General features: G+C 46.8%; 1 protein-coding gene across 1 annotated transcript; it reads left to right on the top strand.

Moving 5' to 3' along the window:
* Positions 1-7671: 7671 nt before the first annotated feature.
* Positions 7672-12942, top strand: LOC146434215 (serine/threonine-protein kinase pim-1-like). Its single transcript, XM_085067294.1, has 8 exons — positions 7672-9700; positions 9805-9855; positions 10098-10464; positions 10721-10897; positions 11156-11305; positions 11536-11636; positions 12308-12445; positions 12738-12942. Exons 1-5 carry the CDS (start codon positions 9110-9112, stop codon positions 11260-11262), a joined length of 1293 nt encoding a protein of 430 aa, XP_084923420.1. The 5' UTR covers positions 7672-9109; the 3' UTR covers positions 11263-11305; positions 11536-11636; positions 12308-12445; positions 12738-12942.
* Positions 12943-68338: the final 55396 nt, after the last annotated feature.

The raw sequence follows: 68338 nt of genomic DNA, 5'->3' as shown, positions 1-68338 counted from the left end.
GCTGTGGCACATGCACTGATTGCTTTTGCAGTCCCTGATTTGTCGCTGCGAGAGGCTGTGTGACAGCTCTGTCACCGCCCTCTTTGCACACTGCTGTCCCAGCCGGTGCCAGCCGCTTTGCAGCTGGTTCGGAGCCCCCCTAGCCCGCCGCTGTCCTGGGACTGCCGGGGAGTGGCCCGTGGGGACAGCAGCGCGTTGCAGGCTCCTTTGTGACGTGTGGCTGCGTGTGCCCAGAGCCCATTGTGACACCTGGGGACGCGGCCTGAGCGGGAGGCTATAAAAGGGCACCGAATGGCTGGGGGTGCTCACTGCCAGGGGAGCAGCTCCGTCTCGAGACAGCATCTCCCCGGGCTAGGGTAGCATCGGAGCGGCTCCAAGATGTCCACGGACAAGGAGATGAGCGCCGACGTGCAGCCCGAGAAGAAGTGGCTGATGTTTGGCAGGAGGCAGAAGGTGAGGGATGGGCTAGCAGGCGGCTGCCTCGGGGCTCGGGGCGGGCTTGCGGGCACGGAGGGAGCTGCTGTGCCAGGGGGGCCGTTTGCAGCGCAGAGGGCCAGCTGGTCCTCATCCTTCTCGTGCTCCGCGCAGCTGTCCGACTGCGAGTCACGGGCAGCCCCGCAGGAAGCCGAGGAGCACCGTGACTGCCGTGCTGCGTCTGTGGCGCGGGCGGCAGCAGCAGGGAGCCGGGCAGCCCCGCACAGCCCCAGGGGCCGCGGCCAGGCTCTGCTGCGCTCGCTGCGGCGCGGCTGCCGTGCCATCGTGAGCGGGATGGCGGCTGTGACCCGGCGACGCGGCCAGCAGCCGGGGACACGGCGGCCCCTGCGTCGGGGCACGGGGACAGGGAGGGCAGCAGCAGCAGCCCCCGCCCTGGGGCCGGAGAGCCGGGCAGCTGCCCCGCACAGCCCCTGCTGGCCCCCCAGCCCGGAGCCCGGCCAGCTGGAAGCTCTGGGTGGGCAGGGGGCAGGGGCAGCAGCGGGGGCTGCCCTGAGACAACCTGAGGTGGAGGAGCAAGCCTTCTCCATGGCAGACTGGGAAGTGGACAGCCCCGAAGAGCTGTCCCAAGAGGAAGACGGAACAGGACCGAGCCAGTCAGGTGAAGAAGAGCCTGAAGAGAGAGGCCTGGGCAGAGCACGGGGAGCTTCAGCCGTGCACAGGCACAGGCCAAGCCCCAGCTCTGCCCAGCAGAGCCCCTCACAGGAGGGAAGAGGCCTCCAACGCAGAGCCAGTTAAGGACCAGTGCCCCCCCAGCCCCTCTCTCAGCCAGCTGGGAGATATCCCTTGGCAGGGGACAGGGGCAGAAGCAGAGCCATGCCCGTCAGAGGCACCAGCAGAGGAGGGGTCCAGCTCCGACGAGCTCCGGTCTGTGTGCAGTTTGCCAGGGCTGGGCACAGCGTGGGCAGAAATCTCCCATCTGAGCTGGAGCATTGAGGAGGAGAGTAGCTCAGGGTCCTTCCCAGGCGAGGCACGGCGTGAAGATGAAGAGAGACGAGTCCATAGGCAGCAAAGATGGAGCACTGAGGAAGAGAGGCCCCCCAGGCCCCCCAGGCCCCCGACAGCCCAGGCATGGGAAGAGTTCATGAAGCTCGAGGCGTGCACAGAGCAGGGCCCAGCTGAACCCTGCAGAAGGCGTCAGAAGAAAACAAAGACCGCAGGCCCAAAGCCCTCAGAGTGCTGCCGCATTGCCAGACCCTCGCCCTGCCAGCTGGAAGAGCTTGGGCAGTGGGCAGGACCAGAAGCGATGGGGCTCCTGGAAGAGCTACGGAGCGAGGAGCGGCACTGGTCCCTGGACGGCCAAGCTAACGGGGAAGAGAGTCACTCAGAGTCCAGTTCCTATGACTCAAATGAACTGGAGTCTCCCAGCGGCCCAGGACAACTCCTCAAGCTGTTTCTCCAAGACACAGATCAATCAGTGTCCAGTGGGGAAGACAGCGAGGAGCAAGAGCCGTGGCAGAGCAAGAGGGACGACATCGTCATCAACACCATCTGGGTCAACCCCCTGTGCCCAGCGCTCATGGTGGAGCCCTGCTCACTGCTGGCAGCAGAGGCAGACACTGCCGAGGCAGCAGAGGTAGCAAAGACAGCAGCGTCTGCTGCCCCTGGTGCACAGGCTGCAGCAGCAGAGAGCTGGGCAGTGGCCCCGCACAGCCCCTGCTGCCCCCGCAGCCCCTCGCCCGGCCAGCCGGCAGATCTCGGGCAGTGGGCAGGGTCAGCAGGGCAGCGTCACTCAGGGTCACTCCTGGCAGTGCTGCAGGGTGAGGAGGGGTGCAGCTCCAACAAGCTCAGGTCTGTGAGCAGTTTGCCAGGGCTGGGCACAGCGTGGGCAGAAACCTCCCACCTGAGCTGGAGCATTGAGGAGAGTAGCTCAGGGTCCCTCCTAGGTGGGTCATGGGCCAAGGACACAAAGGTGAGCAGCAGGACTGGAGAAGAGAGTGGCTCAGGGTCTCTCCCATTCGAGGCCTGGGCCGAAGACACCGACCTGAGTGAGAGCATTGATGAGGGCAGTGGCTCTGTGTCCCTGCCAAGTGACTTGTGGTCACAAAGCAGTGACCCAGCCTGGAGACCTGAGGATGAGAGTTCCTCAGGGTCCCTCCCGTGGGACTCTCCAGATGGCACCTGGGGACAGCAATTCCTGGAGTGGGACAGGCAGTCATTCGAGCGCTTGAAACGCCTGTGCCCACCCGTGGCCGTGGCCGTGGCTGTCCCCGAGCGGCGGCCGTCCCACTTCGGGAGGGCGCTCAGGGCTCTGCGCAGGGCGTTGGGGAGCCTCAGACATTTCAGTGCAGTGCTCCAGCCATAGGAGCCATCCCACCACGGCTCTGTGCTGGCACTGCTGTGACATCCTCTGAGATAAAGCAAGAACCAAAGCAAGTCAGGGTTCTGGTCTGAGTAACCAAACCCTGACTTTGGCTATGACGTTTCAATAATCCGGACGAGACGACTGAAGGCACCCTCAGTCATTCTGCAGATGCCACCAAGTTGGGTGGCAACGTCCATCTGCTGCAGGGCCAGGAGGTTCACGACTGAGGTGCCATTGGAGATGATACCTCAAAACAAAACTAGGAGAATTTAACGGAGTCAAATCCTGGAGGTTAAAGTAAGAGTAGATGTTGGTAGAGCTTTCTTGAAGAATTTAGGATAATGGGATAAAGGCTATCTTATGCCTTCTATTCCTGTTCAATTAATAAATTAAGGTATTTAAAAATAACTAACTAAATTAATGAATTAAAATTAAACCTTAATAACTAAATTAACTAAATTATTAAATTAATTAAACAAGGTAAAGAGTTCTGAAGGTTTAAACTAGACATTACTTGGTAAAGTTCTAGGGAGCTCTTTTTATTTCTGGTAGATAATATTATTTAGCATTTGGCCTGGAATATGTTCCTCTGGAATGTGCTCCTCAGGCACTTGAGCTGTAGCTCTTGCTTGGTTAGAACAGGTTCCACAAGTTGCTTTTATTGAAATAAAATGATGGAATTGACAAATCAGAAGCGCTTGTTGTTTTCATTGCGCCGTAGTCCCCCACTGATTTGGGGAAAACTGCTGAAGCCTTTTGGTCTCTGGGGCGTTGCAGGGTGTGCTGTGTGGGGCAGAGGAGAAAGGCGCTGCCTGGGGCGGGAGGGATGCAGGGACACCAAGTGCTTGTGACTTGTGCCACAAGGCCTTGGTCTGATGCAAGAGCTCCTTTTCTTGCCTCCACTTCTCCTCCTAGAGAGCTGCCCTGGTGCAGAGATCATTCTGTAGGATCTGTGCAGGGAGGAGAGCTCTCAGCCACGCCAAGGAGATTTTCCAGAACTCTCTGTTCTGCGGGCCAGCAGCTGCCAGGCTGTTTTGTGGAACTCGTTGTGAGGCACACGGGGATTTTCCTGCCAGGACGTTGGATCCCACTGGCTGTGTCAGGTGCCTGCAGAGGAGCTGCAGCACTCAAACGCATTTGCAAACGCAGCTCTTGCAGCCTGGCTGAAAATCTCCCGAGGCAAGGAGCCTGAGAGGACACGTGCTTGGCCACACGCGTTGAAAGCAGCTGAAAGCTCCAGGACGCCACAACGTGCCACGCTGGACGCTGCCTGGCATTGGGGTTGATAAAGCAGATGCTTGCTTTGTCTTTGCAGCCTCCGGCTGCTGCTCCCTGCCAGGCGAGCAATTGCCAGGAGATAGATGTGTGCAGAGCTGCCTGCGCTCCCTGAGCAGGCCTGGCAGGAGCTGCAGCACACGGGGTGGCAAGCCAGCCTGGCGAGGCTGCGAATCTCTTGGTGCTCCCCCAGAGGGGACTGCTGTGGGCTGAAAGGCTCCGTGTTTGCCGGGGGGTTCCACAGGAGAAGGGAAGATCCTGCCGAGCTCAGGCCAAGGGCAGCTGCAGCCCACTGAGGTGGGTGCTGAGCACCTCACAGCTGCAATCCTTCATTCCCGTGCATTTCCCAGCCTGGTCCATGTGCCCAATTTCCTGTGGCCAACAGGAGCTCCTGTACTTATAATCTGAATGTCCTCCACGTCACCAGAGGTTTTGCAGATGAAGCAGAGCATCCGGTTCAGTCTCACCTCTGCTCCTCCTTTTCAACTCCCTGCCTTGCCTGGAGCTCTGGGCTGAGGCATCCTTCCGATCAGCTGTGACAAACTGGAGTGAAGCCAAGCACCAGCCAGGCTGCCTTTATTGCTCTCGCCTTCAATTCCTCTGCTGATTTGGTGTCGTGGCAGCGTCCTGACTCTGCTGGGCCCTGGTTGGCAGCAGCCTCTGTGCTCGCTTTCTCTGGAGCACTTGGTGTGGAAGGCGTAAGTCGTGTAAGGCAGATGGCCAGTACACATTCCTGAACACAGGGATGGAACAGAGAAGCAGATGAAGTGCCACACAAGTGGCTCAAGCAGTTTAGATTGATGTAAATTATTACTTTTTACATCATGTCATGTTTGTACAAGGACAAACACAAAACCAGGGATGAAATATCGAGAGTGAATTTATTTTCATCATTTCACCAAGCAGGGGATCCCTGAAGCAGCACCCAGGCAGAGGCACATGGGGGAGGACATGTGTGGTGGTTTTGATTGGCCCAAAACATCAGTAAAGTATTTTTAACATCTAGGAGAAATTTGGACCCCTCAGAAGCTGTTGTAGTAGGCCTGGGGAGGTGTCTGAGGGGTGGGGTGTGGCACAAAGATGGCTCCTGTGTGTCCTGAGTGAAAGTTCTGGAAGTTTTTACATCAGGTCCAGCAGAGCCAATCTCTGATGGCTCTGAAGGTGATGGACATGCTACCGGCCAAGTTTGGGCCAATTGGAGGTGCTAGTTACGCCTCTGTGAAAACATATTTAAGGAGAAATCAAAACTAAGTAGGTACGCACTTCTTTCACTTCTTTGTAGTTGGAGGAGGAGGAGGTGGAGGTGAAAATATGTGAGGGAGAACAGCATGGAGATTGCCAAGGTCACTGAAGAAGGGGGGCGAAGGGGTGCTCCAGTGCTCCCGGCACCGGAGCTAAATAACTTTCTGCTAGCCATGGTGAAAACTATGGGGGGAGCAAGAAGTTTCTCCTGCAACCCATGGAGTCCATAAGGAAGTTTGTTGAGTCTTTGAAATAAAGTTTAATGATTTTGCGTGAAGAAACAGTCCCTGAAAAAAAGCAGGATATCTGTTAAATACTTTTTTTTTTTTTGTGGTCGCCCAGTGCGTGCAAGGGAACTCCACAAAACCAGGCCAGTGGCACCATACACACCTTTAGTTCAATAGACGTTTCAGCTGGAGCACTGAAATGAGCTCTGGAATGCCCCCTCCTTCCTCATCTGACTTGATGAGGAAAGAATTCCCTCAGGAAGCAGACACGAGCTGCCCCAGTGCTGTGGATGCTGTCAGCCCCAGCTGAGGGGCTGAGGGAAGGTGGGTGATGCTTTTGCAATGCATCTCCTCTCTGGCAGGAATTTTAATTTTTCCCAATCACACACCTTTATGAGGTTTCTCACCAGGTCTATATATTTGGCAGATCACCATGCTCCCAAAGAGCAGATAGTGGGTGTGTTTGGGAGGGAGCTGGGGGCTACCCGGGGGATCCAGTGTTGCCATGGGGATCCAGGCACAGCCCAGACAATCCAGGGGCTTCCCAGCAAATCCCGGCCCTGCCCGGACGGTGCAGAGCTGCCCAGACCATCCAGGCCCTGCCCAGACCATCCAGGCCCTGCCCAGACCATCCAGCCCTGCCCAGACCATCCAGCCCTGCCCAGACCATCCAGGCCCTGCCCAGACCATCCAGGCCCTGCCCAGACCATCCAGCCCTGCCCAGACCATCCAGGCCCTGCCCAGACCATCCAGCCCTGCCCAGACCATCCAGGCCCTGCCCAGACCATCCCGGCGCTGCCCTCACGACTCCATCCCGCCCCCGCAGGCCTCAGGGCAGGAGGATGAACGGAGGAGCCTGAGGGGAGGGCGGATGGCATGGCGGGAGGCCTTGCTTTCATTTGTCTTTGTTTCCTAACGTCCCCAGCTGTTTGAAGTGGGAAGAAAGGACTTTTCCTCGGTGCACTCTCTCTGCCGGGATGTGCGGCAGCGATGGGGCTGGGCTGGCAGCAGGTGGGCACAGCCCGAGCTCCTGGCATTTCGGGTTCCCTGTGGCAGCAAGACGCTGCACTAGAACTTATAAATCCATTGAATGAACACCTCAGTGACTAGGCACCACCGCTTTGGGGTGAAGACAAGGCAGGGAATTGATGCCAGTGTGGCTGTGACCCTCCCCAGTTTGCATTCTGATGCAAGCCCAGAGAGCCCGGCCTGCGCAAAGCACTTTGGAACAGAAACAAGCACGTTCTGCCAGAGTCCTGCAGGAAGGCAGCAATGGCAACAGGAATCTGCCTGAAGCTAAAACTCCCTGAAATGCATGTATGTGGACTTAGAGTCCCCATGGGCAGCTGGTGATTTCCACCTAGGCTAACTCAGGCACAGGCAGAGAGGCGAAGGCACTGGAACTGGAGAGCTGTCCTTTCTCAACACAATGCCTTCCTTTTGCAGGCCTTGCGTTGGGAAGCCTGTGCTCAGGGGTGCCTTGGAACAGGACTTTTCCTCTTTGCAACCCCTGGAAATCACCAGCAACGCCATGGGCCGCATGGCCCATAAAGAGGAGAAGGATCTCTCCTCAAGCGTGCCCTAAAAGTGTCTGCAGGAGATTTCTTAGGGAAAGTTGCTGAGTACTCCTGGAGCTTTCTAAATATTTCCAAATCAAACTCACCCTGCAGTCAATGATAGCAGAGATGTGCCCTGTGAGTGTTAAACCCGGAAGGAAAAAGAAGTGTTACTCTGTAACCTGTTTAATGTTCAGAGAAGCAAATCCTGTTGTTCTCTCCTAACTGCGTTTCCTTCTAAAATACAAACTTGCTATGCTCATTTTGCTTTCAAGTACTGATGTTACTACGTCTATTAAGATAAAGTAGGTGCACTAAGAATAAAATATCAGAATACTTTATTTTCTTTTTTTCTCTCCTAGCAAATGCTGTGTTTCCTTGCTTTAGCTACATATTAGAGGCCTGAAAATTGCCTGGAAAGAACCTACTTATGGCACCAAAGTGATTTTAGTGATCTTTTCTGTGCAGCTTAAATTCTGCCATGTATAACAGTCCTCAGTTGTTCTAAACTTAAACCTTTTACCTCTCACAGGCTTATTTTTCTTTTTTTTTTTTCTTTCTTTTTCCCTTTTTTATTTTCTTTTTCTTTTTATTTTTCTTTCCCCCCCCCCCCCAACACTGTAAGAGTAGAACCAGCTCTCTTTTTCATTTGTTTAAATGATTTGGGCTGAATTGAAGGTACTTCTGAGTTGTATGGGGAGACGGGTGATTGGCATGGTGCTTTCACAGGGTGTGGATATTGGGCCAGGGACAGGCAGTGTGGAGAAAACAAAAAACAGAAGGGAACCAGAAAGTTTCAGAAGTTTGAAGACATTCTCCGGGCCCACACTCCTGCCAGGCTTCCGATTGTCAGTGTAAACACGTAGGTGTTTTGAGTCTTCCAAATAACCGGAAAGAACACAGAGAGCTGGAAAAGCCTGGGCTCTGCAGTCCCTCTGCACCACGAGGCTGGGCAGAAGGACTCGTTTATCCCAGAGGTGCTCCCAGTCTCAGCTCACTGCCAGCCCAGGCAGCTGAGTGCTCTGCAGGGACACGGTGAGAAGAGATTTCCCTCGAACCCACACCTCCCTGTGCTGGCTTTGGCTGGGGCAGAGTGCATTTTCCTCCCCAAGGCTGCTGTGGGGCTGTGTCGGGATCTGTGCTGGAAACAGTGTTGGCAACACAGGGATCTGGGGAGGCAGCGTTAGAAACACAGGGATGTGCTCACACAGAGCCAAGGCCTTTCCTGCTGCTCAGTAGCGAAGGGGACACCAGGAACTGGCAGGGAACACGGGCAGGACAGGTGAGCCAAGGCAAATTCCAGACACTATTGTATCATGCTCAGCAGGAGAAGGAAAGCAGCCAGCAGCTCCTTTGCAGTGAGGGCCTTCGCTCCAGGGTGAAAGTGCAGCATTGGCAGGAAGGAGGCAGAGAGCTGAGCTGCTCTATTGGAGTGGCAGCCAACCTGCGGCAGGAGTAGTGCAGGTGGAATTCTTTTCATCCTATGGGCAGTCTCCGATTTTCACCTGGAGCCGGAGAAGGAAACAGCAAGAGCCCTGGCGACGAGGGCACGGCGCCGGGCTCGGCCCCGCCGCCCCCGCTGCCCACCCCGCATACAGTGAAGAAGAAGAAGAAGAGGCAGCTAAAAGCGGCCGTGGCTTTGGCGTGGCTGCGGGAGCAAGAGATGCTCCGGGACTCCGCTCACGCCCCGGAGCTCACGCAGCGGCCGGTGCTGGCCCGGGGCGCGCGGGGGCCAGCGGGGAACGGACAAAGCGGGAACGGACGAACGGACACGCGGACAAACGGTCCCTCCCCGCCTTTCAGTTGCAGCAGCGGCGGCGACAGCGGCGGCGACAGCGGCGGCGACAGCGGCAGCAGAAGCAGCAAGTTCCTAGCGATCCCCGCTCTCTTTCCTGCTCTCCCTGTCCCGGCGTCGCGCACCCTGTCCCGGCGTCGCGCACCCTCCCCGCTTTCCCGGGCTTGCTCTTCCCCCTCCCTTTCGCGGGCTCCCTCTCCCCCTGCCGGGCGGGGCCATGCGCCCGGCCCGCCCCCGGCCCCGGCCGGGGCTGCCCCCTTCCCGCCCCCGGGCGGCGCGCCGCGCTCTCGGCTCCGCCCGGCTGTCGCCGGCATGGCTGTGGCGCTGCTGGGCGGGCCTCAGTGGCCATGGCTGGGGCAGCATCGCCTGTCCCTGGCTCCGCCTGTGCGGGCGGGGGCCCCGGCAGCGGCCCCGGCTGTCCCGGCCCCGAGCCCAGCGGCGGCCCCGGCGGCCCCGGCCCCGAGCCCAGCGGCGGCCCCGGCCCCTCCCGGGGCCCGAGGAGGACACACGCGGCGCGGCCGCTCCCGCCGCCTCGGCCGCGGCTTCCCCGGCCCGAGCTCCGCCGCTCGGCAGCGCGGCCGCCGGCCCCGAGCCGCCGCTGCCCCGTTGCGAGGGGGATGCCCGGCCCGGGGCGGCGGAGAGGCGGTCGGGGGCCGCGGGTGGCCCCGGGCCGGAGGCTGAGAGCCGCTTCTCGCTCGCAGGGACCACGGAGGAGGCCCTGCTGGAGCGCTACCGGGTGGGCTCGCTCCTAGGCAAAGGTGGTTTCGGCCGCGTGTACGCAGCGACACGCGTGGCGGACGGCGCCCCGGTGAGTGGCGGGGCCGGCGGCGGGCGGAGGAGGAGGAGGAGGAGGAGGGTGGGGCTCGGCAGGGCGGGCGGCGAGCTGATGCCGCTGTTCCCCTTGGCTCGCAGGTGGCCATGAAATGTGTGTCGCGGAGCCGCGTCCGGCACTGGGCCGAGCTGGTGAGTGAGCCGTTGGGGCCAGCGGGAGAAAGCGGGGCGTGCCGGGTCCGTGGGGATAAGCCGGGGCCCGGCAGGCTGCAAGGCGGCAGGACGCCTGCAGGGAGGGAAGGAGGGAGGGAGGGAGAGGGAGCGGGAGCGTGGGCTCAGCGGAGGACGCAGAGCATCCCGGGCTGGCTGAGGGCATCATTGCGGAGCCCCGGCACGGCATCAGCCCCGCTGACGGCACGGTGCTCCTCCCGCAGCCCGACGGCACCAGCGCACCCCTGGAGGTAGCCCTGATGTGCAAGGTGTCCACGGGGTGCCCCAACATCATCCAGTTGTTGGAGTGGGCTGAGCTCTCCACCTGCATCTGGATGGTGATGGAGCGCCCTGAGCAGTCCCAGGACCTCTCCCGCTTCATTCGGGCACGGGGCTTCCTGTCCGAGGAAGTGGCGCGGGAGCTGTTCCAGCAGGTCCTGGTGGCTGCGTGGCACTGCACCATCTGCGGGGTCCTGCACAGGGATATCAAGCCGGAGAACATCGTCATCGACCTGTGCACGGGCGAGGCCAAGCTTATTGACTTTGGCTGTGGCACCTACCTCCAGGAGGCAGCGTACACCACCTTTGCAGGTGAGCCCAGCCAGGGCTTTGCTCCCACTCCCAGCATCTCGTGGGCCAGCATGTCAGGGCCCAAGCTTGGGCCTTCCCAGGGCTTCCGCTGCCCTCTTGCAAGCCCCGTGGCTTCTTGTACGAGCCCAGGTTTGTGCACGAGTCCCAGGTGCTGCTGGCGAGAAGGCAGCGGCTCGCCCGGCGTGCCCACGGATGCTGGGGCGAGGCTCTGGGGGCAGGCAGCGTTGCCCTGATGGACTGCGTGTGTATTCCGTAGGAACACCGGCCTACAGCCCCCCGGAATGGAAGGACCTCGGCTGGTACCACGGCGAGCCAGCTACCGTCTGGTCCCTGGGCATCGTGTTGCACCAGATGGTCTGCGGGAGGCACCCGTTCAGCAGGGGCCGAAGTACCAGCCGGGGCCAGCTCCCGCTGCCAGAACGGCTCTCTCCAGGTGCATCCTCATCTCTGCGGCACGGGGGGGCGGGAAGAGCAGCGCTGGGAGACAGCGGCGGGCTCGTGAGCATCCCGCTCAGGCAGCTGCTGAGGAGGTGGCACACGTCCCACACTCCTCCCAAACAGAGGGTGCATGGGGAAGCTTAGGGGCAGCTCTGAGCGTGTCCGGCATAGCCTGGGCGTGCTCAGGAATGGTGGGGCAAAGCGGACAGGAGCCTTCTCCAGCTGACTGGCGCTTTCTGCTTCCTCTCCGCAGACTGCCAAGAGCTCATCCGGCGGTGTTTATCCGTGCACTCCACGGACAGGCCGTCCTTGGAAGACCTGTTCTGTGATCCTTGGGTGCAGGATATTCATCAGCCGTAGAAGAAGGGAGAGAGCCTCACAGCCCCTTGGATCCATTGGCATAGTAAGTGAAATCCCTTGGCAATAAAAATCCAAAGAAGGCAGCCTTTTTTGTCATGCCCGTGTCACGGAGCAGGGGCCATGGGATGGGAAGACGCAGCTCTCGTGGTGGAGCTGAGCTGCTCTTGCCAGCACTGCTGGCCACCACGCAAGCTGCTTTTGCTTGTCCTGCTTGGCGCACTTCAGCTGGGGCCCTGGGCAGAACACTGACAGCCTGGTTTCTCCCACCCCCAGGGAAGAAGGAGCCCCCGGAGGAGCTGCACCAGGTGGGGCTGCTGCTGGAGACACGGAGGACGACGTGGAGGATGACAAGATCTCCATCGACCTGGCCCCCGGTAAGCTGAAGACGATGCACTGGGATTCGGGCACCTGCTTCAGAGCCAGGCTCCACAGCCAACGTGCGGATGAGTCCGCAGCCAGGGGGATGCTCCCACACGTGGGCATTGCACGGGCTGGCTGGGCACCGAAGGCTCCCTGCCCGCTCTGCTGGGGCAGGTGCAGCTCATTCTTCAGTGGGCTGCCAAGCTGCTTTTTGGCTGTGCTGGATCCCCAATGGGAGCAGCAGCCCAGGCCCTAGCAACAGCCCCCAGCAGGCAGCGTGCCCTGGGCTGGGGCTGGGGCTGGGGCTGGGGCTGGGGCTGGGGCTGGGGCTGGAGCCGGGGCAGCCAGCCCGACACAAACAATGCCCCACGGGGGGAGCAGAGGTGGCTGGGCCTCCCGAAAGTGTGCGCTTTGGGCCGCTTTGGTTCTCGGGCACGGAAGGGCTCGGGCTACTCCCCTGCCCTTGCTTGCTTTGGGTTCCTGTGATTTTTGGAGGGCAGCGCAGGGGGCAAGGAAGGGAGAAAGCATGGGTTTCCCTCTCCCGTGGGTGGGTTTGTCCCTAGCATGTAGGGCTTGGGCCTTCCTCAAGGCCCCGACAGAGATAAGATTTTACTTTTCTTCTCGTTTCCCCTTTTTTTCAGTGTCTGTAATCTGTTTTCACTTCTTTGTATGGTTTTTTCTAAAGGAAGCGTTCCAGGCGGTGTCCAGTCGGGGTCGGGCGGTGCTCGGGAGCAGCTGCGGCGTGGATCGGACGTGCCCTGGGAGAAGGCCGAAGACGTCGACTGGGACCTGCTTTTCCTCCCCGCGAGGTGGATGGCGTGAGGTGGGTCCCCATGCTGTTGGCACGGCTGGGCTAAGGGCGTTTGGGAGACGGCAGCGAGCAGGGCGGCATCCCGCTGCGGGCAGCTGCCCAGGAGGTGGACGTGCCGCGGCTGGCTGCGGGCGCTGGCACACGTCCTGCCCTGCCGCTCTCCTCCCGAGGGCAGCGATGCCGGACGGGCAGCTTTGGGCGGCGCGCCGAGCACGGGCAGCGTGGCCTGGCCACGGCGGGCCCTTGGCACGAGGGCGGCAGGAGCCTTCAGCTGACGGGCGCTTGGTGCTTCCTCTCCTTCCAGCCGGGCTCCAGCGCGGACGCTGATGCTGCTCCGGGCTCCGCCGGGGCTCTGCTGCGGGGCGGGAAGAGGCCGAGGAGGAAAGGGCGCCAGCCGCAGCAGAGACCTGCTCGCTCATTTCAGCAAGGCGGCTGAAATTTGCAGAGCGTCCACCTGCAAGGGGAAACACGACACCCCCCAGTAAATAAACTTGACTTGTCCATGCTGATGTGAAATGGTTCAGAGTAGTTTACAGAAGCAGAGAATCGTGGAAGCCCGGAACGGTTTGGCTTGGGAGGGACCTTGAAGCCCATCCAGTGCCACCCCCTGCCATGGGCAGGGAAACCTTCCACTGTCCCAGGCTGCTCCAAGCCGCAGTGTCCAGCCTGGCCTTGGACGCTTGCAGGGATCCAGGGGCAGCCACAGCTTCTCTGGGCACCCTGTGCCAGGGCCTCCCCACCCTCCCAGGAAGCAAGTCCTTCCCAAGAGCCCATGCAAACCCTCCAAAATGGGAGTATTCGCCATCACTTCCTCTTGCAATTTCCCAGTTTCAAATGGAGCCGTGTGAACGTTTCAGCCTTTTTTGAAATTGTATTCCAACAGCTCATCTCTGGAGTCCTTTCCTTTGCCTCCCGAACCGTGTGAGCTCTCCTGTGTTTCATTCTGCATTCCAAAGGGGCAAATGATGGCATTCTCAACTATGGTGGAAGGAAAACCTTTTTCCCAATGAGCCCAGTATTTGCACACCGCAGTTCTTGACCCTAAACTTGGGCTTGCACATGTTCCATGTGCAAGAGCCTCTGCATTTTTCAGTGGGGCCTCTATCCTGATTTGAGAAGGGAATTCTCTGCTGAGTGTGCAATTATCAAATAGACACCAAAAAATGATTTCTTGGACAGAAAATGATTTTTTTGGAACAGTTTCCACAAGCACTTCTGCCTTCTAATTATTTACAAACAAATTTCAGCCTGCAGCGATGCCTTCTAGAACTTTACAGCTGGGCATGATGTGCAAACAGAGTTTTTTAAAGCTGTGGCACATGCACTGATTGCTTTTGCAGTCCCTGATTTGTCGCTGCGAGAGGCTGTGTGACAGCTCTGTCACCGCCCTCTTTGCACACTGCTGTCCCAGCCGGTGCCAGCCGCTTTGCAGCTGGTTCGGAGCCCCCCTAGCCCGCCGCTGTCCTGGGACTGCCGGGGAGTGGCCCGTGGGGACAGCAGCGCGTTGCAGGCTCCTTTGTGACGTGTGGCTGCGTGTGCCCAGAGCCCATTGTGACACCTGGGGACGCGGCCTGAGCGGGAGGCTATAAAAGGGCACCGAATGGCTGGGGGTGCTCACTGCCAGGGGAGCAGCTCCGTCTCGAGACAGCATCTCCCCGGGCTAGGGTAGCATCGGAGCGGCTCCAAGATGTCCACGGACAAGGAGATGAGCGCCGACGTGCAGCCCGAGAAGAAGTGGCTGATGTTTGGCAGGAGGCAGAAGGTGAGGGATGGGCTAGCAGGCGGCTGCCTCGGGGCTCGGGGCGGGCTTGCGGGCACGGAGGGAGCTGCTGTGCCAGGGGGGCCGTTTGCAGCGCAGAGGGCCAGCTGGTCCTCATCCTTCTCGTGCTCCGCGCAGCTGTCCGACTGCGAGTCACGGGCAGCCCCGCAGGAAGCCGAGGAGCACCGTGACTGCCGTGCTGCGTCTGTGGCGCGGGCGGCAGCAGCAGGGAGCCGGGCAGCCCCGCACAGCCCCAGGGGCCGCGGCCAGGCTCTGCTGCGCTCGCTGCGGCGCGGCTGCCGTGCCATCGTGAGCGGGATGGCGGCTGTGACCCGGCGACGCGGCCAGCAGCCGGGGACACGGCGGCCCCTGCGTCGGGGCACGGGGACAGGGAGGGCAGCAGCAGCAGCCCCCGCCCTGGGGCCGGAGAGCCGGGCAGCTGCCCCGCACAGCCCCTGCTGGCCCCCCAGCCCGGAGCCCGGCCAGCTGGAAGCTCTGGGTGGGCAGGGGGCAGGGGCAGCAGCGGGGGCTGCCCTGAGACAACCTGAGGTGGAGGAGCAAGCCTTCTCCATGGCAGACTGGGAAGTGGACAGCCCCGAAGAGGTGTCCCAAGAGGAAGACGGAACAGGACCGAGCCAGTCAGGTGAAGAAGAGCCTGAAGAGAGAGGCCTGGGCAGAGCACGGGGAGCTTCAGCCGTGCACAGGCACAGGCCAAGCCCCAGCTCTGCCCAGCAGAGCCCCTCACAGGAGGGAAGAGGCCTCCAACGCAGAGCCAGTTAAGGACCAGTGCCCCCCCAGCCCCTCTCTCAGCCAGCTGGGAGATATCCCTTGGCAGGGGACAGGGGCAGAAGCAGAGCCATGCCCGTCAGAGGCACCAGCAGAGGAGGGGTCCAGCTCCGACGAGCTCCGGTCTGTGTGCAGTTTGCCAGGGCTGGGCACAGCGTGGGCAGAAATCTCCCATCTGAGCTGGAGCATTGAGGAGGAGAGTAGCTCAGGGTCCTTCCCAGGCGAGGCACGGCGTGAAGATGAAGAGAGACGAGTCCATAGGCAGCAAAGATGGAGCACTGAGGAAGAGAGGCCCCCCAGGCCCCCCAGGCCCCCGACAGCCCAGGCATGGGAAGAGTTCATGAAGCTCGAGGCGTGCACAGAGCAGGGCCCAGCTGAACCCTGCAGAAGGCGTCAGAAGAAAACAAAGACCGCAGGCCCAAAGCCCTCAGAGTGCTGCCGCATTGCCAGACCCTCGCCCTGCCAGCTGGAAGAGCTTGGGCAGTGGGCAGGACCAGAAGCGATGGGGCTCCTGGAAGAGCTACGGAGCGAGGAGCGGCACTGGTCCCTGGACGGCCAAGCTAACGGGGAAGAGAGTCACTCAGAGTCCAGTTCCTATGACTCAAATGAACTGGAGTCTCCCAGCGGCCCAGGACAACTCCTCAAGCTGTTTCTCCAAGACACAGATCAATCAGTGTCCGGTGGGGAAGACAGCGAGGAGCAAGAGCCGTGGCAGAGCAAGAGGGACGACATCGTCGTCAACACCATCTGGGTCAACCCCCTGTGCCCAGCGCTCATGGTGGAGCCCTGCTCACTGCTGGCAGCAGAGGCAGACACTGCCGAGGCAGCAGAGGTAGCAAAGACAGCAGCGTCTGCTGCCCCTGGTGCACAGGCTGCAGCAGCAGAGAGCTGGGCAGTGGCCCCGCACAGCCCCTGCTGCCCCCGCAGCCCCTCGCCCGGCCAGCCGGCAGATCTCGGGCAGTGGGCAGGGTCAGCAGGGCAGCGTCACTCAGGGTCACTCCTGGCAGTGCTGCAGGGTGAGGAGGGGGTGCAGCTCCAACAAGCTCAGGTCTGTGAGCAGTTTGCCAGGGCTGGGCACAGCGTGGGCAGAAACCTCCCACCTGAGCTGGAGCATTGAGGAGAGTAGCTCAGGGTCCCTCTTAGGTGGGTCATGGGCCAAGGACACAAAGGTGAGCAGTGGGACTGGAGAAGAGAGTGGCTCAGGGTCTCTCCCATTCGAGGCCTGGGCCGAAGACACCGACCTGAGTGAGAGCATTGATGAGGGCAGTGGCTCTGTGTCCCTGCCAAGTGACTTGTGGTCACAAAGCAGTGACCCAGCCTGGAGACCTGAGGACGAGAGTTCCTCAGGGTCCCTCCCGTGGGACTCTCCAGATGGCACTTGGGGACAGCAATTCCTGGAGTGGGACAGGCAGTCATTCGAGCGCTTGAAACGCCTGTGCCCACCCGTGGCCGTGGCCGTGGCTGTCCCCGAGCGGCGGCCGTCCCACTTCGGGAGGGCGCTCAGGGCTCTGCGCAGGGCGTTGGGGAGCCTCAGACATTTCAGTGCAGTGCTCCAGCCATAGGAGCCATCCCACCACGGCTCTGTGCTGGCACTGCTGTGACATCCTCTGAGATAAAGCAAGAACCAAAGCAAGTCAGGGTTCTGGTCTGAGTAACCAAACCCTGACTTTGGCTATGACGTTTCAATAATCCGGACGAGACGACTGAAGGCACCCTCAGTCATTCTGCAGATGCCACCAAGTTGGGTGGCAACGTCCATCTGCTGCAGGGCCAGGAGGTTCACGACTGAGGTGCCATTGGAGATGATACCTCAAAACAAAACTAGGAGAATTTAACGGAGTCAAATCCTGGAGGTTAAAGTAAGAGTAGATGTTGGTAGAGCTTTCTTGAAGAATTTAGGATAATGGGATAAAGGCTATCTTATGCCTTCTATTCCTGTTCAATTAATAAATTAAGGTATTTAAAAATAACTAACTAAATTAATGAATTAAAATTAAACCTTAATAACTAAATTAACTAAATTATTAAATTAATTAAACAAGGTAAAGAGTTCTGAAGGTTTAAACTAGACATTACTTGGTAAAGTTCTAGGGAGCTCTTTTTATTTCTGGTAGATAATATTATTTAGCATTTGGCCTGGAATATGTTCCTCTGGAATGTGCTCCTCAGGCACTTGAGCTGTAGCTCTTGCTTGGTTAGAACAGGTTCCACAAGTTGCTTTTATTGAAATAAAATGATGGAATTGACAAATCAGAAGCGCTTGTTGTTTTCATTGCGCCGTAGTCCCCCACTGATTTGGGGAAAACTGCTGAAGCCTTTTGGTCTCTGGGGCGTTGCAGGGTGTGCTGTGTGGGGCAGAGGAGAAAGGCGCTGCCTGGGGCGGGAGGGATGCAGGGACACCAAGTGCTTGTGACTTGTGCCACAAGGCCTTGGTCTGATGCAAGAGCTCCTTTTCTTGCCTCCACTTCTCCTCCTAGAGAGCTGCCCTGGTGCAGAGATCATTCTGTAGGATCTGTGCAGGGAGGAGAACTCTCAGCCATGCCAAGGAGATTTTCCAGAACTCTCTGTTCTGCGGGCCAGCAGCTGCCAGGCTGTTTTGTGGAACTCGTTGTGAGGCACACGGGGATTTTCCTGCCAGGACGTTGGATCCCACTGGCTGTGTCAGGTGCCTGCAGAGGAGCTGCAGCACTCAAACGCATTTGCAAACGCAGCTCTTGCAGCCTGGCTGAAAATCTCCCGAGGCAAGGAGCCTGAGAGGACACGTGCTTGGCCACACGTGTTGTGCAGCTGAAAGCTCCAGGACGCCACAACGTGCCACGCTGGACGCTGCCTGGCATTGGGGTTGATAGCAAAGCAGATGCTTGCTTTGTCTTTGCAGCCTCCGGCTGCTGCTCCCTGCCAGGCGAGCAATTGCCAGGAGATAGATGTGTGCAGAGCTGCCTGCGCTCCCTGAGCAGGCCTGGCAGGAGCTGCAGCACACGGGGTGGCAAGCCAGCCTGGCGAGGCTGCGAATCTCTTGGTGCTCCCCCAGAGGGGACTGCTGTGGGCTGAAAGGCTCCGTGTTTGCCGGGGGGTTCCACAGGAGAAGGGAAGATCCTGCCGAGCTCAGGCCAAGGGCAGCTGCAGCCCACTGAGGTGGGTGCTGAGCACCTCACAGCTGCAATCCTTCATTCCCGTGCATTTCCCAGGCTGGTCCATGTGCCCAATTTCCTGTGGCCAACAGGAACTCCTGTACTTATAATCTGAATGTCCTCCACGTCACCAGAGGTTTTGCAGATGAAGCAGAGCATCCGGTTCAGTCTCACCTCTGCTCCTCCTTTTCAACTCCCTGCCTTGCCTGGAGCTCTGGGCTGAGGCATCCTTCCGATCAGCTGTGACAAACTGGAGTGAAGCCAAGCACCAGCCAGGCTGCCTTTATTGCTCTCGCCTTCAATTCCTCTGCTGATTTGGTGTCGTGGCAGCGTCCTGACTCTGCTGGCAGCAGCCTCTGTGTTCGCTTTCTCTGGAGCACTTGGTGTGGAAGGCGTAAGTCGTGTAAGGCAGATGGCCAGTACACATTCCTGAACACAGGGATGGAACAGAGAAGCAGATGAAGTGCCACACAAGTGGCTCAAGCAGTTTAGATTGATGTAAATTAATGTTTTAATGGAATTCTGTGTAGCTGAAAAAACTGCTTGTTTTGTAATCACAAAATCTTAGAAAAGTGCTGGTAGAGCTTTTGTTTTTATAAGACCATTATTATTTGATTAAGCTGCATTCCTGAACGAGGATACCTTTCCATGGGCTCTCAAGTGCTGAGCCATTCCTGCCCTTATAAATTCCCTGTGTTTGCAAAACAAAGCTGTGTACAGGAAGATACTCTCTTTGTGTCAGATGCAGAGGAACTGTTAGTGTAGCTATTGTATAGTCATGGAATGATTTGGGGTGCACGAGACCTTTAATCTCAGGGCATGCCATGGGCAGGGACACCTTCCACTATCCCAGGCTGCTCCAACCCCTTCCATCCTGGCCTTGGACACTTCCTGGGATGGAGAAGCCCCAGCTTCTCTGTGCACCGTGTGCCAGGGCCTCTCCACCCTCACAGGGAAGGATTTCTTCCCAATATTCTGTGTAAATCTCCATGTCATAAAGTAGATGTCACCATCTGTCCTTTTCAGGGGTAATATCTCACTCCTTGTGCTTTTCATCCTTTGCCAAGACACCATTATTTCATTTTGATAAGGAAATACACAAAGGTAGATATTCAGCCCTGGAATTGTCCTATCCCCGTTCCCTAGCCTTGCTGCAGAGGCTCTACAAAGCTCCAGATCTACAAAGAGATATTTAAATCAATCCTTGTTTTAAACATTTCTGTCTCCCAGTGTCACTGGACTGTCACCACACCTCCCAGATGTCAATTTTTGTGATTACAGCTGAATGCTGAGTATCTGGAATTCATCCTTTGCGGAGTGACCATTTCCTTACCAAGAAGGGAGGCAACTGCCCTTGCTGAAGGTGCTAGAAGAGTTCAGGTTTTAGAGTTCTCTTTATAAAGGGCTGAAGAATATGCCATAAACTGCCTTTTAAAAATATATATCTCTATCAAAAGAAGACTTTCACACTGCTTTCATTAGCAGCAATAGTTTAAATGCAGACATTGCAGAAAGGGAAAAAAACCCCATAAATTGTGAGATTATAGAAAAAATGCAGGGGAAAGCAGGGTTTAGATCACTGGAGGCTGGCATGGTGAGTGAACCTAAATGTTTCACTGTTTCTTGCTCACTGGATAAATATTTAAGTTTAAAGTCAGGGGAAACTTATTCTTAAGGGTGAAAAAAACCAAACTCTGAAAGGCTTTTGACAATATAAAATACATCCTCTCCCAAGCTAGCTGATATAAAGAATGCAGCCTTTTAACATGCCTGGATGAGCTTTAAAAATGACTCAATAGATTGTAGAATTCAGCACATTTTCTTCCCAATTATTTTTGAAGAGATTCTGACAAATGTTTTCTAAGGGAGAAATGGCAGACTGTCTATTTTATTTTAGTTTTATGGTACTTTTATTTTTATCCTGTCATGAGAAGCAAATGGCAGAGCTATGATTAGGATAAGCCATGTAAGAGGGCTCAATCTGCACAATTTATAGTGCAGCTTGCTTTAATCTGTCAGAGAACGTGTGTTATATTGCCTTTCAATAGAGGAGAGAGCTCTGGCTATATATGTTAATAAATTCCAGCCAGACAGTCCTAAAAGATGCCAACAATTGCTGGAAGTACTTGGAGCAGAAACTGTCTGCGCTATTGAATCCTTGGAGGACTCTTTTGGATACTGTGGATTTCTTGAGCAAAAAGCAGACAAACAAAGAAAGCCCCCAGCAACTCTTCTACTCAAAAAACCTTTGGGAAAAACATTCAAAATGTAGTTACCATGATATTTTTATTAATTAGGTTTTTAAAATTTACCAGCCTGATAAAAACATGGTGATTATTATTATTATTATTACCACTGGTTTCAACAGTTTTGGTATTTTTTTTTACTATCTCTTTCCTTTTCCCATTTGTGCGTTTGTATGCTGTAAAACCCCTGAAGCTGTGATTGCAGTGCCACCCAAATCACAATGCAGGTTTGTTTATATATATTTAGTAAATCTGAAAATCTGCACTTGACGCAGGGTGTTTTCCCCTGTTTATTTATGGTTTTTACCGGATTTTCACTGCCATCTATTTTCAAATCTTCACCTTCCTGATGGATTGATTTCCTGTGCTGAGGTGAATGTGATAGGAAAATTAGATGTAGTATTTGCACTGATAGGTTCTGGGTTTGGATTCTACAACAAGCTTTGAAAGCTGAATAACAGGATTCTTGAAATGCCATGGAAAATAATTGAGGGTTCGTAGGAAAAAATAGGGCTTTTCACATTGTTCTCCCTGGCTGTTTTCACAGTGGGAGTTGCAAGACAAAAGTCAAAGATGTCAACCCTGAATGTTACTCTAATCCCAAAGAAGAAGGAACAGCCTCTTCTGGTTAAGGTGAAGGAAATGAAATGTGTGGTCTTTTCCAGAAAAGGCAAAGGATTTGCTTTAAGTAGTGGAATAGATAAAAAAAACCCCAACGCACACATGGCATTATTGCAGCCATCCTGTCAAAATTCACTTTTAAACCTGGGTAAGGATTAATGAGGAATTCATAATAGGCACAGGAATGCAGTAACAGGAAAAAAACTCAAAACCAAGTGAAATTATAATCTTGCATTCACCAGAAGATCACAAAGCTGCAATGTTGGAATAGCAAATGCTCAAATCTCCTATATTAGATTATCCCAAGGGTCTAAAGAAAACAAAAATTTTACTCAAAAGAGTCATAAACACATTTTTTCCGGAAAGCACAGAATCACCTTTCTGGACCTGTGAAATATTTCCATTGATTAAATATTCTTCCTATCCTAGAAGGATTTTTTAAGAATATTTCCCTGATCTGTGGGATTATCATCTGTGGCCTTTCATCTTTCAGAATCTCTGCTGATGTCTTGGTTTCATCACAGAAATGGTTTGGCTTAGAAGGGACCTTGAAGCCCACGCAGTGCCACCCCCTGCCATGGGCAGGGACACCTTCCACTGTCCCAGGCTGCTCCAAGCCCCAGTGTCCAGCCTGGCCTTGGACGCTTGCAGGGATCCAGGGGCAGCCACAGCTTCTCTGGGCACCCTGTGCCAGGGCCTCCCCACCCTCCCAGGGAGCAAGTCCTTCCCAATATCCTGTCTAAACTTACCCTCTCTTAGTTTAAAATTGCTCCCCTTTTTCCGTCATGGTTTGCATATGTAAAAAGTCACTGCAAAAGCAATTTCCTTTATTCCTTATTTCCGGGGCTTTTTGAATATAGAAAAAGCATGGAAAACTGCATACCGTTGCTTTGTTTGGCTTCCTAATAGGAGTGTCAAATACACTGAATACCTCCCCTATGGCAGAAGGCAGGCACAAACATGGTTTTCCCCCTTCTGGACTTGTGTGGAATAGGATTGAAACTGCCTATGAGCAGGAGATCTGTGATATTCCACTGATATAAAATAATGTTTTCTCTATTCCACCCTTTGGTTGGGCAACAGGACACTGGGCAGACTGGAGAAGGTTGGTTTGCTCTGGGATTGTAACTTGATGGGTAGAAGCTTGTAAAGAGAAATTACTAGATCTTTTCTATGTTCCCTTCCCAAAGAAGGAACAAAGTAAAATAAAGTATAGAAATCTACCCAAGGAAGATGCTAAAGCTGCTATTTGTGTGGAAGGTTCTGCAATGCGATTTGTTTAAAGAGGCCCTGGAGGAATCCTATAAAATACCTGATTACTAAGACTTTTTTGCCAACTCATCAATCAAGATAACACCAGAATTAGAACAGATAACACCTACAATTGAATTAGTGCAGGTGCTTTTCCATCTCCATGTGGAAAGGGAGGAGTTGGGCTCTTTTCCCAGCTTACCAGTGATAGGACAAGGGGAAACGCCTCATGTTGCACTATGGGAGGTTCAGGATGGATATTAGGGAAAATTTCTTCACTGAAAGGCTGGTCAAGCACTGGAAGAGGTGCCCAGGAAGGGGTGGACTCCCCATCCCTGGAAGGGGTGAACTCCCCATCCCTGGAAGTGTTCTAAAACTGAGTAGATATGGGACTTTGCAACATGGTTTGCTGGGCATGTGTTGATTGGTCAAAGGTTGGACTTGATGATCTTGGAGGTCTTTTCCAGCTTTAATAATTCTCTGATTCCATAGCTATGATAATTTCTGAGCGTATAATAGGCCACACTGTGAGAAGGAGATAATACTTTTTATTAGAACCATGTTTGTTCCCTTATGGAAAAAGCACACAAAACTGTGGACCAACAGGATTGATTTAAAAAAGCAGGTCTGTCCTGTCTTGAATGAAGCTCCAGCTCAGCCTGCTTCTGGAGTGCTCAGCTGGGTCTGAAATGGTTAATTAAAAACCTTACCAGCATGGGAAACCCCCACACACATTGCTTTTGGTATGCTATTGTCCGAGTGGAAAGCACTCCCTGAACCCCACATCATCCCAACCATCTGCTCCACAAAACCGCAAACTTGCCTCGCAACTCAAATTCGACAATTTCATCCCAATTTATTGCCAAGATATTGCCTTTTCAGTGGTTGACCCCTGAAGCTGGATGTCAAGCACTCAATTATTTTCTCACATCAGAAAGTTCTCCCAAGAAGTGATTGAATTCTTCTGGAATGAATTTTTGCTGAGACACACCAAACTCTCTTATGAGGCACTGCGGGTTGTGCAGCACTAACACTGTTACAGGCTCCCTCCCTCAGCACTGCACCTGCTTGTAAAACGGGTTATCCTCCCAAACTGTGACCTTACCAACAGCCCAGGATTAAAACTTATCTCACTGTTTCATTTTAATCTTTCCAGGAAGCTTTCAGACTGTTTTAATAAAAGATTGTCTAACAATTTAATAGAGAACAACTCGGTGAGGAATGTTTTTTTATGAGGGGCTGTGGAAGTACTCAGGGCATGATTACAACCTCTGGTAAGAACTTGGGATTCGCTATAAAAGGTTATAGCTTTTACAGTAATTTCTGCCAAGCCTGGCTGGTATCATCACTGCTGTATCAGAGCAGAGGCTGCAGAGTAACTAAAACACTGGGAAATAGAGATGCAGCCCTGAGCCCCCTGGAACTCATTGACTGTCAGTATCCATTGCACTTCCACAGCCTGACACATCTTCCAGCTAATGAGCAAGAACGAAGTTTACAGGCATCACTCATTAAAATGCACAGCCCAGTTCTCATTTGCATGAAGCCCAAGGTACATTTTTGCCCTTAACAGTTCTTAAGGTGCTCTCTCTTAGCTGATCATGTAAAATGAGGGAAAAGAAGGGAAAATGCACCTTCCACTAACTGAACAGGGGGTTTAAAATGGGTAAAGGAAGCAATGCACTGAATTCCCAGAGGCACCTGCCTGGATGGAGGCAGTTCCTTTGGAGCACTGCCTTCTCCCTGCTCCCCTCTGCTGCTGGCTTTTTCCACTTCCCAAAGGAGAATTTATAATATCTTCAAATTATAACTCTATACCTTGTGGCACTTCCAGCCAGCCTGTAAAAAGCAATTAAAATAGAATGTACAGAAGGAATATAAACCCTCTTGATTCAGATCTTAACTAAATCTCCAATTAGAAATTACAAAAACCCTTCCCCTGAAGGTGAGTTAGCCTGTGATTGCCTTATTGCAGTTGTCAGGGACTTCTCCCCTTTCTATCTAAATTCTTAACAGGGTGGAGGGTTTGGGGCTTCCAAAAACTAATACAGATCAGGCAAGCTGAGCAGTGTCACCATCACTTTGTCACCAGGTTTGCTCAGAGTTTCACCTGAGCCTCAGCCAAGTGCTGAGGTGGGAGTTATACACTACACTGCATATATCAACATCTGTCTTGATGTAACATGAGAAACTCACCAAATATGGTATTCACTGTACCTAAATTTCATTATTTGGGAGCCAAACTCATCACATCCGGGGTTGGTGACTCCCACGGAGCTTTCCTGCATGTTGTTGCTGTAATTCCAGTAATAACATCTCTTTTCTAGGAGTTGGTGTAGGAATTAACTGACTTGTCCTCAAGTTTTCCTTCCCCTCTCATGCTCTTTTTTCAAGATGAAAATCTTCACTAATGATTACTTTTAATGAAGGAGTCTTCTTTTTCTTTTTGTAAATTAATTATATGCTGTTAAGATGAATTCTTAAAAAAATCCTGAATTTTTACTGTGAGTTTGACACACTTTGTATAGCTTTCCACTAGACAATCAGTGTTGCATCTCAAAGAAACTACTGGGCTGTATTTCCTTTTTACACAAAACCAGGACTTTCTTGGATCATGTTACATTTTAGGTCAGTTTACTGGAACCAAGCCATTTTACTTGATTCATTCATACATTTTATTTTATTTCATTTAATTTCATTTTACTGCTTGCTTATCTACTGAAATACAGTCTATCATTTCTGTTCTTTACTGGTTTCATAATAATTATGTAACATATTACAAGCTAAAGATTTCTTCTTAAGCTTATGGCTTAAGAGTATAATTAAAGCACTCTGCCTTTTGTCTGAATGAGGCAAAAGTATATAGGATAAGAATCACATAATTTCCAACTAAAGGATGCAATATGAGGACTGTAAGATCACTAAGAAAAAATAAGAAAATGAGGAGGAATAGAAGAAAATGACTTTATCATTAGAAAATGAATACTTCACATATTGATCTGGTTTTCCACAAATACACAATTCATGTTGCCAAAAATATCAAGTACATTTCAGACTTGTATCTTTACAACATACACAGAGAACAATTACACTTTGTACAAAGCCAGTAAGGTGTATAAACTAATTTACTGCCTCAATGCCTGTAATTAATGTTTCCTAACTCAGCTCAGGTCATACAGACTACATTACACCTGTAATTCCCCCAGGTCATTGGTAGTACATCACTGCAGAGCTGCTCAAAACCATTCCCAGGCTGTGTTTTCTCTCTGGAAAGCAGAGATTTCTGATCCTGCTGTTTCCCTGGAGGATTGCAACATCACTGACACCATAAGTTCTGTAAAGATGGTGTAATTTGATGAAGAATTAAGCAAACTACAGGAGAAATGGTAGAAATGGTGGTAGAAGGAAAAGAGTGCATTATTTCCCACTGCCACAGGGCAGGGTTAAATGGGATGTTGGAGTGAAATCCTTCCCTGTGAGGGTGGGGAGGCCCTGGCACAGGGTGCCCAGAGAAGCTGTGGCTGCCCCTGGATCCCTGCAAGTGTCCAAGGCCAGGCTGGACACTGGGGCTTGGAGCAGCCTGGGATAGTGGAAGGTTTCCCTGCCCATGGCAGGGGGTGGCACTGGATGGGCTTCAAGGTCCCTCCCAAGCCAAACCATTTCCGTGATTCTTTGAGATCAGGATGTCAATATATCTGTCTGATACAGAATTCCTTCTAAGAAGTGAGCAGGAATATGCAGACTTGCTCCTTCCAATGAAGCTTGGTCTGGTGAGGAGCTGGGAATTCATTAGTGGACATTGCACAAGCCAGGGAACTCTTGCATGGCATCAAACACCCCTTTGGGCCTAAATATATCAAGTGGTCCTTTCTCTTTTCTCCCCCCATGCATCCCACATCTCATGAGCCCTCCTGCAGTCGGAGTTGTGAATATCCCTGCTCAGTTTCTGCACTTTTCCTTTGAACATTTGCTGTGACAGACAAATGATCCTGCATTAATTCCAGTGTAATGTGCTCTCACTGGAATGTAGTCCACCATGGATTTTAAAATTCCTTCAGCGGATGCAGGAGCTCATTATCCATCTTCCTTTGCAGCTCGAGCACATGTGGCTGGGGTATTGCTCTATTAATCATGAGAACCCAAAAAGCCTGTCTTGATTTAAGAACCCTGAACTCTCCATTAAACTAATTTCTGTCTGTCAGTCATAACATTAATGATATGATTAACACATGTAAAAGTAACATTAAAGGCTCTGATTTGAACTTGGAAATGAGAGGAAGTGTGTGCAGAAGGGTTTTTCCTTGGCTTTTGCCTAGTGGAAGAATTGCTGATTATTGTAAATATTTTGCTACTGGCCATAAGGGAAGAAAAGACATTTCCAGCCCAAAAGTGATCAACAGAATTGCATTGTGGTAAGAAATGGGTGGTTTAATAGTCAGGTGTCTACATGCAGTTAGAAAGACTGTTTTTAATATGAATTAAATTTCAATGCTAATTTCTCTTTGAAAGTAAAATTTGTTGTTAAATAATAATGTGAAAAGATCTGTGCTCTTATTCACATATGCATGGCATAAAATTCCCGGATGTTTCTGTGGAAATCCTGGCTGAAGCCATTTTGTGCATTTATTGTATCTATTTATTTTATATATTAAATATGTAGATCGTGTATATGTTGCATATATTAAATAGATATATCATGTATTTATTGCATATATTGCATAAATGGCTGTGTTAATATTACAAAAGCGTGGAGGGAGGGAAATAAGTCACACACTGTTGCATGGAATATTGGTGGGATTTTACTTTAGGCTTTGCTTTGATTTTCTAGACTTTTATACATTCTTTATCCTTAATCCAGTTTTTGCAGTAATTTAAACAATTTAAATGCTTTTGGTCAATCTGGAGGAAAATATTCAGAATGAGATGTGAACAGAATTTAAGCCATTGAAGTTGTACAAATATTGATGAAACATCTGTTGAAATTAGACCCCTAAATATCTTTAAGAATCCAATGGATTTCTCAAAGGCAAAGAAACAATTCACATTGAATCCAAATGCAGAGCCTAAATACATCACAGGTAGAACTGAGGTCCTTTAGAAGTCAAAGGTAAAATTGCATTTCCTTGGAGCCAAGGTCATAAAGGTAATTTTCCTTTCAAGGCCAATTCTCAAAGAAGATTTTATTGTTCTGTTGCTTAAGCTGATTAAAGTTATTCTGTAGTGATACATAGCCCAGTAACCTGCAGTAAGCCAGTTCTGCTATTATTTTACCTATAACTGCAATTTTCATCGAATCATTTAGGTTGGAAAAGACATCTGGGATCATCAGGCCCAACAGTTCACCCAGCACTGCCAACTCCCCCACTAAATAATGACATTTGGTGATCCTGCAGTAAGCACAATGCAGTGATCACATCTCATAACCACCCTGAGAGAGTTTGGCTGCTGGGCAAGCAACATTTTAGGCAGAACAGCTGAACTTTTTTGGCTAAAATTCTCTTTGCCCATTCTCTCTATTGATGATTGTGAATACAGGGAAATACTTTTTTTACCTCTCTTACAGAATTATGGAATTATAGAATGGTTTGGGTGGGAAGAGATCTTGAAGCCCATCCAGTGCCACCCCCTGCCATGGGCAGGGACTCCTTCCACTATCCCAGGCTGCTCCAAGCCCCAGTGTCCAGCCTGGCCTTGGACACTTGCAGGGATCCAGGGGCAGCCACAGCTTCTCTGGGCACCCTGTGCCAGGGCCTCCCCACCCTCCCAGGGAGCAAGTCCTTCCCAATATCCCATCTAACCCTGCCCTGTGGCAGTGGGAAGCCATTCCCCCTTGTCTTGTTGAAATTCATGAGGAATTTTTGCTATGGTAGGAATTTTAGGCTGGTGCCCAAAAAGGACAGGAAGTCACCTCTTAGAACAGCTCAGTGATTCCTAGTGGGTATTCCTGTTTTTATCCCTATGAGCACGCAGATCCGGAGATTCCTTTCCCTCTCGGAGGAGCCAATATCTTGGCAAATGTTGTGCCAGAGTTATTTTTGGAATTGACCTGAGCCTCCTCCCTGATTAGAAGATGCACTGTCCACCTCTGCTGGTTTTCAATCGATGCAGTCCAAAGTGCTGAGATTCCAAACCCTTCTGTTGCACTGCAATTTAAGCCCCACCACTCACTGTGTTTGCTTTCGAGTGCTTATGCTCCCTTTTCTGCAAGCTGAAAGAGAAGTTCCTGTTATCTCTGGTGCTCAGACACTTCCCCTTAGTGTTCAAATATTCCAGGGATACTTGCTTGTACACAGGCTGCAAGAGTGGACTTCAAACACTGCTAAAGGCCTTAGAGTTTTCCTGGGAAGCACATCCTCAGCTATTGCTTTGAATTTAGGCCTTCAAACTCAGAATATTTTGCCTTCTACATCCCAAATGACTGCTTAAGCTGTGTTTAGCATGGGGATATTCTCCATCGTTCTCCTTATTCCCTTTGTGGAGGACAGTGATTGGGATTATGGCTTTTGTAACATGTCCTGGAATATTAAACTCTTTCAAAACCTCAAAGCAGCTCACTTTTGATAGGAAATAAATGTGCATTTCAGAGTTGCATTACTGTTTTGTTTCAGTAGGGATTCTCTCCTGACTTTGATGTGAAGCCACCTCTGATGGCGATTCAGGTGGTTTCACCAAATAGAAGTGATTTTAGTTCAGTTTGGGAACTCTAGTGGAAGGTGTCCCTGCCCATGGGAACTTCAAGAGCTTTAATGCCCTTCCAACTCCAACCATTCCATGATTCCATAATTTTGTGAATGCTGGAATGTCTTTAGTTGCATTATTATTTTATCATCATACAGAGACAGTCCTCAGAGAAAAGCAGACATTTGGAAATGGAATTCCTTTAGTCATATACAAAATTAAGTGTTTACAACATAACAGCAAAGTCATCAAGTTTTTATCTGAAACGAAAACTCTTCTTGTATTTTAGTGTTTGTGTTGGGGGGGAAGGTGTATTGCTATCAATTATTGCAGTTTTAGTCTCATAGTATTACCTGATGTTTGTTTTATTGGATTTTGAAAAGAAAATAGGTTTAACTGTTTGTTTTTACCTGCTTTTACCTGCTTAAACTTTGGTTGAACTGTGATTTATTCAGGCCTCTACTCTGAGCTGTGCAGGGAACATTGCACTGGGTAAAGTGCAGTTGCAGGAGGGGGATATTAATGGAGCTCTAAAGGTTCCTAAATGCCATTAAACTTCTGCTGAATCCAGGTTCTGTGTGAAGCTGCCATGCTGATTAAGTCATCCCAGAGAAAGAATCCGTTTTCTTCCTAAAAGGCATTGCAAGTCCTGTGATCTTTGCAGAAGTCCTTACAAAGAGGTTTTCCTTGCAGCATATCTGAAGATTAAAACAATTGGCTTTTGCAGAAACAATGGGGAACGTTGCAATTCCTACTTAAAAGCTTTTCTTCCCTTTCTCCGGTCCCATAACTTGGAGGCAAAGGGGATGTTCAGCCTGGAAGATGCTGACAGAGGAGGATGTGTGATGAGAGAAGGTGCTCCAGGGGTGGAAATGATTTACTGATGATAAACCCTCTGAGCCTTTTTGGGACATCACAAATGCAAGCAGCAGATCGTGCCTGAAGGCCTTGGTCCTTTTGGTACTAATTTGGATGAGGAAAGTAAAGTGATCAGCAGTTTGTCCTCAAAGGCTTTTAGTTTTAAAATGAAACAGTATTTTCTCTCTCTACTTCTTCTAGCTTTGCCAGTGAAGAAGAGAGGGAGGAGGATTCCACTGCAGCCCATGGGAAGGACCCACACAGGAGCAGGTTTTTCCAAAGGATTTGTGGCCCATGGAGAGGAATTATGGCAGAGCAGGAGAAAAGTGAGAGGAAAGGAGCAGCAGAGAGGAGCTGTAGTGAATTGGTCACTGCTCCCATTCCCCACGCCCAGCAGCACTCAGGGGTGATGTGGAGCCCTGGAAAGGAGTGGGAAAGTTGTTTTAATTTGGTTTTGTTTTTCATGACTTAAGTCAATCCTTATTGGGAAACAATTTGATTTTCCCTGAGTCCGTTGTTCCCATGACAGTAATTCCTAGAGTGATCTCCTTGTCTTTGTCTCATGGCCCTGGACAAACCTCTTGTGCCACCAAACATGGAGGAGATCTGCTCAAGGCCCAAACTTCTCACCTGTTCCCAAGATGATTGGAGGGATGGAGCAGCTCTGCTGGGAGGAAAGGCTGGGAGAGTTGGGATTGTTCAGCCTGGAGAGGAGAAGCTTCACAGTGACCTAACTGTGGCCTTGCAGTGCCTGAAGGAGCCAACAGAAAACATGGAGAGAGACAATTTAAAAGGGATGGAGTGACAGGACAAGGAAGAATGGCTTTAAACTGACAGAGGATGGGTTAGATGGGCACTTGGGAAGGACTTGCTCCCTGGGAGGGTGGGGAGGCCCTGGCACAGGGTGCCCAGAGAAGCTGTGGCTGCCCCTGGATCCCTGCAAGCGTCCAAGGCCAGGCTGGACACTGGGGCTTGGAGCAGCCTGGGACAGTGGAAGGTTTCCCTGCCCATGGCAGGGGGTGGCACTGGATGGGCTTCAAACTCCCTCCCAAGCCAAACCATTCCAGGATTCTGTGATACCCCAAACTGTTCCCTGTAAATCAAACAATTCTGAACCGTGGAGTCAACTGGGTACTATTCTATAGATTTTCTATTCTATAATGAATAGAAAATGTTAAAAGACACAGGTGGAATTGGGGAGATAATGATGTTAAAAAAAAGCTACTGGAACTGAAAATTGTGAGCTTTTCACAGTATATAAATGCAGTGTGGAGGGGGACAGCCTTATTCTCACTCCATGAATTTGGTAAAAAATGGAAAAAAAATTCCTTTATATCAAAAATAATGAAAACATTCCAGCTTGAAAGCATGGAGAAAATGTAGAATTGTTCACTTGGATTCTGAGAGTCTAAAACATTCTCTTTTTTCTTTTATTCCTCTAGTCCTGAACAAAAACCCCTTCACTGCTATCTTGGTAACTTTTTCTGAAAGAGGAGCTGCAGCTTTTCCCTCCTGTCAATCAACCAGGATAAGGAAAAGTACCACAGCAACACAGGAGAGGCAAAAGAGATGGTGCTGCTCATCTGAAATGGGACTTTTTCTCTCTACACACATGATTGCAACTTCTGGAAGATTCCATCCCTAAAAACTCAAATAAACATTGCAGACCCAAATTCTACCTCCTCCATTAGGCCTGATAAGATCATACTCCTCAAATGAGATTCCATTGCATTTTTCATGGTTTAGACATGATTTATGAGGAAATTACCATCATCTGTCATCCAGAATGTTTCTAGAGGGCACAATAATCACGGCTGTCAATTACTCTGCTGCTGCCTTTTGGAGATTTGTGGAATATATGAATTTTCTGATACGCTGAAGATGACAGCACAATTGTGTCCTTTTTAGGACTAACTACCCAACTATAAACAAGCATTAAATGTAGGGACAAACCCACTTCTGCTGAGAAAGTTTGTGGATTACAACAATTAAGTGGTCATATCATTGTCCTGTATATTATAACCACAGGAAAAAACCCTCTCAGTTAATTTTTCCTGAGATGCTTCATTAAAAAATGCATAATTTGAATCAAAACTGGGTGTGTTGTATTGTGTTCTGTCTGTAGTGGAAGGTGGATAAGGGGGGGTAGAATGAGATGATCTTTAAGGTCCCTTCCAACCCAAAGTATTCTATTATACTATAATAGCAATCTTTAATTTTTGGCATCTTCAGCAAGAATGTGATTTATTTTCTCACTCCCACAATTTAATCAAGAATTTCAAAGGCAATTACTGCATTTAGGTGACAGGACCTCCGGGGCTCCTTTCAAAGCCCCCAGTTTGATTTTAAGTGCAGGAAATAGAAGCTCCCCTGTGCTCTTTTTAGATGCTCAGCCTTAGTGAGGAGTTGTCAGACTCCACAAGAGCTGGAAGTGCTCAGCCTCTCCATGGAGAAATCCATTTCATTCCGAGTGGAGTCTCCAGCGCAATCCAAAGGCCACCGGAGTTAATTGAAGGATGTGATCCCTCCTGCTCCCAGTGGGAATTGAACGAGGCACCAGGACATCACAAAGGTGTGATGGCATTAGCCACGGCACTCATTAATTAGGAGAGCACCTGAACTGTTGCAACCCCGCCTAACACGGGGCACTTGGCCTTTTCCACATCCACACTGACTTTGTAATGAAGGGATTTCCATCCTTTCCCCCTGCAGCCTGATGTTGGGAAAGAACCGCCCGAGCATTTGCAGACGTCCCCTTTGGTTTGCTGGGATATTCAGGGGAAAACCCCGAGGCTGGCTGGGCTCAGCAGAGCGTTTGGTTTGTTTGTTTGCTCATTCGGATGGAGCAAAAGGGTTTGCTGGGAGCCGTGTCCCTGTTTTACCACTGGGGTGTAGGAGAGTGTTATCCTAAGGCGTTCAGCCTGGAATGCCCAGTGCAGCTCCTGCTGGAGGACTCGGGATGCTCTCGGAGCAGCACTAATGGGAGCTCTGTGCTGATTGCCTTGTTGATTGAAAACTTAATTAGGGAGAAATAGCTATCTCTGTCCTGTGCATCTCTGTTTTGCTTTTTTTTTCGTGTTCTTCCCTGTACAACATGAACACATTAATGTCCTAACATATATATATGTGGTGATTTGAAAAATCAGTTTTTGGGTAGTGATAGTTTCTGTCGTGGGTTTTGTTTGATTTATTTTTTCACCATAAAAGTACTTACATAACAACCTCAAATGACTTCTAAAACAAGTGGATTATCTTAATTCCTCCAGTCTGCTAAAATTAGACCTGTACTGCAACACAAATCATTTCCTAAGAAGCTTTATGGACTCAGAGAATTGTTAAGGGTGGGAAATATTTTTATGATCACCAAGTCCAACCACCAGCCCAGCACCACTACTGTGTTCACTGCTAGGCCTTGTCCCCAAGTGCCACCTCCATGTGATCTTGGAATATTCCAGGGATGGGGACTCCACCACTGTCCTGGGCAGCTGTGCCAAGGCTTGGCAACCCTTTCAGTGATGACGTTTTCCCAAATATCCAGCTGAGCCTCCCCTGGCCCAGCCTGAGGCTGTTCCCTCTCCTGCTGTCCCTGTTCCCTGGAGCACAGCCTGACCCCCCTGGCTGTCCCCTCCTGTCAGGAGCTGTGCAGAGCCACAAGGTCCCCCTGAGCCTCCTTTGCTCCAGGCTGAGCTCCTTTCCCAGCTCCCTCAGCTGTTCCTCATCAGATTTTTCCTCAAGTGTAGTGTTACCACCCTGGAAAACAATTCTGGTTTATTTTGGAGTTGGTCTGGGTGATCAAACATGAAAAGGAAACCTCAAAAGGTTTCTGCTCCCCACCCCTCTCCAAACATGTTGCAGAAGCTGCTGGAAAGATTTCCTGTTGTTTGATTCAAATGTGTTATTTTGAGGGTTGAAGGTTTCTCTATTCCTGGACAAAGATGACATTTTGCATGGGAAATGTGGTCCTAAACTCCATTATCCTTTGGAGGCAGCAGCTGCTTTGGTGTCCAGTCACCTTAACTTAAAATAAATGAGCAGAGCAGATGAGTTCTTAAATCCCAGTTAAATTTAACTCTGCTTTTGGAAGTGTCAGCTTTAATTAATGAATAAAAAAGAGTAAAGAGACAATCCCATTATTTTTTTTCTAGAAAGCTGAAGTACAAATACAATCACTTTTTTTGTTTTTTACTGTTTTTTTCCCCTTCGCCTCTAAACGTGTTTATTTCCAAGACTTCCTGGACCCAAACAAGCATCCTGAATATGGAAATAATGGACTGTTTAGTGTGATCAAGCTTTCAAAAGATCCAGTTTCTTCAAAAATAAAAATAAAGCAGCTGACAGATTAATTGTAGGATTTTATTTTAGACTGTGTAATGATTAACATTCCTTAAGAAGCCTATGAAATGATGCTGATTTATCTCAGCATTTTTGCTTCAGTAGAAATAACAAAAAGAAAATAAAGCCCAGGACTTGTACCTTTACCCATCAGAAATCATTTTTCCATATCTAACATTCTTGTTTCACTGTCGGAAAAAGCAGGTGAGGATAAACTCTTGGCAAAAGAAGTGATGGAATATTTCCCCTGTCAATATTTTGTCATTAATTCAAACCCCAAAATTATAAAATAAGACAGTAAGAAGAGCACAAAGCAAGGCGTATGGGAAGCAAACTGAAGTTGTTTGGGATAAGGGGCAATTTAAGGAAGAAATAGCCAAAGTGGGGGTTTGGGAGCTGCTTTCATGCGGGGCTGTGACTCGGAGGGCCAGGGAGCACCAAGTGATGCCCCTTTTATGTCACTGAATCCTTGTCCTTTCTCGTGGGGCTGGAATTCATGATACTGGAATTACTGAGGATGAAGCCACTTCTATTTAATAACGGAATTTCCTATGTACTTCTGTGTAATAACTACATTTTGGGTTAGGGTTCCAGCCTTCACTATAAAAAGTATTCCCAAAATCCATACTCTGTATCCCTTTCTACATTTTAAGCCCCAGAGCATAGTGCATTCCTTTTTTTTCTTTTCTGTTGCCTTTCATGTGTTTGAAGACCCATATAATTTTATTGTTACGTACCCCTTCAGTCTTATTTCTAGACTAAAGAATTCTCATTCCTACTTTCAGTTGCTGACAGGAATTTATATCTGTAGCAGTGAAAAAAGGGAGGACTTTCAAACTATCTCTTTGGAGCATAAATTTCAGTGCCTGCCATAGATTAAAGTTTCTAATTCAGTCAGGGTTTTCGACACCTGCCTCTAAAAAGGTCCTCTTGCTTCTGGAGCCATCGATTCCACCTGTGACACTTCGCTTTGCATTGATTCATAGACTCCATTAAGAGGATTTTACAGGAATGTTTGCACGGCGCATGGGAGAGAAACCTCCAGATGAATGATTTATACAGGGCTGCTGGAAAGAAATGGCAATGAAACCTCCAGTGTGGGCTTTTAAAAAAAGGCCTAATTATGATTTGTGCAATTGCTAATAAATAATGGTGTGAACTGGAAGTTAAATCTTGTGCTTCTTGGGCAATATCAGCCCTTGCATATTTATATTTCAGGCCACTGATTGTGGTTCTTAGACCCATGGTGATGGGGCACATATATTGTGTGTATATATTTTATGTATATTTATTGGGTTAATGCCATATATATGTAGTATAATAAATTTTATCCAATTGTTGTTGATGAATGCTGATTCAATAATAGGAAAGTGAGTGCAGGGATAGAGTAGCATGCCTTTATCACTAGGAATATCACAAGAGGAATTTCAGAAAATTCTGATTGCCCCTCCCTGCATAAAATTCATAGCTGTTTCCGCTCAATGAGACATGAAAGGCCACAAAAGAAAATTCCTTAGTTTTGGCCTTATTGATTTATATTTGTTTTGTGTTTTAAATGGTTGTTGAACTTTACAGCTCTTGCTTTCTCCAAATTTATGTCATTCCTTCCAGATCGTGATCCTTTTAGTTTAAAGTGTGCCAGACAGACTGATCCAGAAACGTGGTGTGGTTGCCTTTGCTTCCCCTCAAACTGCTGTGTGATGGTGCAGGAAGTGATGTGTTGTGATGAACCCAGGAACTGCTGGAAACTGGGCAGCACCTCCAGCTGTATCCCAGGCTGTTTGCTTCAAAGGTGACTGTGAACTCCCACATAGGCATTTAGTGAACCAGCAAAATGGTTTTTAACAGCTTTCATGTGGGCTCAAGAGTGAGTCGCTGTGTCTGACATCGAATGGCATCTGGAAAAGACTTATTATTTCAGTGTCTGGTAGTGCTCCTGGTTTTACTAGAATTTATGGATAATAAATACAGAATTTCCCTTAACGCCTAAACAACACTGTGTGAAAAACAGAACCTGAACATGATGAGTAGCTAGACTTCCTTCCCCATGGAGCACCAAGCAGAAAACTGAAAATGATTTCCCCACCTTGTCCCTGGCAGCACTGGAAAGGTGTGGTGAGCATGGGGTAAGGACATTTTCACACAGAAAGGCTCTCCAGCACACTGGTAACTGGTTTCCCTGTCCCCATGTCCCCTCCATAAATCACCTTTGGCAGGGAGTGTTGGCTCTTTGTGATGATCGTGACCTCAGTGCTCGAGTTGGGATTGGATTCCTGCAGCCCCCAAATGGTCTCAAAGCATCTGGATTTCAGTTTTCAGACCTGCTCCATGAAAATCTCTGTACTCCAGTATATCCTAAGCCTTTGAAGACAATGTCTCAGGGCTGGGAGAGGGGGATAGGTGACACTGGTTTGTGGTGAGCTCCACCTGGATTGCTGAAAGCATCACTTTTAACCAAATGGTGCCACTCTGTGAAAGAAACGGAGTGCAAAATTCTGTTTAGAGCAGTATCAAACTCAAGGGTTTATTTTTAAATTCCATTTTCCTCCTGGCAGCCCCCTCTTGTACTCAGCGTGACGAGAGGAAAAGCCAAGGGAGGTTGCATGTGGATGGGATAAGATTGCCCTTTGCAGGTCCTGACAGCTGAGTCTCTCACTTGGAAGATTGTCCTAGAAAGTCCAAATAAAAAAATTTGGGCTCCTGAGCTCAGACAATGTTTCCTTGCACTGTGAACTGCAGTGCTTCCAGACCTCACATGGAGCTCAGCACTCCTCCACTGCATCCTAAATAGCATAAGCCCTGGGTTTATGGAAGAGTGGTACAATTATCTTCCCAATTTTCACTCCCTTTGGAAGATATTTGACTGCAAGGAGGACAACACAGACAGGGACAACAGACCCAAATTTCTGGGAGCTGCTGTGTTTCACCCAGGTCTGCTTTGTGCTGACAGAGCTGAACCTGTGGCAACACCACATCCTTGCTAGCCAGCTCCACCTGGAGCTCATGGATCTATTTTCCTACAGCAAAAATGTCAATAGGATGTTCAATCAAACCTCTGCGTTCCCTTTTTTATATAAAGAAATTATTCTAGTACTTGAACACCTCTGAGGCTGAGATGATTAGCCTGCTATAAACATAGAAAGCCCTCTAGACAGAAAGAGCTATTCAGGGCCATGTAAATCCAGAAGCATATCTGAACTAGCTCAATATTTTGGAATGTCATGATGTTTTTGAAAAAAAAAAATTAATTCAGTTGAAGATAGTTCTTTTCAAACTCCTGGGCAGGAATGAGTCTCCAGAGGCCAGAGCTGCATTTATTACAAGCCCTTTAAGGGCCTTGTCTGATTCTACACTCCAGTAAAAAAAGAGCAAAATATTGATGAGTAGGCAGTGCAATTCCCTCTCCAGAGCCTTGTGGTCAAATTAATGGAATCAATGCACCACAAACCAGCAATCCCTTTGTCATATTTATGTCACTTCTGTAGCATTTACCTATAAGACAAAATGCAGCCATTAGAATGTGGCTGTACTACATGGGCACATCTATGGCATGGAAGAGGATTTTAAATCACCTTCCCTTATTGGCTTCATATTTCCTATTTGGAAAGCCTGGCCAGAACAGATAAGGAATACAAAGGGCAGGAGCAATAGGGAAAAGTCTGTGCCGGTGTGGCACAGAGCTCAGCCTTGAGTTTCAACCCTCACAGAATCCTAGACTGGTTTGGATTGGGAGAGACCTCAAAGCTCATCCAGTTCCATCTCTGCCATGGGCTAGACCAGGTTTCCACTATCCCAGGCTGCTCCAAGCCCCAGTGTCCAACTCAGCCTTGGTCACTTGCAGGGATCTAGGGGCAGCCACAGCTTGCCAGAGCCTCCCCACCCTCACAGGGTGGAATTCCTTCCCAAAATCTCAATTAATCATGCCCTCTACCAGTGTGAAGCATCTTGTCCTGTCACTTCAGGCCCTTGTCCAAAGTCCCTCCCCAGCTCTCTTGGAGCCCTTTTAGGCACTGGAAGGTGCTCTAAGGTCTCCCAGAGACTTCTCTTCTCTGGGCTGAAATGCAGAGAGCAAAGATGCAAAAAGATCTAAAAAGTTTCTTTGGTTTAAAATATTTGCTGTCATCTGCCAAGTGTCAAATCCCCATGTTGGTATCAGTGTGATAAAGATATCTCCCGCCTGTCCTCCTTCCTGCCATGCCTCGTTGTCAGGATGGAGGAGGAGCAACTTTTTTTGGATTAGCAACAGCAAATTTGTTTAATTTAATCCAAGCCCCCCCCCCCAAAATATCTCTGAGGTTCTGTGCATGCAGGGATCCAACACAGTGAGCCTGAGCAATGCCTGTCTGCTAAACAAAGGGGATTAATACAAAAAGCTGCCTGATGTGCTAATTAGAAGGTGGGCACACTGGTTTCAAACAGGGCTGGATCCATTCCTGTGGTCCAAACTGATGGGTGAGTGTTGTAATATACTCAAACTACAGCACAGACTGAAATCTTCCCAAACTCTGTCATTATTTTCACTCCTAGTGAATCCTCTCCTTTGATAGACTCCACTCCCTGTGATTTACCCAGAAGAAAAAGTGTTTTGACATTAGATTCTGGAAAACTTAAAGCTCAGGGTAGAGTTTGACAAGTGAAAAGCACCGGGAGTGGGATTCATTCATTTTGCACTGAACGGTGGATGGCTCATGGCTGGGTGGAATTAAAAATAGAGGGAAGAAATTAACTTGCTTTATGGGTTGTTATCATCCAGGATGTCACTCTGTGATGGTGTGCTTTCCTAGACTGCTTTAATATTCACCTTAAACAAACTGGAAACTTTTCATGTCCTGCAGTAACATAGGAAAAATTCAGTTCTCTGATAAGTTTTTCCCCATTTCCCTCTGAGTGAGCCCAACTTGGCCAATCTGAGTTTATTCTGTTATTCTTACTTGGTTTTCCTCATGCAAGGACTCTTTTCAGGGCTCCTTGGTGCACAGAGCAGGACTGTGCCAAAGGGCTAAAGGGGGCAGAGAAGCTGACCAATAATCATTAATCTTGTGACGAGTTTCTCAGGCATAACAGAAAATAACTGGCAGTAGCTGTGCTCCCTGATTTATTTTCTATGCTAATGAGATCCAAGGGCTGTTTCGTGCAGCCCTCAGAGCTGAATTAATGGGGAAAATCTTCATGGCTGAGATTGCGTGGGGCTGTGGCAATTAAAAACATATTGTTTAGCTGGAGTGAAGTCACTAATTAAAGAAAGTAAGAGTAAAGAGATGAGTAAAGCCCATTTTTTAGGATTCATTCAGAAAAAGAGGAATATTTTTATCTATATTTGCAGTCATCCTACAGCCAAGGTCACAAAACTTCTAAGGAAACCAGCTCAGAACAATAACAATAACAGCAGCAAAACTGATAATATTTAAAGAATTCTTAATATTTTTAAAAAATAACACCCCAAACCAAAAAGAGGATTCTAAACCAGCCAGAAAGCCTGAAGGTTAATGGGATTAGAGATGGGAGTGTTAGGATTAGTGGCTTTGCCTCGGGAACAGTGTCACTCTCTCCATCAGCACAGGTTGTGAAACAGGGAATCAAACTATGTATTGCCAGGGACCAATTCCCAGCCAAACTCTGCTGGAATTGAAGCCACTGGGAATTTTCATGCAGTGAGGAAGCCAAAAGGAACCAGAACTTTATAATCCTGGTGTAAGATAGTGAAAAAAAAAATCTCCTTACTGGACAGGTGGCTTTTGGGGAGGATCTTAATGGTGGTGGTGGTGGTGGCAGACAAAGGGGTTTTCTTGTCTTAGGCTTTAGGTGGATTTTGCTTTCATTCCAGACTCCATGTGATTTCTTTGTGGTCAGCAGTTGTGGCTCAGGGGTCCATCCCAGGAGGCTGAACGAGGCCTCCAGCAGGAATAGCACCTACAAAGAATATGGGAACCAAACCAGGTGTGGAACTGCTGCCCTGAGGCAGCTCTGGATCTGCTGCAAGGATGTCTTGAGGGGTAAAATATGGATAAAGGGAGGAAAACTGCCCTCATCTGGCAGAAATGAAGGGCACAAGCTCAAAAGCCATGTTAAAGTCCAGTCTAATCAATAGTCTGAATCATTTATAGGCGTAAAATTCTATTTAATCAAGAAATCTTTAAGGGCTTATCACTAGGTTTATAAGAAATTCAGAGGTTTATGAAAGAATAAGGAGTTGACTTCCAGTTCTGAAAAATAAAAGTATTCTTTATATATAAATATGTATATGTACATGTATTTTATACTTTTTTTCCTATAGGTTTCAGTCTCCAGCATTTTTTATTCCATCACTATAAAGATATACAAAATATATGGAATAAAAAATATATGTTTTCCTGCCCAGGAGTCCAAGCTGGTTTATTTAAGTGCAAAATACCTGTAATGCCAGACTTTTTCCTTGAAGTCATATATTGGATTGGCAGGTGGTGTCAAAGAGTTGTTAGTAACCAGTGACCTCTATTTGGGGAATTCTGCTTTACATCAGCCTTAAAGGTCTGGGATCTTCCCATTGCCATCTCTTTATTTGGATGTGAAATGTGCCATTTGTCAGTGACTGCCTGTCCCCTGTCAGTTTTTGGGCACTGACTAATGAATGAGTCCCAACTTTGGGAAAGATAAGGAAGAAGAGACATGGTACTGAAATTACAGGGAATTGTGGATGCTTTGATGTTTTAGCAAGGCAGAAAGGTGATTATTTGATGTTGTTGTTAATTCGGTTTGTTCACTGATTTGTTATTCATTTGTAACTCCAGCAGCTCATGTGTGGGATATGGCAGGTGCTATTTAGGAGTCTCATTAACAAACTGCAATTAAAAACTTACCTGCTTTTACTCCTTAATTCCCAGCTGGCCTTCCCTGACCTCGAGGAGCCCCCAGAGTGAATAAAAGTAGCTTTACAGTCTGTTGTTTGCTAAGTTACCTCTGGTAACTCAGGCTTGCATTGGAACTCAGCAGCTCCTCTGTATTCTTTTCCTCCTTTTAATTTTTGAAGTGATATCAGAATTTTAGTGGTCCAAGGTGACAGCAGCAATGGCTTGGCCTGGGTGGAAGCTGACCAGCTCCTCAGGAAAAGAAAAAAAAAGAAAAGAAAAATTAAAAAAAACAAAACAAAATAAAATAAAATCTATACTTGTCAGAATGGCAAAAGGAAAGATTTTTTCCAGGCTTTTTGACATCCTGGGTATCCTCTTGGTTTCTAATCCCACTGAAATCAAGTGGAGCCACATCCTTAGGGAAGTTTTAAATCTGTACCCACGAGGGTGATTTTCATCCCCTGGATATGTTCAAACAAAACTGGGTTTCCCTTGAACAACTTGTTCACTTGCCTGGATTTCCTCCCTCATGCCTTCTGAGAGGGCCAGGATGGGGAAGCAGCGTTTGGTGTGATCCTTTCCCTGCACTTCCTTTGTCTGTTCCTTGCTGGAGTTTCTGCCAGCAGGTCTCAAAGGCTTCATGCCTGCTTAAAACACGGAGCCTGATGGACTCCTGACACTGCTCCACGACCTGGGTGGATTTAACAAGGATCGTTATCATTCCATGGACATGGGTAATTGCAGCGCCATCCCAGGCACAAAGCCCTGTGGGTTGTACCCATCCAAGGAATGTGTTCTGCTCTCCTTGCCTGAACGATGGTGAAGTGAGCAATTCCTTCCTTGCTGACTCCAGCACAGAATGAAACCAGTAAATAAATAATTACCTGCATGAAATATGAAGTGTCTACCCTTTTCTGAGCATTACAACATTTCAGAGTGTTACTCCTCTATATAAGATGCCTTTCCAAAAGCATTTAATGAAGGCAGGATGGAGTAGTAGCTGAATGCTGCTTTTTTTCTGGTTTAAAATAGACATTCATTTTCTTTTTACCTCTCACTCATGTCCATACATCATTTTGCCTCGCTGCTCCAAATGTGCAACTCTGGAAACTGTTCTCATTACTTTTACCTTCCTATCACACAATTCCAAGATCCATTGTATCAAAGATGCTACATAAAAAGGCAAATTAAAATTGAATTGCAGTAAAGCTCCTAAGAGAATTCTGTGCACTTCAAAGAGTTTACAGCTAAATGCATGATGTGGTGGGAATGGACAATTAAGTGCAGGGAATCAGTATTAATGTGCTGGTTTGTGTTAAGTGGTGGATATGTGATTATGTGTATTTCATTTGGGACCTTTAATTGCAAATAATAGTGCTGGGTCATATATGTTTAAATGAGTGGAAAATCTGCTTTCCTGCAAGGTGGGATGGAGGAATCGTTACTTGACATAAACAGTAAGGAATTGTTTGTCAATAAATCCCCAAACAACCACTACTTTTATGTATTTTTATGTTTTCAGATCGCTTTTGGAAGAACTTAATAATTGGAGATGAAGTAAAGGTGCTGTTTGAAGAAAGTGGGGTGGGTGAGGTGGCAGTGAGGTGGGGGTTGGTCTCTGCTCCTAGGGAACAAGTGACAGGAGGAAAGGAAATGGCCTCAAGCTGTGCCAGGGACGGTTTAGGTTGGATATTTGGGAAAATTTCTTCATGAAAAGGGTGGTCAGTGATTGGAACAGGCTGTCTGGTTTAATGGTGGAGTCACCATCCGTGGGAATGTTCAAAAAGAGAAAGAATTTAGGCAAAAAACTGCTTGGATATCAATCAGCATAAAATTTTATTATTATTGCTCTTATTAATAAGAATAATGATGTTTTAAAATAGGTGGATATTATCATTTCAGTCATTCTAACACAGCCTTTGTCTGAGTAGTGGAAATTAATACAGCTGGACTTTGCCCAAAAATAATAACCTGACAATTCCTGGATTTAGTGATTCTTTTGGAACAAATCCTCATTTTTAAAGTCAGAATAGAAGGCAGTTCTGTGAGTTAGTCAGGCTATAATCTCTATCCCAGCGGGATGTGCAGTTCAGAAAGGCCAGGTGGGGAACGCTGCTGCCTTTCAAGAGGTTCCCACTGAGGATAACAGCAGTAATTATCCTCGGGATATCTATGCCCATCTCAAGTGCACCAATTAGTGACACTTGAGCCTGAAAGGAGGTGAAATTCCTTCTGGCAAATGGACCTGTTGCCAGACAATAGGAATGTTTGCGTTTCCCGGCCAGTTACAGACCTCCTTGGGTAATTAAGATCCTTATCCATGTCTGAAGCCTTCACCCACAGCTACCTTGGTGTGCTTGGGAAAGGGAGAATGTAACTAGTAGCTTCTCTATTTGCTCTTTGCCCTGAGATAAATATCTGTGATACGAAATTCAGGGCACAGAGCACTTGTTTGGAGACTGAACTCAGGAGGGAATCAGGACAATCCTTCGTGGAAGTACCTCTGAAGGTGTCTCCACATCTTCCAGCTGTGATTGGAAATCAGATACGATGCTGAGCTTTTTAGCAGAATATTAGAATAAAACAGCATCACAGAAGGAGCTGGGTTGGAAGGGACCTTGAAGATCATCCCATCCCATCCCATCCCATCCCATCCCATCCCATCCCATCCCATCCCATCCCATCTCATCCCACCCCCTTCCACTATCCCAGGCTGCTCCAAGCCCCAGTGTCCAGCCTGGCCTTGGACACTTGCAGGGATCCAGGGGCAGCCACAGCTTCTCTGGGCACCCTGTGCCAGGGCCTCCCCACCCTCTGACACCACCCAAGACATTCCAAACCATTCTCTGATTCTGTGATTTTGGGGATCTGCGGAAATTCAGAAAAAAAATTGCAAATACATATAGAAAGGTTCAAAAGTAACATGGGTCATTAAGTCAATTAGCTATTTGTCTAAGCTAATTAATTTAATGATTTTTAAAGGGCTGTAATATGACTCAGAGCCTTGCAAGAGGCATATCCTTCCTCTCAGAACATCAGTGAATGATCTGCCACCAGGAGGAAAGAAAGGAGCTCCCCCAGCCCTAAGGAGTTGTGTTGCAATTGGTAGTAAATGACATTTCCCGATGGAAGGAAGGGAATGCAAAGCACCCCCAGTCCTGTCCAGCCTGACAAATCACAGAGGGGAAAAGGCAGGAGATGAACAAGGGATTTTCCACCTTTTGAGTTAAGAACCTTACACATGTGTGTTCACAGCCCTTATCTCCAAAACCCCACAACACGAGGCAGATTTAATGCAAACAGTTTGGTTTTGCTTCTCTAATGGCAACAAAGAAAAATCTGCAGAGCAGAACCAAAGAAACCCTTCCTGGCTTTGCATATGAGGTGTATTTCTTCCACGTAAGCTGCACGGGCAGCTGTGCAACAAATCCATGGAAAAAAGTGAGCAATAAGCTCTGGGAATTAGGTGCAACAAACTGGTAGGTGATGCACCAGTAACAGATTGTTAAAATTTAACACCACAAATCAGCAATACACCAATTTCCAGGGAACAAATCCCTTCTCTGCAGAGGCCCCTTTGAAGTCGTTACAGGGAGTTAAATTCCAGCTCCTTGTGTGCTCCAGGTGGGCACCAGCTCTCTTTGAGGTGCAGATTTCCCTGCAGCTCCCTGTTGGTTCTCCCTCAGGTGCAGATTTCCTGCCCTCCCCTGTGCCCTCACTCCATGCACACCTTGCCCAGCAGAGCAGGGGGGTCAGGACAGGGAATTTCCTGTCCATCCAGGCTGCAATCCTGACCCAAGTGAACCAGGGAATTGCTTCCACACGGCTCAATAATGAGATAATTTGAATTCTAGTCTCATATTAAGCCTTTGAAACAGTGCAAGATGGAGTTAAATTGGGATATATTCTGGATTCTTTCTTTTCCTTTATGTTTTCTCTTGACATCTACCTACTTAATTTTTCTTTCCTTAAAACATAGAGAAAAGAAAAAAACCCTGAATGTACCACAGTTTCTCTATATCTTTGTTATGCTTTGTATGGTGCCACAGTAGGAAGACAGGTTCTTTCTTTCACATTAACAGCTGTTTCTCCCTGTTGCAAGTGGAATTTAAAAGATTCATGTTTCTTTTCTCTATTATTTTCATGATGACGATGCTGAGAAGGCTGTTGGTTTGTTTGGTTTTTTTTTTTTAAACTCTGCTTCATACCCCAGATATTCAATACATTCTGATTTTTATCCTAGGGTTTTATTTGATATTTACTGCGAGGTACATGTCACTGTGGGAAAGAGAAATGTGAATTGTAGGGCTAAATTGTGAATTATAACTCATTATTATGGAAACAGAGGTGTCCTGCATCTCTAGGAAAATGGGCAATGAGGCAGTAAAGGAAAAGCGAAAAATAAAATCAGGTATTTTGATTTTTTTACCATTTTTTTGTTATTCCTGTGTAAGCTGTTGGCATTTCTTGTGGGTTTAACATTTGTGCCTTGCCTCTGAGTGCCAAGAAAACTTTCTTTTGGCTTGCTTGCCCTCCTTAAACATTTCCAGATTGGGAAAAGTTGCCTTTATGACAATACTTTGCTTTATGGCAACAAGATCATTACACTTTGATGTTGCTGCAGTAAAATTAGAGGATGTGATGAAGTTAAGTGCAGAAAATGTTACCAAAGCTGCATAAAAAGGTCATAAAAAACTGTCTTAATAGACACTTTACTGGAAACTTGAGGAGTGGGAGAAGCAATGGAAAATATGTTTTCCTTTTAGCTTATATGATCTAATTTCTCAAAACTCGATCATATTTCTAACAGCACAACCCCCATGCCTTTTACAGCATTGATTTTCCTGAGTCTCCCTCTAAACAAGCCAAAATCTGGAAAATCCTTGATTTCACTCAAGTCCACATGAACAACAATCAACTGGGAGGCTACCTGTGAAGTTTTGAGTGCTCAGATCCCACAGTTTGAGAGTGACAAATGGATCCATTTCATCCATCCTTCCTAAATTGCATTTATGGTATTACCAATTAAAAATAAAAAGGGGAACTCATTGAAACAGTTCTTTGTAAGTTGCATCTGGAAATCAGGTTTCCTATTGAAAAATCCCCAAACTAATTTCAAAATAAACTCCATTTCAGCAAACTAAGTTTATTATTGACATTTGTCATACTTATCTGAAGAGTAGATCCATTCAAGTATCTCTAATTCCAGTTCTAAACCTTCTGGGGATGGATCTGCTGCATTCTTTGTAATTTTGCCCCTTGAGCTGCCATATTATGAGGTAAAACTCTTGCACAACTCCATGCTTTTGTATCTGGTCCAGGTAGAGGAGAAGAAATACAGACAAAACAAAGGGAAAATATTAAAAATGGACTTCCTCCTTGGCCAGCTGGGTGGTTTTGGTCTGAAAAGCTGCAGATTCACAAGAAAATAAATAGCTACAATGTCCCTCAGACAGTGATATATGGGTTTATTCCTTATATTGTTTTGGGGTTTGGGATAAATATCCTTGAAGATGTAACTTATTTGTTCCATGGGAATTTTTAAAATTTAATAATATGAATAGAAGAAGGAAGGGAATAATATTAACACTCTGAGCACTGGGGTCTACTTCTGTGTATTCCTTTTGTCTGATATTTAGAAAACATTTCCATCAAGGATTCTAACCAGATTTGATAAAAATGGATTTGCATCCTCAGTATCATTCAAGATAACATGAAGAAAAGCCTATTATTATTAGAGGTGAAATTTTGTGTTCTGTCTCCGCATTTATTGATCCTACTTACGTTTCTCCTTTACATATACCATGTAATTCCATGAGATAATTCTGAGAACATTTTTGTTTAGCTTCCATCTGGGAGCAGGCACCGTGTGGCTGCTGAGCTGACACTCCCAGCTCAATAATTAAAGTGATGTCCATTAAAGACCTGCAGGCTCAGGACACCTTTCCCAGTCATGACAGTCAATCATTCCTGAGGGCAGCTCAACCTTTGCTGCATTTACTTTTCTGTGGATTAACATCTGCCTGTAAAGAAGGCATTGCTGTCAGAGCTCAGCTGAGATGCTTTCATATGGAGCTGGAGATGATTGAGAGCTCTGCATGCCAACGTATAACAGAGTTTCCAGGAAAAAAGGTTTTCCCATTTCTTCAGCCCAAATCAGGATCTTTTAAAATCCCTTGGTGCTGATTCAGCAGTGATGCAAAGATGGTGCTGTGGAACCAGACTTCTTGAAGTGCTCACAAATCTTCTTCCAATTACATCCAAACAAACACTTTGAGACTTGAGAAATTAAATACATTTTTACTATTGCAAAAATGAGATTTAATTTCGTTTGAGGAAGTTCCTGGAGCATTTGATGTGAAATTGTTTTGGGGCAAAAAACTGGTTATGAACACGGTTTTTTATCTATCTTATCTATCTTATATCTTATCTTATCTTATCTTATCTTGTCTTTTCATTCTTTGAAATTTTGGTGAAAAACTGGAATTAGAAATGCTCCTTCTCTCCAAGGAGAGAAAGCAGAGAAAACACTCTCCTTTATGGGTAATTTCTGCCATGCAATTCTTGAACTTTTAAAAACTTTGCTGCTCTTGCCGTAATGTTTTTGTTTGGTGGTGATATGGATTGGAATGGCCAAATCCCCCCTTGCTTTTTCCCTCTCCTTGTCTCACAGTCACCTGGCTTCTGGAGAAGTTCCCTCACAGGAGGGTGGGACCAGGTGGGGGTCAGGCTCTCCCCCCAAGGAAAAAGGGACAGAACAAGAGGAAACAGTCTCAAGCTATGCAGGAGAGGTTTAGGTTGGATATAAGGGACACCTTTTTCATGGAAAGCCCTGGAACAGGCTGCCCGGGGAAGTGATGGAGTCAGCACACCTGGAAGTGTTCAAAAAACACGTGGATTTGTGACCTGGGGATATGGGTTTGTGGTGAGCCAAGTGGTGCTGGGATGAGGTCTTTTCAAAGGTTAATAATTCTGTGATTCTGTGGTTCAATACTGATTTGTCTGGGAATAAAGACACCACCATCCTCTCCTTATATAGGCCTGATGGAGACTGGGATTGTCCTTCCAAGCTCACTCTCCCTTCCCTGGGCAGGTTCCTCTTCCTGAAAACACCTCTGCTAAATGCAAAACCGTATCAGTCTCTTACAGATGTGGCACCAAAAGATATTTAAAGAGAATGGAGAAAGCAAATTAACCTTGGCTAAAGATGAACCTCCCTTTCTCACAGCCGCTCGATGTTCCTCAGGTCTTTTCACCCAGTTGCTCTCAAAAAAAGGTCACATGAAGTGAGGTGTCAGGGCGCTTCCTGCTGAGGTGTTCCAGTTGGGCAACTGGAGAGGTGGGTGTGAAAATGGATTTGAGACACAATTCCAAACAAAATGAAGCCTAAACCACCAGGAACATGTCTGATGTATGTGCTTGTGCTGCATTCCCCCCTTGGCCTGTCCAGGCCGCACTGCCATCTGAGAAATGCTCCTTAGGCCTTGCAATCACCTGGGCTCAGCTCTCCCTGAGCTTAGCAGAAACACTGTCTGCTCCCAGCCACTGCTAACAAGCTCCTGGTTTCCTTAGGAACAGCCCTGGGAATGTTTTTCCTGCCTGAGCTGCACAACATTCCCGTTCTCACACTTTCAAAGAAAGCACTGACCCAAACTGTGGCCAGAATGAAACTTTGTTATCATGAGGGCATCTTGGGACTGATAAACAGCAATCCAAAAGGAGCCCCTTGGAGCTCAGCTGTGAGCAGAACCGCCCTCTGGGTGACACCTCTCAGAGCTGGTGAACTCTCACTTGGCTCTGCTTGGAGGATCCTGAACAGCAGCAGTCCTGGGCTGATCCCCTCCCTCCTCCAGCCCGACCTGCGCCCGTCAGGACATGCAAAGGCATCCCAAGGGAGGATTTCAGTGACTCTGAGGGGAATTTTCCTCAGGTACCCTGCTTGCACCGACTGTTCTGGTCTGTGTGCATTCATGTGTGCAAGTGCTAGAGCAAATCTGAGAGAATCCTGCTTTCTTAGCTGTTGGAATACCTTGGATATCCAAGTAAGTTAGGCCTGTAAGTAAGCTTGTGACTTATGACTTAACCTTATGTAAATACTGCTAAGTATTGTTCCTTGCTAAGTTACTGAGTATAGCTTCAAATGTATAAGTTAAGTTAAACGCTGCTAAGTGTTTTTCCTGTGTCAAATTGGTGAGGTTAAGTTATAAGTTAAGCTTAAGTTTTAATTTAAGTTAAAACTATAAAGCAGTAAGTCAAGAATAGTTCCTTTTTTAAATTGTTAGGTTTAAGGTATAAGTCAAGTTAAAGTACTGCTAAGTTTGAATGTTGTTAAGCTTTTGGGCTGTGTTTCTTTTTATCTTTGTCCTCACTCTTTTGTCAAAAACACACACAGAGATATTTTTGGTTCATTTCTGTTTTCATTGCCTGGATTTTATTTGGTTTTGTTGCTGCTTGTTTCTCCTTGGTGTGCCTTAACTGTCCTGTAAGCAGTAGACTGAATCTTGCCAACAAACGTTGTCACACTTTCTCTTAATATTAAATCTGTCTTTTGCTGATACCCTTGCTGATGATTTTTTAAGTGATCTCAAACACTCCTTCATAACAGTGCTGTATGGCATCATCTTGTTGCCCCCAAATCTTTAAAGTGTCTGCGTTGATAGTGGGAGTAATTCCTTCCCAATATCCCATCTAACCCTGCCCTCTGGCAGTGGGAAGCCATTGCCCCTTTTTACTGTCACTCCTTGTAAATCATCTCTCTTCATGTTTCCTGTTGGCTTCTTCAGGCACTGGAAAGCCACAGTGAGGTCACCCCAAAGCTTCTCCTCTCCAGGCTGAACAATCCCAGCTCTCCCAGCCTTTCCTCCCAGCAGAGCTGCTCCATCCCTCTGCTCATCCTGGTGCCTCCTCTGGACTCTCCAACAGACATTTGTGGTAACTTAACTATTTTAGAGAACACCACAACCAATGCTTTAATTGGACCACATCAGTTTTATTACCTGTCTGTTTCTGGAGGTGCCTTAGATGTGCCAGAGGGAAATGAAGAGTGAAAATGAGTGAAAAACTCAAATATATAAATGTGCATGGACAATACGCTGCCCAGTATAGGAAAGGATTAGTGGCTTGTCAGAAGAGCCATGGTTTGATTTGAAATGCATTCTCTCCTAGACTGGAAAATAATGAATCTTGTATGAATACTTCTGTTAAATAATCTGCCTTTTGCTATTTCTCCATTGATAAAAAAGAGATAGGATCATTATGCTTTATAAAATCTCCTGTAATCTGCTACTGCTATATAAGTACTCATATCTGTATGGAGATATGCACGTCTTTCATGATTGTAAATGAGCACGGCAGTAGATTGACATTTTATGCATAATATGTTTTCAATTTACTTTCTTAAATGACTTAACTATGATGATGATCTGATGTGAAGGAGTCTAATGAACTGATGAGGGCCAGCATGACACCAAACCTATCAAAAATAATTACCAAACCCTTCTATATGTGATGAGTAACTCCAGAATAATGTGACATTTTAGGAACACTGCCATGCCAGTTCAGGAATTTCCACTCCACAAATGTATTGCAAATTGAGCAACGTATACAATGCATTTTTCAATTTCTTCCCTGATGAAATGAATCCTCATACCTTTATTTCAGAAATATTTTACGTTGAATTGCTGGTTGCCATCTGGGGCATTAATTTAAAAGAAGATGTAAAATAAGATTTTTTTTTTCTCAGCATGTTTTTTAAAAGCTACTTTGAATCAGGGCACGGAATGTTCTTATTTCATCCCCTGCAAAGCCCATTCCTGCAGGTGCAAACAGCACTGCTTTATTCAGGTGTTGCTCCCATCCCTTTGAACAGATGTCACAGCTCTCCCTGTGTGCAGGACACTGGAGGCTCCCATATGTTCTGTGTCACTGCAAACCTCTGATAAGGCAGTTTCTACTTTATTCTGATATCACTGGTTGGTATTTCAAATGCAGCTAAGTTGTAAATCTTGACATTATAAATAACAGCTGTAGCACATGAATTCTGTACTGATTTTCCAGTCTAGGAAAAAAACCCCAACTGTCTCAGCCTCCTGTTTGGTTCATCTGCAGCTTTGATCCCCACTAAACTCTTTTCTCAGGATTCTGGACACACTTTGGATATCATGGTGATGACTTCTTACTGCTGTTTATTTGCCTTTGGGGCTACCTAAAGAATTGTATTTAAATTTAATCTAAAATTCACCAATTTGTTTCACTACCCAAAATTTCTCTCACATTTTGGTGTGCTCTCTGCTATTGACCTGTGACAGTGGCAGTTCTGCTGCTCTGTCACCAGATTTGTGTCACCTGTGCTAGGAAAAAATGTTCCTTAAACAACTGAATATTCACTTTCTTAAGTTTTAGGAAACTGAACAGTTACTAAACATTTATCCTGTCCTATATCTGTAGAGGTCATGAATTCCACTGGAGCCCAAGCCACTGCCAATCCTGACATGTCCAATATTAGTGAGCAATGAGTGTCTCTCCCCTGGATAAGGATCTTATCCCAGTGACCTCTGAGGATCTCCTACACTGCCTGCAGTGTGTTGTGCCCTTTTCCCAGGATCCAATGCTGTTGAGACCTCCAGCAGGATCTCTAGAAATTTCCTCTAGGTGTAGGAAAATCTTCCAGGCTGCATCGAAGGAGTCATGGAAACAAATTCCTCCTCCTCAAGAATTGTATGGAATCCCCTGCATGGTTAATATGTTTTTCAGACTGGTGGTGTGAGGAATTTGAAACCAGGGGTGTTTGATATCCTAGGAGCAGCCTCAGGTTCAAAGAGCTTTCACTTCACAGGGAATTTAAGAATAGAAACAATAAGGCAAATAGATTACAGCATTATTGTTGTTGTTGCTATTGTTATTTACTCAGCTCAAATCCAGGGACTGCCCATTGAAGAGCCTCAGCTGCCAGATAACATTGGAGACATAAAATGGACATTGGCAGCTAAATAATAAGTGAGGGAATAAACAAATAAATATCCAATAATAATTATGGGAGCAACTTCTTGCAGAAGGCTTCCCTCTGCAGACACCTCAGCTAATTGGTCATTTCCACTGCTTTAATTTCTTTGATTATTATAAGGCTACATATGGTAAGTGGCTTCTGGCCGTGCTTCTTATCCCCACAGCTGCTGGTAAGAACTCACAATGAACGACTCCATTTGGAAAATGGGATGAAAATATGGAGGGAAGTGCTCCAGGGGCGCTGGTGTGTGAGGAGAGGAGGCTGCTCCTGTGGCTGTGTGTAATTTCCTTGGCTCTCACTTGTGTTCATTTTCCACTGATCTAGGGAGCCTCCTGCATTCCCTTTCAGATTTGGGTTTAGCCTGCTTGCTTTTGTAGATCTCTCATTTCTGCTGTGACCTGTGGCTGAAGGTTTCATGGACATCTGCTAAATGAGATTTTTGCAATTGTCTCTTTTGTGCCTTTTTTTTTTCCTTCAAAGTTATTTCTTCCATTTGCTCTCAAATCTCAGTTATGTTCTTCAGCTATTTATATGTGTGTGTATTCAGGTTCAAATTTAATCTTTGCTTTGCAGAACTCTGTTTCTTTACAATAAATGTCCTTAGCCAGCCAGTCCCTCACATTTTGGATTTCTGTTGTGCCCACCAGGTTTTGCCAGAGCACAATGATCTCTTCCCCCACCCCTTTGTATCTCAATTAATTGCTGCACCTATCAGACACTGTTACATAATTAATATTTTCCTCTCTGAATATTGTTTGATAGAAGAGAACTTTATTTTGCGTGGGACTTTTTCCCTGGGCTGGGTTGAAATTCGAGCAGTTCTTCCCTTAGGTGCACTTGAAATGGGAATATTTTAGAGCATCTTTACTTCTCCTTGAAAACAGGAGAACATCCCAGTGATTACACCACCTTCACTGGCATATGGAGCCTGGTGGCAGCTTTGTTAATTAATCTCTGTGTTATTTCTGGCTCCTTTCTAAGGGGTCTGATAAATATGTGTGAAAGTCTCATCATCACAACACCCCAGCACTTCCAGATGCACTTTTCCTCAGAGTATTTCAAGCCTCTTCCTTTCTTTGTCCTCGATGTGTGAGGATTCTGCAGGGAACTGTGGTGGCTGCATTTCTTCCTCTCTCAGGAGTTGAATTCACGGATGAGAAACTCAGGATAGAATTCTTCCCAGTTCTTGGCTCATTTCCTTTGCTGAAGATCCATTTTTGACCTGTCTTACATCCAAACCATTTTGGTCAGAGGTTACCTGGGTGCTCTGCTTCCATTCCTGTGTCAAAGGTCTTTTTAAAAATACTCTCTGATCTTGTTTCCAGGCTTTTGATGTTTTCATGGTGAAAAGTGCTTGGGAATCATATATAATTTTCCATATTACATTGCAGCATCATTTAAGGATAGGTTTGCAGAAGTTTGGAGTGGGTTTTTCCCTGTAAAGGTAAATGATTCCCTATATACTGACTCAAGAACAGAAGTAACAACAAAGGAACATCAAAGTAAATTGTTGCCGGGCTGTGAGAGGAAATAAAAATCAGATTTACTTGCCTTGGGAACAGTTTTCTAAAAAAAAATCAAAACAAATCTGTGGATTCAGACATTAAGTGAAGCCTAGACAGATTAACGTTCATTTTTATATTAAATTACTGTTTTAAGGATGACCACTCTGGCCCATCATTGGGGCATAACCATCCTTCTAGGGCTCAGCTATTTACATGAGTTGCAACACAGAAGGCCAAGGGATGGTTAGGAATGCACTTACCTCAAGAAATAACATTCTCCAATTATTTATAAAAAGCGGAAAATTCAGCTGTTGCTCCTGAGAGGTCAGTATGGAAGCTGAAGAACTTCTGTCAACAACACATTTCCTAAAAAGAAGAGCAAAATATGATTGTATTTCTTTAGAGATGTTTTTGACACAAATGTCTGTTACTGTCTCTGTTTCAACAGGATGAAAATGGAAGGCTTGAGGCAGTGACTGGATGGTTGAAGATTTCTCATCATGCTCAGGCAGGCAGTGGATGGAACAACTGATCAAACCCAGCTTTAACATTCCTGCAGCAGAAACATTTCTTTTCTTCTCCCACAGTTCCCACATCAAGAAAATCCCCCGACTTACTGAAAAGATTAGAGCTCCAAAAATCCTTTCTTTAACCCACAGTGACACCCAGGCTTTTGTTAGGTGACAACAGCTCTGTCAGAGACATTCTGTGTCAGTTTTGGAGCATTTTTGAAAAATACAGATTGTTCAGTTAATTATTAATCTTTCGTGATTACCATCAGAAGGTTTAATGCCGCTTGAATTAATCAATATTCACCTTGAGCATCAACATTCTTTTGTTATTTCATCTTGTTTTTATGAGTGTTGTCCAGTAAGGTCTATTAGGGGAACACATGTGTGCAAATTCTGGGGAAATGCAGTTCTCAGAGGCCAAATAATTCTATTTAGGACTCCCAGGTTGCAAGGGGACAAAGTGTGATGGGGAAAGAACTTGTCACACACTCCTGACAGGCGTGCGAGGAAGGGACAGACAGAACAATAACTGCTGGATTTGCTGGAGGAAGCGCCGGTGATGAAAAGCTTTGGGGAGGACAAAAGCAAGGCATGATGAGCCCGGCTGAGCTAAGTAGGACAGAGGATAAAGCAGGCACAGACATGCTGGTTGGCTTCTTTTCTTTATTTAGAACTTTGGTCCATGCCAAAGCCTGCAAAAAATACCATCTAATAGGGGAGATGAAGAAAAAAAGGGCAGATCCCAGGCACATTCCGAGCACAAACCCACCGGAGTCGTGCAGGATTTATGAGGCCTGAAGTCAGAGCCTGCAACAAATCTCAGTCTTTGTTTAAATATTGAATCATTCCCCACACTTCTGCATCCTATTTGATGGATCTGTGTTTGTTTCAGGTGGAAAAGGCTTCTTTCCTTCTAGTGGGCACATGGATGCAGCTGGATTTAATGTGTGTGGACTTCGAAATGTGTGTTTTAATTCATTTTATTTCATGCTTGAAGACCATTCCTTACCTGATAAAAATTAACTGACCCAATGGAAGTCACAGGACCAGATTAATGAATATAGTGATTCCATGGATGTGGATTGTGAGCAATTGTGCTATGGAATTAGGTTGTGATAAATATGTGGTTTTTTGCCTATATCTGTATATGCTTCTGTATATACATTTCTATTGATACCCATATTCCTACTTATATGCATGTACCTATGCATTACTTAAACACATTTTTCCTGCAGTGTTATATATCATTTATTTTCAAACTGTGTGGCTGCAAGTAATAAGAAAAGAGATTCTGAAGCAATTTATCAGCCTTACTTCTGCAGGAACTGAGTTTCTCAAGCCCAGATAATGACTTTTGTTTTTCTAAAATTAGAAGCTAATTCTGCCATCCAAGGATTTCAACAATAACTACTTCTGTCTGGGGTAGATTTAAATGTATTCACTGAAGGTTCTTCTGTGCACTGAATAACTTATGGAAAATTTTAGCCTTTTTTTTTTTTCCTTGAGAAGCATCTATTTCTAATTCAGGAGAAGGCTGTGGTGAACCAACACAGGAGCAGTGAGGGTGATAACACATCTGGTCATGGGCAGTGTGATAACACAGCTGATCAGCACAGAGTCACTCTCTCAGCCCTGATATCTGCAATCAGGGAAATGGTAGAAACTCTAATTTTGAAGTCTATTATAAAGGGTAGGTTAATACAAGTCTTTTGCCCTCAGTGAAATACTAATGTTGGAATACTCCACGTGGAGCTATTTTTGGGGCAATCCAGCAGCATGTGACCAGGATTACCTGGGAAATGGACAAAGCTTTGTGCAAATAGAGCTGGCTTTTGCACTATTTTGTTCTAAGTGTACCTTTATATTAGATTTTCAAGCTTTCCTGACTTACCACAAGCATCTGGTAGCATCCAAAGTGTGATTTGTTGGGAAGCACCTACTAATCCTTTCTGGGACACAGAAGCTGCAGTGAGATTTAAAAGCTCTGAGATGTCCTTTAGCAGGAATTTAATCAGTGATCCCAGGGAAAATTTCGCCACTGAGACAGTGGTCAAGCACTTGGCACTGGTAGAATCACCAGCCCTGGCAGTTCAAGAAATGAGTGGATGTGGCACTTTGAGATACAGTTCAGGTTTGGTTGAAGGTTGGACTTGATGATCCCAGATGTGTTTTCCAACATTAATGATTCTGTGATTCTGGGATTAATTTCTTTGTTGGTGTCAGGTGTGAACTGAGTAATTCCCTAGAATGGAAGAAGCTGCATCTTCTCTGTCCCCCACGGTGGGAACAGGCAAGGGAGACAATGTCACTGTGGTGAAAACATCAGAAGTACCAAATTCAGGTGTGGATTCTGCCAAACCTGAGCTAGTGGACAAACAGTAATGAGGAGCAGGATGTTTATTTGGGTGGCATTTTAGGTGGAGAAATGCACTGCTCAAGGCTGAAGGAGATCAAACCCGGGGTAAGAGGGGCTGGGAACCAGCAGTATCCCTGTCTATCAGGACAGGGGAGGAGAAACTCCAGGTCCAGGAAGGAGGGATTTCAACTCCTAAGCCCACTGGCCTTGGCAGCTTCCTTTCTGCATAAGCAGCAATTCATCAAAATGAGGTTGCTGAATATGATAAAAAGTGACTCTGTGGTTAACAAGAGACTGAGATGGATCTGCTGAAGATTTTCCTTCTCAAATACATTGGCAATCAATAAGAAAACAGGAATTCTTGCAGTTAATAATGCAAAATGAGACAGAGATGAAGTATATGGCAATAAATGGATGAAGGACTGGGTGAGCAGAGAGAGAAGAGGGAGACAGATACAGTGTAAAATGAAGATGGTCAGTGCTGTTTGCTGGTGCCCTGGAGCAGCAGTTCAAGGAATACATAACAAGGCTCTCAATAAAAACCTCTGTGTCACACACTACGAGCTGCTGGCAAACTGAAAGACAAATTCTTGAAGATACAGCTGGAAGACAAATGGATGATGATGCTGCGGAGTCTTGTTGGGGCACTTAATACATCCACCAAACATGGCATTGCCACAGCAGCAGCTACTTGTCACATCAAACAGCTTAGCAAAAAAAAGGGATTTAAAAAACATGCTTTCTACCTACAGTGCATCATCATGACAGGCTTGTAAGAAAAGATCAGTCAGATAGCATGCTGGTGGAGGTGTTCAGAAAGTCTGATTTTCCTCTTGTGTTCAAGCCAGGAGCTGGTGCCTTCTGAGAGATATTCCCTCCCCACATGGAACTGAATAAACCCTGCTGAGCACTGCTGCCCTACGGCTCCTCCCTCAGACCATGGGGACAAAACTGCTGCCACCAACCAAACCCTGCCCAGGGCCTGGCACTCTGCTCTGGGACAGGGGTCAAAGTCACTCCAGGAGTGTCACCGGGCTGCTGTGGACAAGAGCCTGAGGCAGTGTGTGGAGGACACCCAGGAAGATTAATTGTGGCTTCTAGGAGGTGATTATCCTGTCCACAGTCCTTTTCATGCAGGCTGGGATTGTCACTTTGTCTCTGGGCTCTGACAGGAGACAGTGAGTGAGCCCTGTCATCCATCCAGAGGTCAGGCTGGACATTTCACACTCTCAAAGTAAATTACATTCTCAGTGTAAATGAGGGATGGACCAGGACAGGACCCTGGCTTTGTCATCCAGGCACAGAAGAGGAGTAAGGGATGGAATAGTCCTTAAAGCCCATCCAGTGCCACCCCGTGCCATGGGCAGGGACACCTTCCACTGTCCCAGGCTGCTCCAAGCCGCAGTGTCCAGCCTGGCCTTGGACACTTGCAGGGATCCAGGGGCAGCCACAGCTTCTCTGGGCACCCTGTGCCAGGGCCTCCCCACCCTCCCAGGGAGCAAGTCCTTCCCAAGAGCCCGTCTATCCCTGCCCTCTGGCAGTGGGAAGCCATTCCCCCTTTTCCTGTCCCTCCATCCCTTGTAAATAGTCCTTCTCCTTGGTATGATCCTGTAGAGTATTGGAAAGTGAGACAAAAACTCAGCCACTGCTTTTCACCACTTCTGAGGCAGCACTGCTGCAAATTAGCCACAGCAGTTAATTTGGGCTTGTAGAAATGTTGAAGGAGACCTTCCAAGAAAGCTGTTGGGCTTGTGAATTTGGTGGGGAGTCATCTCTAGCTGGTAACTTGAAATGGTAACTTGGGAAGAGTTTTACTCTCTTCAGCTGAAGAACAGACTTGAACCATCTATGAAACAAAATGTAAATGGCCTAAAGCAACATGTCAGGATGTTTAATTGACCTCACTCATTTATAGTGGCCTTTAGGGAGAGCTGAAGAAATGTGGCACCATGTTACTGACACCAGAGTGACACTGAAAATACATGTAAAATATGTATGTGTCAAGGAAAATGTTGTCATTGTGCCATTTTTCTTTTCTTTTTTCTTTTCTTTTTTTTTTTTTTTTTTTCTGTAGAGAGAAGACCTTAAAAAGAAGGAAAAAAAAGAGGATTAAAATAGCAAGTTCTGGGTGAGACATGGTCTCTATCTAATAGAATCAAGCAAGGACAAGAAATCCATGGTTCCAGAATGGTTTCAACAATTTCCCAGGCGAATACCAGGGTTATTTCTTCCCAGCCGAGCATCAATCACAGAGTCACTTTTCCCCTGGACATGAATGTCAAGCTTTTGGCTATTCAGACTCATTTTGACTCCATGAGAATGATTTTAGGGTCACCACTGCACAAAGCAGGTGGACCTGTCCAGCTTTTTTGACTGCGATGGAAATAGTTGGTGAAGGTCTTAGAGCTCTGTGCACAGTGACCCAAAGGGAACACACACACAGTGACACTTTTCTGCATTTGCTCAGCAGGCAGAGCCCTGGCTTTGAAATGCCCATGCTGTGCTGGACTCACCTGACCAATTATAGACGTGTGGGTGTTTGTGTGTGTGAGTTGCACATCCAGCTAAAACTAACCCTGGCTGGGAGAGCTCTGTTTGATTAATACCCACTCATCCCTTCCAAGGCATCCCTGACTTCCAGGGCTCAGTGCTGTGCTCGGATCACACCTGGAGGATGTGCAGAGCTGATGGGCTGAGGTGAATCACACATGCCCGATGGAGAAAAGCTCCAGGAGCAGGACAGACTGCAGGTGGAGAGCCCAGCCCTGTCTCATCAGGCCATCAGATAAGGAACTGCCTTGGGAACAACGAGCTGTCAGGGAGGCACCTTGGTCCAGCAATAATTACTGGAGTTTGTCCCCAGAGGCAGCAGAGAGTTGTGACAGGTAATCCTGTCCTTGGCAGGGACACAAGCTGGGCTCTCTAACCCCCTGCTCGAGCCTCTCCGTGAGCCTCCCCTCGTCTCCCCCTCCATTAATTGCAGGGATGACAGCCTGTGGTTGCCTCCACTTGGCATCGCTCTCTTTACATTCAATTAAAGCAGAATAAAAGGTGCAGACATGGAAACAGCCCCTGATAAGACAGAGGCTCTGCTCTGCCCTGTGACTCGTTTTTGGGAGCTTTCAGATCAGCTTGCAAGCGAACACATTTACAAAAGATCATTATTTTCACTTGTGTTTCTCCCAGTCACACCTCTATGAAATTCAAATCAGATGTTCTGTGTTCAATTTGTGGTTCAGGGGAAATATATTCTGTGCCTGAGTATATTCTTCTTTACTTTTTTACTTCTAGAAGGCACGTTAATATAAAAGCAATAAATTATGTAGTCTCTGAGAGTTTGGGCTGAGTAATGAATTCAGGATTTTGGAATAACAGTAGTATGAGGAATATCTCATCAAATGGTCATTTTAAACCCCCCTTAAGCACAGCAATGCTATGACCCATTTAGTAATGGGGGAATAAAAGTTATTCAATCCTAATCACATCCTTGTGGCTCCAGTACCTTAGAAGTCTATTTATTACAGAGGTCATCTTTTAGGCAGTATTAAAAAAAAATAAAATATTTAGAGCACTGCTTCACCCCCCAAATAAGTTGCTGTCTCCTGGGAACAGCGGACATCAGCTTTCTTTATGGCCCTGCAAAATGCAGGCAGGAATAACCAGCAGCAAACAAACTCAAAATTAAAACTTTAAGCAGGTGCTAATTTTTTTCTAAGATGAGCTAGATCAGCCCCAGGTAGATAGCCTATTTCTATGACTTCTCACCATATTAATGTCATGTCATGTTTTTTGACAACTAAATCTTCCCCTGGCTGTGGCCTGAGGAAGGGCTATAACAGTTTATTGCCCAGACTGAGCCAAAATGCTTCTTCACCATTTTTCCTAAACCTAAGCCCATCCTTAACCCAAGAATAACCTGACCTTAGGGACCCACATTTCCTGCTGACACCATTATTGCCATGGGGACCAAATGGCTTTTTTTATTCCTCCAGCTCCAGAAACACACAATATTACTTTTACCTTCTGAACTCTGAACTTTCATTTCCTCCAAGTGACTTGGAGCATCAGGGTCTTTCTGTCCAGGCAGCTCTTTGTGCTTATCCAACATCATCTCTCTTCCAAGTTTTTTGACATGAAGCACTGAGGACCTTTGTGAAGCTGCTGCTTTTTTATCCTGAGCAACATGTACACTCTGAAATCCAAACAGTTGCCATGGGTGACAGCTCTGCTCTTCAATCAGCTGTTCAGTCTCAGGTCCAGGTAACACTGAATCCCTTCCTCAGCCCTCAAACTATCGACACACCTGAAAAAAGTCAGCCCTTGAACCTTGAGTTTCCTTGACCTTCACTAAAATCTTAGCACTGAGGACTTAGAACTGAGTGTGCTCAAGAAAAAAACACTCTTCCCATCTAGCAACCCCTAATATATGCAACAGGAAATTCTCCTCTTGGATCTTAAATTTTTCTGGTCCTGATCTATATCTGAGCCTGCATCTCAACCTGTAAAATTACTGATTTCAAAATTCTCCCTGCTAAAAGAAAACACTTTAAAATAGGTTAATATTTGAATTCACTCCCAAAGTGCTTTTCCATGGCTTTCTATTGTGTACTGAGTGAGCAGGGGAGAGCAGGTGTGTTTTAGCTTTGATAGCTGCAATCAGCTCTCATCTGGAAAGGTAGCTTTTGTAATAACCTGATTAAGCAGAAGCATCACTGGCTATATTTGCTGGTATAATTCTCTTTCTCTGTCTCTCTACTTTGTTTTCTCTTTTTGGCAAGTTTCAGTTTTCGCTTGAGAACACCATAAATTTCAGATAAACACAGTGCAAAGCATTTATGACTTGCCATAAACAACACTTAAGGATGTTAGAGCCATATTCTGTTTCCTGTTCAGAATCTGTTTTGTCTCTGGTGCCACAACAATCTGTCTCACTCCTGTGCACAGCAGCACTAATTGCCCTTAATTGAGACGAGTGGAAGCTAATATGCTCCAGTGGGTTTCTGCTGGATTTGGATGATGAGGGAATCAGCCACTGGAATTATACCTGCCTATTGCTGCTTGGACAGCCACAAACCATGCAGCATGAGAGACCCCCTCCCTTTATAGGCTGTATTTCCAGCCTCACATAATTGTTGACAGTTATCTAAAGATTTTAATATTCCCTTCCATCTTCCCGACTGCTGAAATGCAATCCCAGTGAATATAATGAGGAGGAGGCAAATTGGTTTCTTTATGTGGAACTAGTTTTCCTCCACGTTTCTGCTCTCTGCTAAGAAATAGGGATAATAAAAATATTTCTGCCGAGGAAAGTTGATCTGAGCAGAGTTTTACATTCTCCATATTTCCCAGGTGGGCACATAAAGGAAGGAAAGGATGGAGTCATAGATCCAATGGTTTCCACTAACACACATTAAAGCCTGATACAAACAAGCAATTTCAGCCAGGGATGATTTGTGTAGATACACCCAGGTTATGGTGGTTCTCAGGAGGAATTTCTCCATGTAAAAGGTGGCCAGGCATTGGCAGGGGCTGCCCAGGGATGTTTGGAGTCCCCATCCCTGGAGGTGTCCAAGGAAGGACTGGATGTGGCACTCAGCGACAAGGGTGGGCATTGGGCAAAGGCTGGGCTCTGATCTTGGACATCTTTCCCCACCTTAATGATCCCAGGACTCTGCAATAGCAGCAACCTCCAGCTGCCTTCAGCAGTCTTTGAAAAATAGGTTTCAATACCAGGATCATTTCTGTGGGTAACAAATTCATCCTTTCCCCTTTCCTCTTCTATGTGTTGGCTACTCAATGTGCACTTTACTCATGGTAGTTTGCCAGAGAAATTTTATTTTATTGCTGAGTCCACCACAGGAGCATTTGCAGCTCTGAAACACTCAGATATTGCCAATCAGATATTGCCATGCTTGTTTTCAGTTTTGCATCCTGCTCAGCACTGTGACAATTAGGACAAAAATTTTGTAGTGTGCCCTTCTCAGCACCTTGATAATGACAAGGAAGGAAAGTTCTCAGCAGGACTTGAGTGTGGGACATGCAATGTCTGCAGGAGATGTTGTCTGTGATGCCTCAGGAAGCACAAAAAAGCCAAAATATGGTAAAATGTGTGTTTATATGGAATATGAGAATATACCAATCTAATGTAATATAAATATAAGAAAAAACAGAAATTAAAGCCACCAGTAATTCAGAATTACCCAACTTTTCCTAGGCAACTCCTCCAATGAGAGACTGTTTGCTGGTGCCTGCTACAAGCAGTAATTGGAGAAGTTTTCCAGCTCCAAAGAGGATTCATAAATTAATTCTCAGAATAGAAGGTTATCATCTCACCAGAGGGATGAGCATTTGGACTGGCCTAAGTTACAGTATCAATTCCTCTGGCATTAAATAACCTTTCTCTCCCTGACAGACATTAATGGCCTTTCAGGCAGTGGCTCGGAGTTTACTCTGCCATTTCCTCTCCAAGAAAACTCTTATATTGTTCCCAGTTGTTACAACTTGGTTGAAATCTGCTCCAGACAGGGTAAAGACAGATAAATCATCGAGTCAAAGCCCATTAGAGACTCAGGAGGTAGAAAACCAGTGCTAAAAATACAGGGCTTTGCTTAATTGCTCGTTTGTATTCCACCCCAATGAGGGAGAGGATATTTGCTGTGGGAGGATTCCTACCTCTGTGTGAGGAAAAAACCCACAGACTGGGGGAGAAAAGTCTTTGTGAATTTGGAAAGGGCAGACAATTAATTTACCTCCTAGGCATGGCTCTGGGTGCAATCTGAAATCAAGCCACTGGACCCTTTTGGCAGATGGATGTGGTGTGTAATAAGCAGGGTTTAGCACCAAACATGGAGTGAATAGACTGCATTAAAGAATAATAATAAAAAAAGACTGGTAAAACGGCATACAGTGGGATTTAACATTTCCTGGGGGATGCTCATATAATATGGAAACATGAACTGAAAATTCTTTCGTTCCTAGATCTACATTGCAACATGACAATATTTCTAAAAAAAAAATAAAAATACAAAGGTGAAAAGCAAGATCAAAAATAGGTGGGGAAAAAAAGCTTGAACAGCTTAAAATTCACCTCAGTTCTTCTGTCACTTCCTATTTATTTTGGGGGGATTTCAATTAGCAAAGCCTAATTTTAGAAGTAATAAAAGATTATTTAGAAGGGCCTGGAGTACCAGGACAAGGGGGAATGGCTTCCCCTCTAGTGGCTAGATGGGCTCTTGGGAAGGACTTGCTCCCTGGGAGGGTGGGGAGGCCCTGGCACAGGGTGCCCAGAGAAGCTGTGGCTGCCCCTGGATCCCTGCAAGCGTCCAAGGCCAGGCTGGACACTGGGGCTTGGAGCAGCCTGGGATAGTGGAAGATGTCCCTGCCCATGGCAGGGGGTGGCACTGCCAGGGGATGTGCCTTTATATCTCTTCCAACCCAAACCATTCTGTGATTTAAAAGAAACCTAGATGTGACAGTGTGAAATGATATTTCATATGGGAGTTTTTTTGGGTCAGGGCTTTTTTCTGCAAAAGGAATTTGATATCACTGACATTTAAAATCATACTTTTAATTCTTTCCAAATGAAAAGTTTCTAGAGTTTGGATTTTCTTTTTTCCCAAGAAGAAATGTATTTTCAAAATTAATGTATTTTCAAAATTAATCACTTCAAATTTGAAGAAAATGTAGTTGGAAAACTCACACTGCTTCATAAGAGAATGCATAAAATAGGATTTTCTATGCTGTATAATGCTGATAAGTACCTGTCATTTTTTATTTCTGAATTAAAAAATAGACTCCCAAAACAGTGAGGGAAAAGATTTCATAAAAGATATATGTGTCCCTGGTTTTCCAGAGGTCACAGAGCAGGGAAATAGTGTTTATAAAAACATTTTATGCTGTTGGTTTCTGTTTTGAACAAGAGTGAGAGATCACACATGACAATTTCTGATGGTCTAAGGCTCAGCCTTGTTGTATTTGCATTGCCTCTAAGACTAATTAAGATGATGTTCCTGCCTTCTTTTGCAAAGCAACATGAGCAAAATGTGGGAAGTTATTAATATTGCTGTCTCAGATGAGGGTTCTCCCTGTACAAGTCAGGCAAGATAAAGAGGACACTGCTGAATAAACAGAGATAAGGGGAAAGGATTTGTCCCTGCAGTCCCTGGTGAGCAGAGCTGTGTCACCCTACACAACATGAAAATGTCCTTTGAGACAGGGAGACAAAAAGCCATCTTCTCTTTCCCTGCTTCTTTTTCCCTTGGTATGTTATTCCAGCTAAAACATTAATCTATATCCAGATATCTGTAGGAGGAAGAGAAAACTCCAAATGCCAGAATTCCAGGAGTGTTTGGACAACACTCTCAGGGATGCACAGGGTGGGATTTTTGGGGTGTCTGTGCAGGACCAGGGCTTGATCCTGGTTGATCCTGGTGGGTCCCTTCCAGCTCAGGATATTCCATGGCTGTATGGAAGTGTTTTTCTGCCACAGCAGTGAACTGATGGAATCAAAATGAAATCAAAACTTGGATGCTCTGTCAGCACCAAGTTGGTCTCAGGCAGAAAAATTGGGAGGCAAAAAGAAAACAACAGCATAGCAATGAAACAGAATGTGCTGCATTAAATACAAATTATTGCCTTTAAAGCCCCAGTCATGCAGAAAAGTCACCAGAGGTGTTGGAAGGAATTTCAAGCTGAAGAGGATCATTTCTGTGTTCCCTGACCACAGTGAGGGCCTGAAGCTCATGACTTTTAAAGGCCTTTTCCAACTAAATGATTCCATGATTCTGTGAAATTCTTCCAAAAACTGCCAGGATGGATGGCATCACAAAGCCATATACGCTGCTTTTAAACAATTATTTCTTCCAGAAAAGTTCTATTTTTCCTATTTAGAGAATGGGGTGGATCTCTGGAGGCATTTCCATGTTCTTCTGAGCTATGGGAAAAGGAAGACTAAAACTATCAGAAACAAAACATCCCTTTAGGATTAGCTCTGGCTGGAGAATATGGACACACAGATATCCACCAAATTCAGTGCAAAGCTGGAAGTCATTTGCAGTAAACAGGGAAAAAGAAATCCTGATTCTGTGCTGGGGATCTCCTGTCCCCTTCCTAAAGGAAGCACAAATGCTGTAAAGGATGCACTGATTTTCTTCCCAGCTCATCCCTTCCCATGAATGGTTGCTGGATTTGATGGCAAAGTCCACCAAAGGAGATGTCTGGAGTGAAATCATTGGGATTGGCTTTGACCTCACATTGCTGCTGAACTGACAGATGTAAAACTGGTGTGGAAAGAAAGAGGAGCTGATCCTGCCCTCGTTTGGTTTTACTCTCCTGGCCAGGTTTTCCTTAAAAGTCCAGAGGTACAACTCTGTATTTAGAGAAAGGTTGGCTTTTCCCCTCTGAAGCAGTTCTGAGCTTTGCCTTGGCCATTTAGCTCTCCAAATTCCAGGCTGCATGTCTGAGTCACTGTGATCTTCCCTGGAGAACAATCCCTTGGGTGCCCCACTTCAAACACAGCATGAAGTGAAAAACCTCCTGGGGCTTTGTTAGGAGGAAAAGGACGAAAGCAATGAAAACACAAAGCCAGAATTGTTTTGCTAAACAGTTTTATTTATGTTCCTCTAGATACATAGTATCACAATATTGTAACTCTGATATGAAACTATAACTTGATTTTTAAACCACAGATCATCCTCTGTCTCAAACCTCTCAGAAGAGAAAATTGTGATTCCATTAACTTGATGTTACCAGTGAATGATTTTTCAGCTGCATTTCTCTGGAGGCAGAGAGAACCCACCCAGCCAAAAAAACAAGCCCTGTATTTTTAAGAATGGCAGATGTGGGATGAGACAGGTTGAACAGAGCTGCCCTGGCACACAAATCAAACACCAAAATCTGAATTTCACCTACAAGCACAGCTGCATGGCCCATCTTGACCTGATAAATCAGTGTTTAGAACCCTTAGCCTGTGACTGAGGGATAAACCAAGCTTCTGGTCACAGCTCCAAAGCACCCAAATAACTTGGCAACTGCTGCCCTCATTTCAAAACTAGTACAGGAGCTCAAGTCCTGCTGAAATTCACTGTTCTGGAAGAGTTACCCTTTGATCAGTAAGTCTTATCAAAATGCAGATATTTCCAAAAGGGATTTCATCTCTGAAAAAACCCCTCTAATCCTATCTGACAAAGAGTCTTCATAATTTGACAGGGAATGCTAATGACTCCCACTGCAGAGACCCTTTAAACACACATCATGGATCTTCTTGGAAGCAAACCAGGGAATCAGAGGATCATGGAATGGTTTGGGTTGGAAGAGACCTTAAAGATCATCCTGTTCCACTCCCCTGCCACGGACAGGAATGCCACTCACTAGACCAGGTTGCTCCAAGCCCCATCTAATGTTCAGATGCAAACAGGAGTTCCAGATAAAGTCCCTTAAATTATGCTGGTTCTCCATTTTTCCAGGGGGTTCAGTTGAATTTTGACAAATAGTTGGGGTTTTTTGTTAGGTTTGGTTTTAGTTTTTTTTGTTTGTGTTGTTTGTGCTTTTGTTGTTTTGTTGTTTGTGTTATTTGGGTTTTTTTAAATTACATTCTATTCCTTTTACTTTTTGTCAGGTTAATAGTTAAAAAAATTAATATCTCCAAAATCTGAAAAACTCTTGAAGAGAGTACAAAACAGCATCAAGGAAAACCAAGCAGAGCTTGTTCTGTGCACAAGGCTGGAATCACCAAACAAGCTTGAGCAGAGAGGAGGAATTTGCCCCCAAAACTCTGTCAGAGGTGGGCTGGGATTCTGTTTTTTTCCTTGATTGTGTTCTGTGGTGCATGGGAGGCTTTTTGTAGGTCATTCACAAATTTTATCCAACAAATTCCTGCTACTTTTATCTTCCCTATGCTCCTACTAGGAGTCCGTTTAGTACCTGAAAGTACTAAAGGCGCCTGAAGTACCTGAAGCACCTGACCAGAAAGATGAAGAGACACTATTTACAAGGGATGGAGAGACAGGACACAGGGAATGGTTTCCCACTGACAGAGGGCAGGGATAGATGGGCTCTTGGGAAGGACTTGCTCCCTGGGAGGGTGGGGAGGCCCTGGCACAGGGTGCCCAGAGAAGCTGTGGCTGCCCCTGGATCCCTGCAAGCGTCCAAGGCCAGGCTGGACACTGCGGCTTGGAGCAGCCTGGGACAGTGGAAGGTTTCCCTGCCCATGGCAGGGGGTGGCACTGGATGGGCTTCAAGGTCCCTTCCATCCCCAAACCATTCCATGGTTCTGTGATTCCACAATCATTGCAATTCCAGTTTTGGCCTCCTGATCTCTTTTGCCTCTTTCTCACTCTGCTCACTTGCTGCTCCCTGCTGGAACAACCCATTAGTTTGCAAATATAAAGGAAAGTGGACTCAGAAAAGGAATGTTTTCAGCCACCTCTGCTTACATCTGTGTCTGCAATCCATTAACAGCCTTAAAATTCTCTCAGGAGTTTGGATGTGGGAAAAAAACCCTGGAAAACGATGCAGGCCCTGTTCCCTCAACCCCACGGGCACTTGTGAGTTAAATCTCCACTGCTGCAGATGGCACCATTTCCATGAACGAGTCTCTGCGTGTGCCTGGATGCTTTTCATTCGAAATATTATCTCATGCTCCACTGGCTCTGCGTTTGCATGTGCTGAGGTCCTGTTTGATCCTGACTGTTCAGCTTTGTGGGAACTCCTGCAGGGAAAAAATGGTCATGAACTGTTTTTCTGCATCTGGTGCCTATAAATCTACCCTTGAGCCAGGAGAAAAATTGTTTAGCTCAGGGAGGTGTCCTGGTAAGCTCCAAGGAGAGTCTTCTGCTTCGTTATAAACACTTTTGTCCTTAAAAGAAACACTTATTTCTGTGCCTGCCAAAGTCCGGGGAAATCATCCCTGGACTCCAGGATGCACCACAGTGTGCTATCGTGTTGATCCTCACTTTTCTCAAAGAACTTATTTTTCATAAGTTCACTTAATATGCTAGATACTTTGAAATTAAATATCTGGCTAAATACCTGAAGTCTTA

The sequence above is a fragment of the Lichenostomus cassidix genome, chromosome 8, assembly GCF_008360975.1.
Source record: "Lichenostomus cassidix isolate B80296 chromosome 8, HeHo_3.0, whole genome shotgun sequence".
In the NCBI taxonomy this organism is placed as follows: Eukaryota; Metazoa; Chordata; class Aves; order Passeriformes; family Meliphagidae; genus Lichenostomus; species Lichenostomus cassidix.
Note: the sequence above shows the minus strand (reverse complement) of the source record. Positions and strands in the feature narration are given on the sequence as shown.

Bases quoted from the DNA above. Each gene is read 5' to 3' on its own strand.
- LOC146434215 (XM_085067294.1), top strand. From the start codon at position 9,110: ATGCGCCCGGCCCGCCCCCGGCCCCGGCCGGGGCTGCCCCCTTCCCGC. The intron at 9,701-9,804 runs GTGAGTGGCGGG...CTTGGCTCGCAG, and splicing joins GCGTGGCGGACGGCGCCCCG to GTGGCCATGAAATGTGTGTC. The intron at 10,898-11,155 runs GTGCATCCTCAT...TCCTCTCCGCAG, and splicing joins GCCAGAACGGCTCTCTCCAG to ACTGCCAAGAGCTCATCCGG.